Source organism: Ruditapes philippinarum, unplaced genomic scaffold (genome assembly GCF_026571515.1).
Source record: "Ruditapes philippinarum isolate M1 unplaced genomic scaffold, ASM2657151v2 ctg1937_1_1_1_1, whole genome shotgun sequence".
NCBI classification, from domain to species: domain Eukaryota; kingdom Metazoa; phylum Mollusca; class Bivalvia; order Venerida; family Veneridae; genus Ruditapes; species Ruditapes philippinarum.
In genome coordinates this window covers 33351-105439 of record NW_026861785.1, presented here as the reverse complement: position 1 = coordinate 105439, position 72089 = coordinate 33351, and the positions used below count along the sequence as shown (strand labels likewise).

General features: G+C 33.3%; 1 protein-coding gene across 2 annotated transcripts; it reads right to left on the bottom strand.

Annotated features, from left to right (window-relative positions):
• Nucleotides 1-17866: 17866 nt before the first annotated feature.
• On the bottom strand, nt 17867-62377 carry LOC132716804 (uncharacterized). Of its 2 annotated transcripts, XM_060700139.1 has the most exons (31): nt 62135-62377; nt 54570-55355; nt 51363-51472; nt 50422-50538; nt 48722-48807; nt 46624-46688; nt 45422-45576; nt 44396-44635; nt 43264-43451; nt 42456-42624; nt 41847-41954; nt 38494-38526; nt 35760-35869; nt 34555-34761; nt 31659-31833; nt 30851-30934; nt 29745-29844; nt 29240-29348; nt 28801-28856; nt 28352-28478; nt 27808-27920; nt 26991-27096; nt 26139-26289; nt 25152-25233; nt 24361-24427; nt 23839-23924; nt 22924-23050; nt 22441-22482; nt 21970-22029; nt 21497-21524; nt 17867-20374 (listed from the first exon to the last, which is right to left on the bottom strand). In XM_060700139.1, exons 2-31 carry the CDS (start codon nt 55247-55249, stop codon nt 19650-19652), a joined length of 4506 nt encoding a protein of 1501 aa, XP_060556122.1. In that variant the 5' UTR covers nt 55250-55355; nt 62135-62377; the 3' UTR covers nt 17867-19649. The 2 variants fall into 2 exon arrangements, with proteins under 2 accessions (XP_060556122.1, XP_060556123.1); XM_060700140.1 differs by lacking the exons at nt 38494-38526; nt 62135-62377 and having other exon boundaries at nt 54570-55469.
• Between the last annotated feature and the right edge of the window lie 9712 nt (nt 62378-72089).

The window sequence follows — 72089 nt, the reverse complement described above, 5'->3', positions numbered from 1 at the left end:
ATATTATCATAAATATAAGAAAATATTAATTTAATGGTTCAAGTATAAAAAAAGAGGAACAATATCTTGAGTAATGTTTATTCATAATAAAACATCATATTTGAAGCAATTGCAAACTGGCTCAAGAAACTGTTATCATTATTAAATAAGCAGTAGTTTATTAGTTATCTCTATGTATCTAATACGATTCCGGATCCAGGGATTTCCCCCATACCCATTCGAAAACCTGCGCGACGGAAATCAACGGAATTTAAAGAAATCAACGATTACAATTAACGTTGTGATGTTCAACATAAACTAAGATAGTGGGCGTTCTTAACAAAAGTTTGACAGAAAGGGCCCAGTTTAACCCTTTACCAAGAAAAAGGGAAAGGTTTTGAAAATCTATTTTTTAATGTGTCAATATGAGTATACACACCTTTCAAATGATATAAAATATGAAAGTGGTTAATGAAAAATAAATTTGTAATTTAAAATTATTGACCTTATAATATGTACAGGACATTTAATTTAGCAATACTTAGGGGATTTAACCGTTATCAATGATATACGGAAACAAATTAGAATTTAAGCATCAATTTTAAAACTTCTCGGAAAATTAAGGAAGATCAAACGACTAAGTGCAAATATTTCATAGTTTTGTTAATAGTTATAGACAGTTCTCTTCAATTAACTTAAATTGATTTTCAAATCTAGTCTTCATCTTGAAAATTATGCAACAATATCAATAAATTTCATAGAATTGTCTGAAATTCAAAATTTGATTGCCGAAAGATACTGACAATGGCATTTTACGATCCTTTGTTTTGTAATAGCCACTTTATTTCAATTATAAATATGTTTTGTCTATTTTGCATCAATATTGTTCGCTATGCAGTGACAACACCAGTTTATTTCTCCATGTGTATTTTTCATCAATTTTACGACAACGTTTTTTCTCTGTAAAAACTTTTAATAAGGGGTCTAACGGAATTCGGCCAGGAGAATTCTGTCAAAGAATTGGCAAAGGGGATAAATATCCCCCGGGAGAAGAGGATAAAATACAAATCACAGACCAGGTCAATCAACTGGATTGACTTAAACTGTTATCAAAATTGTTTTTGTAACAAACTTTACGGGATACATTGGAACTCTATTCAGACATAAATGACCAAAATGTATACCATTACTGTTAGAAATAACAGAATGCTTTTCATCTACAAAATTGTAATAAGGAGAGATTGGGATGATTGTTGCTTCTATCGGTTGTAATCGTTAATATATGAAACTCTGTTAACCCCATATGTCCTATTAAATATAACTCAAATTATATCCTTTAATGTCTTGTTAAATATTACATTACTTGCTTCACACTCCTCTATATTTGAAAACCAAAATAATTCCATGGAGGGAGTTATATTGTCTAGCTGTAAACAAAGAACCAACATAAAAGCTTTTTCCTGCTTTGACATTTCGGATTTTATCAAGTCATCATATTTTACGGTATTTTTAAAATATTCGGTTCGTTACCTGACGAATACGTATTGCATGGCGGTGCACCGAATACACTCAGTCTTGCGTGTATCGTAAACTATTCTGCTAAATAACAAGATCTGAGAGTTGGATTATAATTAAAATGACATTATCCTCATTTTTACACTGTCAATTTGTGATAAATAAATTGCATATTTCCACAGATTGACTGGTCAATTTTAATGGCAATTGAACAAGAATTGAAAATGACAACTGATAAGGATAAAATATAAAAATATATAAAAACTTCTTAAATAATAAAAGACTGTCCCACTCTTTTTATTTATTGAACTTTATCGATAACATCCGAAGAATATTACAAAAAGTAACTCAAAATTCATCATTTTCTCTTAGATTGGCAGAATGTAAATTTAACTTATACTTTAAAACATATGGAAGTATGGAAGCACTGGAGGGCCCTTTTGACTTCTGACTTAATGACTTTTGACTTGGGAGTTATGACTTTTGACTTGGGAGTTTTGACTTTTAACTCAAGACTTATTACTTCTTAGTTGTGAAATTAATTAATTAAACCACACTTTAAGAGAGCACGTGAGTAATGAGCGAAGATGGCTGTGTTGTGCCAAAATATGAAATTCGTGCTTGCGTGTTGTTTTCTGTGTTGAAGATAAACAGCTGGTGTGGTGCCAGCTTACCTGCCTTTGTCGTCTCCGAATGTTGATAAAGCATCATTCATTGAAGAATATTTTCAAACAAGGTTTTTAAATGCAGTGAAACTCTTGGATTTTTTTGCTACTTAAGCATTGGTATTTTGTTGTCACTGCGTCAGCTGAAAATAATCTTGAAGAAGTTGAACCTGAAACGTTGAAGGAGGTGTACATTTTGCAATCTCAGTTGAAAAAACGTTGTTCGTGTAAAATGGCACGGAAATGGCATTATAGTGGACAGTCTGTTGGTTATCGGACGATATGGCGCCGGCTGAATGTGAATCATAATAAGTATGGATGTAAGTCATAAAGATGTTATGGGACTTAATGAAGGCAATAGATCCAAATGTGTTGAAATGAGAAAAGCACAATCGACTTAAAGACGTTTCTATTGTGCAAAAGGGCCAAACAATATTTGGCATTTAGATGGTTATGATAAGTTGAAACCATTCGGATTTTGTATACACGGAGCGGTAGATGGTTTTAGCAGGAAAGTTATCTGGTTACAAGTTTCTGACACTAACAACGATCCAAAACTGATTGCGTGATATATTATTTGGATGCATTGAAGCGCATTGAAAAAACACCTCGCATACTTCGTTGCGATGCTGGAACAGAAAACAGTGTTGTTTGTCTTCTACAGCAGTTCTTTCGGAATGAAGCAACCGACCACTTTGCTGGTAGTAGCAGCGTTATTGTTTGAAGAAGCACTTCTAACCAGCGCATTGAAAGATGGTGGGGTACGCTACGTCAACAAGAAATACAGTGGTGGATTAACTTTTTTAAGGATTTGCGCGATTCTGGTCGTTTCAATGAACTCGACCAGATTACATTGTGAAAATTTGAAATTTTGTTTTTATGAACCTAATACAAACACACCTGGAATAGAATTGCTCAACAGTGGAATGTACATGAAATTAGACCTCAGCACAATTCCGACGCACATTACGGAAAACCTGACATTATGTTATTTTTTTACCTGAATCGTTTGGCGCGCTTAATTATGGTACGGTGGTTGATAAACGTGATGTGAACCTGTTGTAAAGACATGTATTCAGTTTCCAAAGAAAAAGTTTGACGAATTCAGCGAATTGGCTTATCTGTTAAAGCCTGACCTCCAAATGCCAGTAGATGCCGATTCAGCATTGAATTTGTTCCTGGAGTTGAATGATTTAGTGGCAAACTCGTATGAAGACTGAAGTCTTTTTAAGCCATAAAGTTGTTTTGTGAGAGAACAAATGATCAACACGATCCATCATTATCATCATCATCATCATCTACATCATCATGATTATTCATTATAAGTATGTGACGCAATGATGATTGTCATGATGCTGCTCCTCATGATGATGGTCGACTTTATAATTTAAATAATTATGTTGTTGATGATAAGCAGAAGTTGATTTCGATGATAAAAATGAGTATAATCATGACGATGATGATAACTATATTAAGGATGATGATCGCGATGATGTTGGTAAACTATAGTATAATATATTTTATAGTTCATAACGTAAGTGGCATATGTTTATTCTTATGTTTGACAGTCAATTATAACAAACGAATATGTCACGAAAGTCAAAATGTTATTTCTACGTTCAAATACATCACGGCTCACAAAGGTCTGTTTGTAACCGTTAACGTTTCAGTCAAGAATAAACTACGGACCTGTGACAAGTGTAGACCGAATTAGTCTGTGCAGGTGTTCAGGCTTACTAGGGCCTATATACATTAACTTTCAAGTAATTAGAATCTGGCTATTAAAATAAATTCACTGCCTCACGTTCATCTTTGTAGACCAAACGCCCTAGTACGAAACTTGCACAGGATATCTAGCATGTACTACCGTATTCTTCCTAGTAATCGCCCAGGGCGCTTAGAAAATTGTGGAAAGGTGGGCGCTTATTAGGAGTCAGGTCTTACAAAAGTATACAATATGTAAGAGTCACAGCTATGCAAATTCTGGTTGATATCTCGTATTTAAAGTGGTCCCGTTTTACTGACAAATCACTACAATGGGTTTGAAATGTAAATATTCACAGTCTTTCCTTGTACAGTGAAATTTTCTAGGCCCGCGGACATGCATAAACATTTAAAATGTCGATTGTGGTCAGTTTGATTTTTTTTTTCTTTTAAGACAATTTATCCTGGGCGCTTAACCACTTACAAATGGAAAAGGGATGGCGCTTATAGAAGCATTGGCTCTTATTAGGGCGAATAGGTAGTTATCCGTGGTAAGGTCAGCTTCAAGAATTTCCAGGATGACGCATTTGTGAAGCTAAGGACGTTTTAAACGATATTGCAATGACACTTCGTGCACAATAGTCTGACTTGTGACTTCGTATTTCTGACTAGAGACTTCCTATTTGTGACTTTTGACTTCTTACTTGTGACTTCCTACTTGTGACTTTTGACTTCCTACTTGTGAGTAGTGACTTCAAACACTTGTGGTCTTGACTTTTTACGTATCGACCTCTATTACAAATGCATGGAATTAATATATGGTTTGGGGATTGGCAAAGGAACAGATATTCAACTGCCATGAAGCTGTACGTGTATCATAAAATGCAACTAAAAATATAATCCCAGGGCTTGGTGCAAAACAGTTGTACTCCTTCTTTATCTAGTTTAAGTTACAACCGTTTCGCAATAAGCCATCAAAATGGATTAAACAACTAGACTTTTTTTAGCCCTAGTATAAAGCGCCCGTGTAGGGCAAGGTCATGCACCAAAACTATGATTTTTTGTTCTTATTCCACCAGTCCTATTTTACTCTAGCAAATTTAAGATTGACATAGCACAGCTTTTGATACGAGACACCAGCACACGGAAGGTGGTTCTTTTTGTTATATTTTCCTCTAGATGACAACAATATCATTCTCATTAAGCTCACGCGAATTAAAAACTACAATAAGAGCGTCATGGCCAGCACACTCGACTATTCTTAGTTCTTGGTAGTAAAATGAAAACCATCTTATTCGACAAGGCAGTCAATTTTAACAAAATGCTTGACAGAGTTATCTACCCATGTCTAGGGGTTGAGGTCATGGTGGTTAACAAGTCTGCAAAATTTCAAAGCGATATCTTAAGGGACTTGGAACATAATTGATGTGGTATGAAAAATTGGACAGAACATTAAACTAACGCCGACGCCCGGATGTGGTGAAAGCTCTCCTTATTCTTCGAATACTCGAGCTATAAATTACAGGATGTAAAATGAAGGATGATTAACACAGTTGTGTTCTAAAAGCACAACATGACAATATCTTTTTAAAAATGTTAATATTTATTATAATATTGATTTAAAAAAGAACTTTTATTTAACAATAAACAATTGAAGTAGAAAATTTTGTTCGATTTCTTGGAGCAGCGAACTAGTAGTTGCGGGCTGTTTTTCTTCTTTGCCTTTCTATTTTCAATGTTGTCTATGACTTCCTTTATACGTTGTTTCCTATGTATGTCCTGTAAATTACAAAAAGATACAATTTCGAGGTAATAATGGGAGATCAGGATACATATGGGTAAATAAAACAAAATCAAGTCGATGACCTAAAAGAATTGAAGATGGGAAGGTAGCGGGCACTACAAACCAACATATTTTTTTATTTGGCCTAAGCACAATACTGAATCACTTTAGTTTAGAAGGACTAACTTTATCATTCAAGTGAGCTTAAATTCAATTAATATATGAAGCGAAAAGCACAGTATTACGGAATACCGTTAGGGCCATCGTGGTTATACGTTATATTCCAGAGGGCGACAATGTGATAGTACGACAACACGATGGTGAAAGTACGATGACGACAACGCGATAACACGAGGACGACAATGCTATAGACTATCACATTATTGTCATCGTACTATCGCATTGTCGCCATCACATTATCGCATTGTCGTACTGTCGTCATCGCATTGTCGCCATTGCATTGTCGCGTTGTGATCATCGCACTATCGTACTATCGTCACTGTACTCTCGTACTATCGCCATCGCGTTGTCGCACTATCACATTGTCGCCCTCTGGATTATAAGTTCAACCACGATGGCCCTAACGGTATTCTGTACAGTATTACTGATAGCAAAGTTTTTTTTATTATTTTGATTTCTGATCAACTAGCTAGCTGAACCAAAGTGTTTTTGAGCCACTTATGGCCTCCTGGGTCTAGTTCTGGCTTTCAAATATAATATGCCGTTTTTTTCATCTGAGGAGGCATTTTGTTCCCGTAATGTTCAGTAAACTATAAATATGGGAACGTCGAATGTGTTTTGACCAACCCGAATCCAGTGATAAATATACATGTACATGGAGAGGACCAGATGAATAACCTTGATGAATAAAATTGGTGTGTAATTGTATTTTATGCATTATCAGTCATTTAAAGAAGAGTGTTTCTTTGTTTTTTTTTGTGAATGGTATTAATACACTAAACGAAATCGATCATTCCGACAACCTTTTCTATGTACATGTATATATAGTGGTCAGAATAAGTATGTATATGTACTGTATATACTTGTATAGAATAATTACAACGATTCTTGTATAAACACTTATCATAGTATCATCATTATTATATCAGTAAATGCATTTTGTAATAATTCAATCTTAACAAGAAGCCAATAACTGATTTGGCATATATTTTGAAAACTCGAGCTTATCTGCAAGTTTAAATCTTAGTACTTATAAGTTTCATTAAGTATAGATTGTTTGATTGATAGAAATTAGACTCGGTTCCCCCGTGAGGCTTGAAAGGAGTCACTTTTCTCACATTGAGGGAGAGTGTCAATTTCTTATGGTAAACGCATCTAGATCTCAGTGAACAAAAATACACAGACCGTCCAAATTGTATTGCCCGATTAGTGATGGATATGTATAACATCGCTAAATTACATTATTTAAGAAGAATATTCAAGCAAACTATAAAAACTTACATCATCTGACAAATTGCTGTCCGCCATGTTGCATCTCCTGTCTTAAAATGAGCGGCAATGCATCATCACAAATTACAAGTCACAACTTATAAGTCACAAGTCATAACTCCCAAGTCAATAGTCAAAAGTCAGAAGTCAAAAGGGCCCTCCAGTGCTTCCATCTCTTTTTATTTATTGAACTTTATCGATAACATCCGAAGAATATTACAAAAAGTAACTCAAAATTCATCATTTTCTCTTAGATTGGCAGAATGTAAATTTAACTTATACTTTAAAACATATGGAAGCCTTGGAGGGTCACTTTTGAGTTTCGACTTACGGATGTTTTACTGTTGACTTTCGACTTTTGACTTTTGATTTGTGACTTACGTCTTATGACTTTTGGCTAACCCATTTTACACGTGCTCGAGAAGCTGAAAGCAGCAACTTTGGTTTCAGGTATGTGTTTTTAAACGTTTTAAATAATTTTATTCAGATTTGTCATGGAGGAGAGGATGTGTTAAGAAGGGAATTTAATATTATTTGATATAACCCCATAGTGGTAACATATCACAGACTTTAATTCCACAAGTGTGACTGTTGTTATTGTGCAATCAGCTGTGTTCTAAATATGTTCATTATATTAATGCTGATACATTTCTTTGTCTTCATCACAAAATCTGTCCATGAGTAACAAACAAATAACTGTTCTAAGTAGACAGGAATGCAACTTTTACGTCTTAAAATGGCATGGTGCACAGTATTAAACATGTATTGCAATTCAGCATTTTATTGAGCTAACTCAGAATCAGTAAAGAACGACAAGTGCTATGTTCATACACACAAGTACAAAGTTAACTTAAAATTGTGATCGAGCACCATTTGCATTTAGCATCAATGTCTAATTTTGTTGTATATTTTAACAATTGAGAAACTTAAGAACAAACATGATATAGAACCAGTTTGAATTTAAAATATTTTTTCGCACCTATCAATCTTTAAACACGGAGCTAAGAGATTTACCCATTTTATATAAATATAAATGTATGAAGATTTAGATAAATGATAAACTCTTATTTCAGACACAACTACTGGACAAAGGTAACGAGGATGAAAACCTTGATGTTGATCTGCGTCTTCATCATTATACTGTTCAGCATTAACCAAAAAGCTACCGTGCCAAGATACCTACCCTCAACATCTATAACAAACAAAAAAAAAAAAACTGATAATAGAGTACTTTCTGGTACAGCATGACATTACAACGTCATTTAGTACAGTGAATAGACTTTTAAAACGCTTAAATTTAAAACGGCGTAATGGAATATATACTCCTTTTGAGACTGTGTCTGATGTTATAAACAGAGAAATACAAACAAATGGACAACACATAGAATACCGTACAATGTGGCGTAGGTTATTGCTGGATTACCACATGTACTGCATGGGAGACGACGTCATAGAAATAATGAGGGCGCTTGGTCCAGATGGTATTGAGATGCGAAAAGCTCATCGCTTATGCCGACGCGTATACTTCGCCAAAGGACCAGTTTTATATGACATATGGACGGTGAAGACAAACTTAAACCATAAGGTTTTTGTATCCATGCTGCTGTGAATGGGTTGAGTAGACTAATAACATGGTTAGAGGTTTCGGACTCAAATAACGACCCACACCTTATTGCAAGATACTTTTAGACACCTTGAATGAACATTATCAAGTCCCCCACCCAATACTAGGTTTGTGATGTTGGTACGGAAAACTGAATTGCTTTACTATTGCAGCAATACTTCAGACACGATTCTACAGATCCGATAGTTGGTACTCGAAGCCTTGTAACTGGAAAAAGCACATCTAACCAACGCATTGAGAAGTGGTGGTTTACATTACGAGAAGAAATGGAATCCATTGGTGGATTAATTTTTTTTCAAAGACTTACGCGATACATGTGTATTTAATGATCTGGACCCGATACAATGTGAGAACTTAAAATTTTGCCTCATGAACCTCATACAAACCGAGTTAGACCGGATTGCACATGAAATAAAGCAACAAACCAGTTCTTCTGTTATTTGTGGTAAACCTGACACACTGATTTTTGTACCAGGTCTGTATGAATCTCACGACTTCGGCAATGCATTTAACTTGAGAGACGTATATATTTGCGAAGAAACATGTATTCATTGCCTAAGAAGACAATGTGAGGAATTCATAGAATTAGCGCCCCTTCTGAAGCCACATCTACAGATCCCCATTGGATGCATATTCAGCACTACAACTGTGTATTAAGTTGAAGATTTAATTTTGAGAATAGATTTAATATAAATACGCTTTGAAACGATTAATACTGATTTTTTTCGTGTTATTGATATATACTAGGTTACTATAGGTTAAGTTTATAAAAATGATGTTTTAAAATCATAAAGACGATAGTCTACGATTTCACTTCATTATATTGGTTGTTTTAAGATATTGGTTTGTAAATATTGAGCAAATTACAATATATTTGTAAATAATAATTTAAGTTATAACCACTCTAATTTGCACTATAAGGCATTGTAAAATTGACAACATTGTTAAATGGCATACCTGAATGCACAATTTAAGCAAAAATTTACCGTATGGATTTGGAGTTCTAGGCATTATTATGAGTCAGAACATATACATTTAAAAAAGGCTTTTTAAAAGAAATACATGTATTGAAAGTCTAAAAAATATTCGTGTCATCTCATTTAAACATGTTTTGCAAGTGTTGTTTGTTAATGCAAATAATAAACATTCTAGTAAAGAACTATGCATGTTAAATGCATGACTATTCTCGACACGATAGAAATATGCATGGAAATGTTTCTCTACCCCACCCATTTGAACATTTTTCATCATATCATTCTAAATTTAAAAAAATCACTAAATTACATTTAGTCAAAGGGCTTTTTATCAAAGTTTGCTAAAATCTTCTATAAGTATATTGATTCATTCTGTAAATTTTGAACGGCTTTTACCGGCTATTTTTTAATATATAAAGCATTGAAAATGTTATATGTCGTATTTGCTCTTAGATTGAGCATTAATTAGGCAATGAATATCTGTGAAAAAAATTATAATGATAGAAAAACGAGCATATTTTTCCATCTTAATATAGCTAGAAAAATACAAACATATTGTTAAAAGAAAAAAAAATCAGAAAAAATGTTGGCTCCTATGTGATTCGAACCCACAACCCTCTGATTTCATGCAATTAATGTAAATACTCTTGAAATGGAGGTAATGCATTAGGATGGTGATACCTTAATGGGTCATTTCTTAAACAGTCTTTGCATGTAATTTTTCACGAAAAGCGTACGTGTGTATTTGGAATCTTCCTTAAGATATTTTAAAAATCAAATCTAAACACATTTATTGTACAAGTTAATTGTCCTTTTAAAAATTTCCAACTCAGCAGCCTGTAAATATTAATTTGTAAAGTTTTTACATCACAATATATGTATGTGCAATTTTGTGACTTTTTACGTAAAATACATGCAGTATTTCTTTTTTGTTTTTGGCATACGTATTACGAGATTAACTGCACTGTATGAATCGATTTCTGGTTGTATCTCATCTATCAAGCCCTGGTTACAAAACGGCTGCCCGGCTAGGATTAGAATCTCGGTCTCCCGATATGCAGCCATACCGGGATTCGAACCCGGAACCCCTTACAGGGCTAGTTCTGTCCTGACCGAGATTGCACATCATCTACTGAGTAGATTCGTACCGTGACATATAAGTTATACGTGTAATTTCAAGTATGTGTAATTAGATTCAAACGTCTTATTCATTCGCAACAAATAGCAACCACACTTTATTTGATGTATTATGGTATTTAAAAGGAATATATATGATTGTTATTTCAAAAATAATAATTGATCTTTATAATAAATGCTGACTTATTTTCTCGTTTTTTTTAGGTTTTGCCTTGTGACTTTTCACTTATAATTTATCACTTTTTCCTTATGACTTTCATCTTTTGACTTATAACTTTTGCTATTTGCTGTTACTCTTTGCCTTGGTATATACACATTAGTTTTACTTGATTTTAGATTAATGCAAAATAAGCAAATGTATGATACAATCACCAAAACGCAAAGGAGCACATCAGCCGAGAGTGGTGATGAAGTCATATGATGTTTACAAGTATATATTTAGCCACTAGCCTCATTTTTGCATTAGAATTATTGCATTCATATGTTTTTATCATAGTTGATCGTTTTTACGTGAAAAATCAACATCAATTGTTAATGTGAAATCATATGTATAGAAGTTTCAATTCGGGACATTAATTTATAAGTGCCATCTGCAGCATTAAGTATTAAAGTAAATAAACTATTCTTGATAAATAGCGAATTTTTTATTCAGATTAAACAGTTCTGAGCTATTTTCTAGATTACAAATTTTTATTAACATTTTACATCTTGAAATAGATTATTTAATTAGTCACGGTTGACTGGTACGCTAATTGTCCGTGTTGACTATTAAAGAGGGTACAAGCGTTAGGCATTATAATACATTGAATTAAAGGAGATATATGTACGGAATATTATGTAGTAGTAGCTTTTTAAGGCTTTGTATTTTGCTACAAGCAGCGGTGGAATATTGATACTCGCAAAACCGAAGGTCGAGTGAGATATAAATTTTTCCAATGTTGCAAGTAGAAAAATGCATAGCCTCAGAAAGCTTCTACAACATAATTTTACTTTTATTATCTGCCTTTTCGTTATTAGTAAAAATGATTTTCATTCAACTACACTTCTATAAGAAATTTCAGAAAATGAAAAATAAAATTTATGACTGACGGATGAATAACGTAATTTATGCAAAACCGGCGACGCTTCTTATAATTTTTGGTTCCCGTTTCCTAATGCTACGTAAGACACAGCTAAGATCGGAACCAATGTCAAAAATAATCCGGCATTTCCATATATGGTGCCGTATTTGTCGCTAACATAATACGGAATTTTCTATATTTTGGAAGAAAATTTATAGGTATAAAATAAAATTTAGAAAACGGTTTTGACACAAATATGACTTTGAAAACTCTTGATAATTTCTACTTCAAACTTGTACTTATTTACATTATCATATTAAATCTGGTCCTGAATTGATAAAAAGACATTGTCCTCATGTGTTGACAATTTATTATTGTGTTATTGTAACTTTGTTATAACCAAAATAAACTTGTAATTTACCACCGGAATAAACAGTATTTAGATGATACAGAGAATTTATTTATCTATGTAGAGATAGTATTCCATTAAAATTATAAGTAAGGGATTGAAAGGAGCAAAGTAGAAATAGAGTAGCAATCACTATAGAAGTTAACTAATTGGAACCAGCCAACTCCCTCAACAGACTACCTAAATATACCTCTACGAGAGACCACACTACCAAAGGTTCTTACCTCACGGTCTAGACCGTGACAGGTTGGCAGAGCTATCAATAATTTTTTGGAATAACTGCATTTAAACAGATAACAACAAACATTTTTTATTCTACAACCGTGCTTTATTTTGTTTAACAAAATTGTTGTCTTGTCAGAAAACAAATGTATTAGATAGGCAAAACAAATTGAATTTGAGCTTCATTATATTTAATTTAAAAAAGAGATAAGAAATACAGAGGTAAGCATTTTTTTTCTAAAATAGCACACATGCCTTACTTAAAAGCTAACACTAAGGAACAGCTAAAAATAAACACTGCCATCAACAAAAACATCAAGTATTTACGTCACAGAAGACATATATACATGCAATATTTCTACAAAACAACACATCGTTGATACATTACTGATGAAAAACTAAGAAAATCATGAGTGTTCTAACGAAGCTTTTGATAAATTAGATGAACTAGCAACGCTAGAGTGTTTGTATTATTAATGAAGTCAAGATTTTTAAAATCATTGTCAGAGCGTTATTTCTTCATTTCAAAATGTTCAAAAGAGAGAGAAAAACAAACACAGTCTCTAGCTAAAAATTTCCTAGTTAAATTTAAGAAACTGTATACACTGTACATTGTATAATGTATATATTAAATAACGTCCACAAGGTTGGTTTTGTTTTCCGAAGAATAACCGACTTTATATGTAATGGAAATGTCATAGTCTTTCGAAATGAGCATACCCCCAACCCACAGCATGTCGAAAAAGGGAATGTTTAAGTTAGGAGAACGATTAAATGTTATAATCAAAAGTTTTGTTAACAACACAATGCACTCTGTCTCGCCAGTAAATTCAAGTTGATGCCTTCAACAGTTTTTGAGATAATTATGAGTTTAACAAAATCTAAGTATGAAAAAAAACAACAACAAAGGGGACTTTCTAAAATGTAGCTGTAATAGCAAGAAGTATGTTTCTTTCAGCCTCACAAAGCTATATGATCATGAAAAGTTTGATTTCGATACCTTTCTTTTAAGTTTTAAAATTAAAATGGGCAAATACTGAAAATTATGAGAGCCAGAATTATGAATTCATGATTTTTCACACTTTTTTCTGTCTCACCATGACCTGTCTATCGATACAAGTTTTATTCCATATTGGAGATATGGACAGTATAAAATAAATGTGGCGGGACGTGACATTGCGTGTTTCCAATAAAGCGTCCACAGTTAGTAGTGGGGTTAAAACTTGAAAATTATCGAGCGTCTGAAACAAGTGTGAAAAGGTAACACTCGCATTCCAAAAATGTCTGAATAATTCCATAGACAATAACGAAGAAAACCAAATCACCAGTGATTTATGACTTATGGATTTTGTTATTGTCCCACGTGCTTGCCTCATAATTTACGAGGAAAATATGGTAGAATATGACAACAATTCAGACGAGGTAAGTTCATTTACCTAAGTTTCCTGGAGACTTATTTAAAAAACAAAATATGAGGGCTCATATGCAAGAACAAAATGTTATTCTTATATAAGCCTTTTAAATTGATTAAGAAAAGAAAATACTTTGCTTGCATTGCATTGCATTGGGTATCTATTTTTTCTTTTGATTTCCGGAACAGGGATATATAATCTCAAATTGACATACAGCGTATGAATCAAACGCTTTATTTTTTATATGGGTCCCAGTTTTAAATCCAAACCAGTCTCGCATTGTTGTTTGCTGCAGTTTCAATCGGTTTTCACCCGTAGTGAATATAGACCAAATTATATAGGCCTTATTTTGACAAAGATATTTGTGGTTAAGAAGTTTCATGAAACATGCTATTTCAAAAAACAATAATCATACAGCTTTGAAACTTCACACACTTGTTTATAACACGCTCTAAGTTAGAAATCTCTGAATTGCATTGTTATCAAATTATGGCTCTTTTTCGACTTGACTTTGAATTTATGGTTTAGAATTTTCATGAAAAATGGTTTCTCAAACACTATTTTAGCGATTCCTTTGAAACTTAAAACACATATTAAGTGTTGACATCTAAGATCAATGACCAAGTTTCGTATGAGTGGCGCACAATTTGACATATTTTATGCTCATTTTTAAAGCTAAAATGTTTTGTCAGATGGTTTATGAAATATGGTCCAATAAACCAGTTATGATATAGTATTGAAACTTTATTCACTTGTTCAGTATCAATAACTTAGGACACATACCAAGTACAAAGTACATGTTATTTGTATATAAACTTTTGTATACAGTTATGTATTAAGGGATTTTTTGTATTTCATTTTGTATATATATGTATTTCATTTTAATTGAGATAACACATACTTTTAATGTTTTCAATTTAAATTCTAGTAAAGCTACCTGTGGGAATAAAGGACGTGTTGTCGAATGGTTTCAACTACAAAGCAGTTGCAAGAGCATCAGCAATACATATTTGTCAAGTTTTCGGAGCCAGTTTAGAAGACTTAGAAGTTTCATTGCAAACAGCGTTCATTCCGAGTGAAAAGTAGTACAGTTTAGCAAATGAACTTACCTCGTCTGAATTGTTGTCATATTCTACCATATTTTCCTCGTAAATTATGAGGCAAGCACGTGGGACAATAACAAAATCCATAAGTCATAAATCAAAAGTCATAAATCAAAAGTCATAAATCAAAAGTCATAAATCAAAAGTCATAAGAAAATAGTAAAATAAATCTATAAGTCGAAACTCAAAAGTGACCCTCCAAGGCTTCCATAAAAACACCATAAAGTGTGTGTATTTTAGATACAGTCGGTCGAACGTATAGCGGTGCGATACTTTTTTTAAGCGCGATGAAATGGTGCGATACGGAATAATAGCGGATTTAAGAATGTAACAGTCATTGACTATTAAAATGGCAAAATTTGTGTTGACGATGTGGGGCTCAGACCTACGTGTATTTCCTCGAAATCATAGAAGTTTTGGTACAATAGTAAAAAAGGTCGAGGACTGCTGGAACAATAAGAATAATAAGACTTCATACGTCGATCAGATGTTCTAATGTTACACAATTGCATGTACATTGTTTGTAGAAAAATAATGAAAAAAGTGAATCTTACGTGCAATTTAATTAGAAGCAATGCTATTTTATGAAGCATCATTTCATCTGATCATATTTTAGATATTTTACATGGTAATTAAAGTTTTGTAATTGTTGTCGTTGGTAATATTTGTAAACTAAAGTAAACTATTATACATGTACTTTTATACATGTATACTGTTAATATTCTGTTTTATTATTTCCTAAACTATTATATTTCCTAAAGTCTAGCCTATTCATACTATTCTATATTCTATTATTTTACTTGTATATACATGTACAAAATTATTACGACTTGCACTTTATCAGCTGCCATACCTCGCAAGTTAATATCAGCAAATTGTTACTATCAATAAATTTATAACAATAAAATACAAAGAGTAGTCACCTGATTTTTACAAAAGAACAGGGAGAAATTGTTTTTGACTAAATAAAATAACAAAATAGAATAGGTCTCATAAGATATAAACAGCCAGATAATTTAAAAGTGTAATTTTAAATACCATGCATGATTTACTTATCATAAAATAGCAAAGCTTTACACTTAAAAAAATGTAAAAGTATCCCTAAATTCAATGACTTATCCATAGGGATACATTATTAATTCATTTTATAAAATTGCATTGTTGCTTTTTAAGATGTCATGATTTGTATATTACATTTTATTGAGCAACGTTATTATATGTTTGAATTTTTGAGATAACGGAAAAATAAATGTGGCCTTTAATTGTTTAATAATTGATATGCTTTTATTTTCAGATTTTTAGGTCTTCTCACAAATATAGTCGCCGGTTTCTACCGTCGACTAATAAATAAAAGATACGTTTGTGATATAAAGCGTGTGAGTTTAGCACGAAGAACGACATATGATATTCAGCACGACATTTCATCTTTACCAAATGTTTTGATGGCACGACATTGGACAGGACATTAAGCACGACATTTAATCTTTACCAAATGTTCTGATGGCACGACATTGGACAGGACATTCAGCAAGACATTAAATCTTAACCAAATGTTCTGCAGGCACGACATTGGAAGGGCATTCAGCACGACATTGCAGCTTAACTGAATGTTCTGCTGGCACGACATTGGATAGGACATACAGCAGGACATTGAAGCTTAACTGAATGTTAGAAATAGCTTTTGTTAGTATTTTATAATGTACATTAAGCAGTCTTAATGGTCGCAAACTTGACAATTTTGATAAATCCTTATTTGGAATCAGAGAAACTAAATTGGCTGAAACAGTTATTTTCAAAAGAAAAAGTAAGAGCACAAATCAAATCATCTTTTCAGAATATTATGTAAAACTGTACGCTTTAAGGAACTCCACTAGGGTCTAAAAGCCTAAAATCATACAATTTGAATTTTTACATAGATCAGCGTGGACACTTAAAACAAAAAGATGTGCCGATTTTGCGACTCCGTAAATATGGTATTGCACGGCCGTGCATATATTTTGACGTGACGTCATTAGCGTTATACAAACATAGTGTAAAGACGAGCTAAATGTAAGCGTTATACTATAGGCGCGTCAAAGAAAAATGACTCTTATTTCACTTGAAAGGTCTTTATTTTGGGTATGTGATAAAAAGGATATTAAATTCGTGTAAGTTCATTACTGAATTTATTGCACGAGTTGAATAAAATAATATAATGCTCGCCAGATGCTCGCATAATATAATTTTATTCAACTCGTGCAATAATTTAAGTATTGAACCTACACTCATTCAATATCCTCTATACATATGATAATAAAGAAATATAATCAGAAATAAATTGTTAATCGTATTTTTGAACCATTCTTAGGCCAATTTGAGTGAAAGTGTCAATCTTTGTTAATTTTTCAAAGTTAAAAAATCGGAGTGCGCGAATGGTCTGATATTTTGCACACAAGCAAACTTGACAATTTTTTCAAGACTCACATCAAGTGAAACATTAATCTCGAAATAATATTTCTTGTCATGTGAAGAATCCTCAGTGGGGGTCCTTTTAAAATTCTGAGCCTAGACTTTTCATTTTTCATATCTTTTATGGTGGTTTTGCATTCAACGGAGTAATACTTCGTTGTCGCAAATTTTTCGTCATCACATAGTTTTGGTGTAAATGAAACTGTTGTAAATTGAGGTCGTTTCTCCTTGAATATTACCAAGATATTGAATCGTTATGTTTTTTCTGCAGACCTTGGTTACCGCCGTTAACAGTTACCCTCGAGCTAGATATTATGGTCTGTTCCGGGAGCCGGTGAAAGATCCTTATAATGTAATCTAATAGAAAACAAAACATGGAAGTAGTTTCTATGGAATGATTGTTTATTAAAGAACAAAATACTGAAAATTGCATATAATCCGTATTTACATCATTAAGAAAACACAAAATACAACTATACAATAACAACAGCGAAGTATAACCCTTTTTGATAAACAGAAAATGTCTAAAACCTTCTGCATAAATATATCAAAACATGACACGACGGTTTGTGCTTCATTCCAAAGATGGAATCCAATCAAGTGAATAGGTATCCCCCTTTATGAAATAACCCATAATCTGCAGTATTTGAGCTTTGGTTTAATAAGGGATTTCAATGTCAAAATACAAAGAAAGAGGTAGCGACAGAATAGCGCCTTGTCAAACACCACTGATGCGCTCTATATCGTTGGAAACTTGTATGATCATTTTATTTTCCAGCAGGGTAGGGGTTAAACGATCATTATATCTAGATGATTTAACCAAATATATGCCATTTTTGTTTGATATTGCAAATGTAGTATGATCATTTAATATTGCATAGATAAAGTTTTGAAAAACAATAAAAAGGACGTTATTTTTACGTGAAAGACTGCTATTTATTACGAGAACGATAGTATAAGAAAGAACTGTTTTATGACAAATAAAATGGATTTTTTTAAATATCTTTTGCACCATAATCAAAATCAAAGGATGCAAATTGTATATACTGGGAATAATAATTTTAATACAAAGTTAACATCTTTGCCTTCAGATGAGCCAAAATATTTCAAAGAAATAAAACTTGAGAAAAAATTTTTAAGATTAAACTTGATAATTTTTTAAAGATTTTTAGACAAGTAAAATATTCAAAATTCAAGCAGATTATATTTATGTTATGTGCGATAAATATCTGATTTTGCAGTATTTATCACTATATTTCTACTGCGTTACTAACGCAGTAAGGGCGTTATTTGACTTTTTTTATTTATGTGGATTGTAAGTGCTGTGTAATGTGTAAATTATTTACTTTGTCTACCTCACAATATTTTGCATTTGAATAAATTTTCAAAATTTTCATGAAAATTAGCAGAATCTGGCATGCTGCTTTAAAGTTAGTCATTAAATTGTCATATTTTATGGATTTTTATCCGAAAAAATATTGCTTATATATTAATACTCTTATTCAATTTATTATGCTCAGCTATACTAATAATACTTAGAAAAATTGTAGCATTTTATTGAAGTAGTTTAATGTAGTAGTAATAATAAAACTTACAATAATAATAATTAATATGAATACAAAATAACATGTACATGTATTGCCATTTTTTGATGATCCTAAAACACAAACTGCAAATCAAAGACACTGTTGCAGAGCTGGGCTACACTGTGTCCGTGAATTTCATGTTTATTATGCTATGAAGATATAATTGCTGACATCAAAATAAAAATGTACTGTTTCAAAAATTGGTTGGAAAGGTGCAACAAGGAAAATTCAGTTCAAAGGTAGAAACCTCAAGCAACTATGAACACTATTGTTAATATTAGAAATAAAGAATGTGTACAGCAAACATAATTTTATTTATGGTCCAAAGACACTTTCCCTTACTGGCAAGACTCATCATAGTTTATACGGATTTATTTTAGTTCCATAGTGTCGGAAGTTATAAGCTTATTGAAACATTCTCAACTTCGTTCATGGAACCAACCATTACTAAGCAATGAGTGTAAAATGTCTTGCTCAAGGAAACAACGACCAGTTTGCCCTTGACAGGGTTTGGAACCCACGCGGCTAGCAATCGTTTGGTTGCTAGTTAACGCATTAACCACTCGACCATGTCGCCACTAAGGTTCGTCTTGATTGAACACTAAATCTTTATCTGGAATTTTATGAATTTCTGGAAAACACTCGATGGCAAGCTCGTTGGATTTGAAGTTTAATCCTTCCTTTTTCTTGGATGACGGTAATTGTTTCTTACACCCATTTTTGTCTTTCACCGGTTTGTCGTATTCATGGTGAGTGTTTGTCAGGTGATTTTTATCATACGACTTTGAATGAACTAATGGCTTTTGATAAGAATTTGCATTGCTTTCCGTAACGACGTCGACAGAATCGTTTGTAATTACTTCAAAATGATCCTCCTCACATTTACCACGAGTGTCTGCAGTATCATCTGAATTAAGATGATTTTGTAGCACTATATCAACTTCATCTTTAACACTACCACTCGCTCCCACACTCAATGTACTCTTTGAGTGTTCATTAATCAAAATACCACAGTCCGTTCCACTGTGACTAAACAAATCCATCAGTGAAGACGGTGAAGTAGTGCTCTCCTTGGAACCGGTACCACTTGAGGTGCAGCTCACGGATGTTTCGGCAGTAGTCTCACCTGACCGATTGTTAGAGGTCAAATCATCACCCCTAGATCCACTGCCGAGAAGTGACGACAGCATTCTTTTTCGTTCTTTAGTGTATTTTTTTCTGTTAACTTCGTCATAATACTTTGACACGTTGTCTTCTTCTTGGCTAATCACGACATTATTTACTCTTGTAGGTTCAATGAAGGCTGCAATAAAGGTAAACAATGTATTACGTTGACAGGAACAGCCATGTAATCAGTCCGATAAAAAGGAACTGTCACGTGATACATTATAGTACGTAAAACGGAATAAACAGAATAAAATATAGAAATTACCAAAATCAAACATCTTCTGTTCTAACGAACATGCTATTTTTTTTATTTCAAAACATTTTTAAGAAGTTTTATGAAACATTCTCCATTTCCGGAAACGACGATTTATTCAAAAGTTTATCTTTTTCAAGATGACGATCAAATGATTTAGCATGTAGTCACTTGGAGGAATAAAAGTGTGCAATGATTGATCAATTAACTTACTAGATTCGAAAATTATTTGCCTTTGATACAAGTACCAGGTCAACCTACTATTCCGTGCTGTCAGGCATTTTATTTGTATTTGTTAATAAAACCCCTTAAATTTGAATAAACTGTTCTAAATTCAATGCAGAGCGTATCCATTTCACATATCCAAGGTTTTTAATATTTGTTTTAATTATTTTATTCGTAAACTCAAACACCTGAACAAAATTGTGACATTTGATCGCGTGCTAAAGAAAAGATTTATGAGACATTTGATTGTGTCGTAAAGAATATTTTTATGTGGCGATCGCGTGGAAATTTATCGCGTGGTAAAGAATAGTTTTATGTGACAATTGATCGCGTGGTAGAGAATTGTTTTAAGTGTCGATTGATCGCGTGGTAAAGAAAAGTTATATGTGACAATTTATCGCGTGGTTAAGAATAATTGTATGTGTAATTTATCGCGTGGTAAAGAATAGTTTTATGTGACAATTTATCGCGTGGTAAAGAATAGTTTTATGTGACGATCGCGTGGTAAAGAATAGTTTTATGTGGCGATCGCGTGGTAAAAAATAGTTTTATGTGACTAAATTGCATAGTAAAGAATAGATATAAAACGATTAATTGCACAGAAATGTAAAAACATTGTTGAAAATGCTTATGACCATTTATTTAATGTTGTTGTTTTTTGTGTAATAAACATACTTAAAATAAACAAGATAGTAGTTCAAGTACAGACCTAAATGGATACTTATCAAAATAATCATAAATTGTTTATTACACATTGACATAATATAAAGGGTAACATACCACGGAATGACTTGTAATTTCCTTGATCCTGAAATGAAAGTTAATATATATGTATAATCAGCAATATATATATCGCTATTTTACGATATAAGTTACAGTAAAGGTAAGATAAAGATAAATAAATAGTTAAAGATCCAGCAATTAGTTAACTACAGAATGGCATTCCTTTACCAGGCTAAATACCATAAATGGATTTGTTCATCTGGACAAAACCATTCATCATTTTTACGAAAAATTTTAAAATAAGTTCTAATTAAATAGCGAAAGTGCCGACAATAACCGGACGGTAAGTTCGTGCCGGCTGATCTCGGTCTGCACTTATCGCAGACGCTAGCAAGCTTTGGGTTAAAGGTAAAAAGCTTAAATTGGGTTCATTCTTGTAATTAAGGTAGACCACTCCTATTGAATTCGGCAAAGTTCGTTCGTTAACGGTTATTTAAGCGCTATTTTTGTACAAATCAATTTTTTTTTACCTTAGACTTTGTCTGTGGTCTTTGAACTCCACAACATGATCGTACACACAAATAACGAACCTAAAACAACAAGAGATAACAACGAAAAAATTAGTAATTAAACTGCATGGTGAAGTAAACTTTGATGTTTGGTCAATAACTGTTGCCACCTTCACTATATTTAATTTCTAAGCAGTCATACTTTAAAAATAAAGAAAAATTAATGCAGACGACATAATTATTTCATTAGCCATCGAACAATCAAGCGATTGGGGCCATACTGTATGTAATTTCTTTCCTTTCTTTAGATTTATTTTTCATGTATTGAAAACGGTGCATGCATATAGATAGGTCCTGGAACCCTGTAAACAACTTATAGATATTTCTTTTATTTAAATTCTTATTTGACTTCGACTTGATTCGCATTAAAATTCTTTACTTTATTTGCTCGATTAAAAATTTATCGATTATAACAAAACCTGTAATACGTACATGTTTGTTCATGACACAGCGGAATACCAGCAGCAGAAGACACTGAAAATAAAAATACATGTATATAAAACAGTGTCATTTCTTTAAATAACTTGACAGATATTCTTATTATTTTTTTGCACTTTGTTGTTTGTTCATAGCTTTATTCTGATAATTTTTTGTTTGTATTAGATTAAAGTCACGCCGACATTATAATTATGGTGACTTTCCAGCTTTCATGGAAGACAGGAAGACTTCATGTGCCCCCAAGGCATCATTTTGGTCACAAGCTGGCAGATGGACAGTACCAATTGCAACGACCAGCGCAGCTTCCTTGAAATGATAAATCCATAGTCCCTGGCGATATTCAAATGTATTACTTATTTATCTAACTCCAATTACTAATTTTGTCAGTGAAATAAAATAAATACATTTTCAACTGTTTTTAAATTCTTATTCTTAAAATCTGGATATATAACAAACAAAGACATTAAGAAAACTCACTAGAGATAACTGGAATGTAATTGTGCAGGCCACATGTGGAATATAACTCGACGATTCCAGAGACACACTAGAACCGATCGCCAATAACAAAAATGATAATAGAATAACATTCTTGATAATGGATTTCCTGCAAAATAAAGAAAAAAATTTTTTTTTCATTATTTAAGGCATAAAAGCACGAAATTTGAAAATCTTATAAATATGAAGTGAATCACATAAGATAGAAAGTATCTGTAAGGGTTATAAAAAATTTATTTATAAGTAGAAGAATGAAAATTGACTTTTGTGCACTTGAGGGTAAAGCGTTGCAACGTTTTTCAATGTCATCGGACCTATATTGAAACAGATATCGATTTGATGTCACCCCAATACAGAGTCCTGCTGGTTGGCAATATTTTTAACGTAACAACGAAACTATAAACTACAACAAGAGCTGGTTGCACCGGGTGATGTTCCCCGAATAGGATTTGGACACAGGAAGGGATATACCTCTGGTAGTGTCAGAGTTATGTCACAGACAAAGTTGAAAGTGTAAAAACAAGGTAGAGACCCAATTGTTGCGCGCGACACGCCGTCTCATTATGGTGATCATTCTGTGAAATAGTTGTAAAATCCGACTTCAAATAACGAAGTTATGGGCCGGACACGAATTCGGGACGTACGGACGGACTGACTGACGGACGGACAACCCGGCGGCTATATGCTCCCTCGATTTTTTCGGGGTATGTATAAAACGTGGATTTGAATATTTAGTGCTTCATCCAGTGCCGTAAACGCATTTTTGTTAAACGCGACTTTAAGCTCCTGTAAGAGGATTTTTCTGTTGAGTTACATCAACGTGTTTATAATAAATAAAATTCAATCAAAACATAAGCGCAACTGAAAAGATGAATTGAATCAAATTCAATAACTTACACGTATATCTTTCTTTCTGCATAGCGCCATTCTTCTGTCCATTTTCTTAAAGACCACGCACAGAGAGTGAGCAATAAAATGTATATCTAGAAAATAGAATCAAACATGAATTCATTAAGTAATTCAGAAGAAATAAAATTAAGAAACTATTTTAAAAAAGAAAACAAAATACATCACCCCACCCCTTCCAAATAATTAAATACAATAGATAAAATAATAAAAAATAAAATAAATAATTGTTAATGAAATAAAAATAAAAAGTCTTCCAAATGCAAAAAAAAAAATAAACTCATAAAATTTGAAAATCATACATACATCAATGGCGGCACGTAAAACTTATAAAAATAACCTGATAATTAAGACACATTACCAAACATTAATTTATTATAAAATCCATATTTTTAGCTATACCTCAATTTTTAGTTAAAAAAAACGTTTAGAAACTTTTCAATGTTAGGTTAATAGAGAGAATATTTTGGAGGAAAAAAACCTGAAAATATTAAAAGCCAGTTAAATACTTACAGATAAATCCAAACCAAGAATCAAGACGAATACTAGAAACTCAATCGTGTCTTTATTCAACCAGCAACTGAAAAGAAATTAAACATTCACCATTAAACTCCCCAGTTTGTGTAATAGATTTGACCTACTTCCGGTTTAGAGCAGTCACAATATTTCTTGATTTAGACTATAAATACAAAAACACTTACATGTGCAAGGGATATGAACATGTTGATTTTTGAATTTTGAAAAACATGTTTGCAAACATAATAATAACGTTACGCGTAATATATGGGAGAATTCCGAGCAAGGGAATGGTTGACAGACAGACAACTGGACACAAAGGAAGCGCTAACAAACAAACTTGTTATTGAAAGACATAATGTACAAATATTTGTCCGACCGCTGAGCATGATAAGTAATCAAGAGGACAGTGGTTCGATCCACGGGTGAGGCGTTATTTCTCCATGCCAACTGATCTCGGACCTTGAGACTTATGGTGATTTATCACTGATTCAGAAATCACGTGGGATCAGAAATCGTTCACTTTGGGAAAAAAAGGTAATTGAGCCGCGTAACGACAAAACCAACATAATGCGTTTGCGACCAGCATAGACCCAGACCAGCCTGCGCATCCGCGCAGTCTGATCAGGATCCATGCTGTTCGCTTACAAACCCTTTTACAAGTAGAGAAACTGATAGCGAACAGCATGGATCCTGATCCATGCTGGTCGCAAACCCACTATGTTGGTTTTGTCGTGACACGGCTCAAATAAAAAACAACAACAACAAAACCCCAAAGAAAACCTTACATAAGATGACACGAGTTCTGAAGATTATCATCTAAGTATTTCGACACGGTCACGGTGGGCACCATCAAACATACTGGAATACCTGAAAAGATGGGTGAAAATTGACACATATGATCTTAAACACGACTTGTCCGCGTACAGTGCGTTCACTTTTCTCAGTGCTGGAAGCATAACTTTGCAAATACTAATTTTAAGATTATCGTTCCTTTTATGACAATAGACACTGTATACCTTGTATACCACGTTTGGAGCGAAAAACTTTTATAGTTTCCTGAGAAAATAGACCTTTAAGAAAAGGTAAACCTATGCCGACGCAAACGCCGACGAGAGGGTCGTGGCATTAGGTCCACTTTTTTCTCAGGAAAGTGGAGCTAAGGTCCACGTTTAAAAATCGATCAGAAATGCTAAAGAGTGTTGGGGCTTGGTTTGATATTTCAATAGCAATATTATGTTGATAGAGGGCGTTTAAAGTATATACATGTACAATGGAACAACTAAGAATAAGTTTTTTTGCCAGTAAAAAGGAAGAAAGAAGAAGAAAAATTAAAACGAAAAATATTTACCCCCTCGCGGGTTACGTTACGATACGGTACAATTAGGTGCACCTTAAGCATGCTGGAAATGTGTTCATAAGGCATTAAAGAGAAGAACTTGTAGTAAGGAGTCTTTATTTAAAATGACATTTTGCCTATCTAAGTGTACATGCTGAGTGAATAGGATAAAGTCAAATAACTTCAAATTTTGCTTTATTTTCAATTTTATATTTTGCTTTGCAAAAATAATCAATAGTTTTCTTGCATCATGGAAATATCTTTTAATATCCCATCGATATCTTTTGTTTGATTAAAAGAGTAGGGTGGTGTTTTATATTTTATCCTATCAATAAATGGTCAGTCACCATTATAATGGCCAGTGTTTAAAAGCATATAATTTAATCACTTAAAATTTATAAGGAACAAAAATGAGTATATACACTATTATACTAACCCCAACAAATAATAGCAAATTTCATCTTAGTCAAAAATATCAGCTTGATATTGTAGGTGATCACAAACAGGTGAAACATTTCCAGTGTTAAGGCTACTATTGCTACATAGAATGAAAACGTCAAAACTCTTCCGAGTACTTCACTAAAAACCTGAAATAAATATGCATGAACAAATGTACATTTATCTGTATCTTCAGCCACATTTCAGTATCTACTGTAATCGTTAAGTAAGCAGCCTTACAACACGAAGTCAACAGTTAACAACATGAGGTTAGGAATCAAGGAACCGGAAATTGGCAATTTAGCAACCGGAAATTAGCAATTTAGTAAAATAGGTAACTATCAATTTACAAAAATATTGCGTTAACGTTATCAGCATAAATATATATCAGTTAACATAAATTGTGTGTTTACCTGATCAGCATATGTACCTATCACTTTACGTAAATCGTGTGTTTACCTGATCAGCATAGGTATATATCAGTTTGTATAAATTGTGTGTTTACCTGATCAGCATAGGTATATATCAGTTTACATAAATTGTGTGTTTACCCGATTAGCATAGGAATATATATCAGTTTACATAAATTATGTGTTTACCCAATCAGAATTATTTATGTATATATCAATTTACATTAATGGTTTGTTTAGCTGGTCAGCAAAATTATATATCAATTCACATGAATCGTATGTTTACCTGGTCAGCGTTGGCACATATCAGTTTATATAAAGGTTGGGCACTTGATCAGTATCTGTATAACGCAGTTTACATTAATCATTTATTACATTAATCATTTATTACATTAATCATTTATTACATTAATCATTTATTACATTAATCATTTGTTTACCTGGTCAGCATTGGTATATACCAAACAGATGAGTGCAGCGAGTGTTGCCAGCAATATACTGCACACAAAACTGAAGTGTACTGTATGAATCTCAACATTCAAATTGCTGAAAAAAAAATCAAACCATTTTATATTTGTAACAAATGTGTTGATTGTGTTTGTGCTTTCAGCACCAGTCTTTTACAATATTTTACTTGTACCCTGCATGACAGTAACCATAAGTAATGTTTCTACCATAAGTATATATATGCAAACATGTCCTGTATATTAAGAAATTTTAAAGGCACATTATGCTTAAGAATTTTTTCTTTCTTTGGAAAAGACAAGCATGTTTTTTTGAAATAATAGTGCATTAAAAGATTAAGAACATGTGAAATGCTTTACACCTGAAGAAAATAGCGTTGAATGTGATAACATTTCTGAAAAAGGTAGCTAAATGTAAATAAAGTGGCATTTTGACTTAGAACAAAATGCTTTACTATATGTGCACTTATTTCCAAGGGCAAAAGAAGTAAAAGGAAGCTCAAGTATATGGCGAATGAGTATTTTGTTTTGAAACTGTCAAACATTGAGAGCTTCTGACACGGGTTAATGATCCTTTAAAGGTTATTTCTATAGTCTGTATAAGTATTGAAAATCAGAAAGCTCCTAAGCCCACCATGACGTAGACATGTTCTGTTGTTAAAAATATTTGTCAATCAAAATCATATTTCAAAGTAAATTTTAAAAAAAAAATAAATTTTACTGCTCAGATTAAATTGTAACTATTTTATCATTACGTATCACTTCTAACAAAATTTAAGAACTTTTAATTTACCCAATTGTCCTTATATAAACCACACAGGCAATGGAGACTAACACCAGCGAAAAAGAATAACTCAATATAAGCGGTACACTTATATCTTTCACCGAGTTAGTTTGTGGTTTGTCCTGAAATATAGAAAATAGTAGAATATTACACGAAAGACTGTCAAAGACATGAAGGTTATTTTATGACACATTACCGTCGCTTAAATAAGGTTTAAGGATGGATAATGATATTGCTGATGAAAGCATACCCTACTAGTTACGTTGTAACCTTTCAGAGGTCACACCTCCTATCATTTTCTCACATGATACCAGATGACAAAACCCATAAGCACGCGGACGCAGAATGGTTGACATGTTTTAAAATGACGTACAAATATTATATTAACAAAACACTGTGACTATTTTAAAAATACGTTCAAAATATGTCAATGAAACACGTGGTGGATACATTAAAAAAATGACGTACAAAAACATTAATTAAACACTTATTTAGATGATTATGTACAGATAATATTAATGAAACTCTTCTAGTAAATCTAAAAACGACGTACAGATATATTTGAAGGGATCATCCCAGCAATGAAATGACCGGGTAGCCGACATTCACAAATAGTTTGATCTACGCGAGATTCTCTCGTCACACAACCTTCTTCTGTCCACTGTCCGCTGTAAATATTCCTGAAAAAAGGAGAGAGAAAATACATTTGTATAACAGGAATACCAAATTTGTATCGTTTTGTCATCATATCGTTCCCACGTTAAAAATTATCTCGTTCCAACGAGATGTTATCTCGTGATTCACGAGATAAATAAAGAACTGCACTTGTTACCTCTGTGCTTTACTTGACCTATTACCTCGCAATAGTTAATAAAAAAATGTTTTTCTAGAAATAAAACATTTTACAAAAATAAACATCATAAATTTATGACTGAATTCCTAAAATTTATAAAAAAAATGTGACAAAACAAAATTGATTCATCATAAATTTAACTAACTTACCGAACATCAAATTCCCATTTCAAACACACTGTTGTATTGTACCTAATTTTCTGAGACTGAAAGGAAAGGAAACAACCTTAATATAACGTTCAATAGTGTATCTAATTTGCCATATATAACCAGATGTGGTACTTCATTAAATGCCATCATGTTAGAACATTTGTTAATTAGTTAATTAAGAAGGTCAGACTATTTCTTTAATTCACCAGTAGAAAGAATCCCACAAGGAGTGATAACTTCTTTCATGTGAGGTAGCTATCTTACGGAAGGTTAGCGGCTCCACTGAAGTGCACACGTGCGCCCTAGATAATGTAAGTACGTGCAACTGAGGTCCCGTACCAAATCCCCCCTCCAGTGTTATCCTGTAAAAAGGCTTTATAGTAAATAAAATTGTACGCGTACTTGAAACAAAACTTTTTAAAAAAATGAAGTAAATTACGTATTCATGGTGATCTATATGAAATCTAGCTGTTGGGTTTCTGTAGCTAGTGATGTCATCAACACGGTGTGCCACTGAATAAACCGGCGAAACTGGCTCAAACTCAATCCTGAAAGGCAACATAAAACATATATACTTTACAAATCCGAACTTCGCTCTGCATGTCCTACATTGAAGCTTTAAAAATCTATTGTCAAATTATCAGTTTGCATTTCTTCCACCTAGTACAATAAAAGAATATTTTTAAAAAGGTCAAGACGAAACAAGAAACTAGAATTGTACTGCATTCATATCAAATGTAATGATCAGTTGAAAACTACATTTACATAACATTTGAATTTTACGAACAAACAAAGATATTCTCGCAATGTAGATGCTGGAAGCGAAAAAAGACACAAAGTTATTTGACAGACAGAGCAGTAACAATTCTGTTTATAACAAATGATATACATTATGTGTCAAAATTACGAAGAAATGAAAGAAAACAAACAAATAAACAACAAACCTTTTATTTTTGTTGTTGATCAAATCTCTATATGATAACAATTCTTCTAGATACATTGAACGTATGCTTAAAGTTTTCACCTTCATAGATGATGGCATAACTAAAATAAATACAAGAGCTCTCTGTAGGACAATGTGCTCGATTATTCTTTGTGCTTTACAGTAAAACAAGTGCTCGGATAATGTTAAATTTTCAAAAAGGGCAAGATTCTGTCACAATCCATGTTATAGTTATGGGTCTTGGATAGCGACCTTCTTTTTTTGTTTTGGGTTTTTACGTCACATCGACACAGTATAGGTCATATCGCGACGTTCCAGCTTTACTGGTGGAGGAAGACCTCAGGTGCCCTTCCGTGCATTATTTCAGGCACGAAAGGGCACCTGAGTAGAACCACCGACGTTCCATAAGCTAGCTGGATAGCTTCCTCACATGAAAGAATCCAAAGTCCCTGTCGGGATTCGAACCCACAGCGGTGAGGGGCAAGTGGTTTGAAGTCAACGACCTTAACCACTCGGCCACGGACGCCCCTAGCGACCTTCTAACATGCTCTCAAATCACTGTCCATTCCCTTTAATAGATTTGGAGATTCCAATTTGCACTAACACAACAAACAAAAGAGAAAGGACTTTGCATAAAATTACGTTTTTATCTTACCATAAAACGTTTTGTTGATTACTCAATGGAAGTAATGAATGTATAAAAAACAACTTCATTTCATAATTGAGTTTTAAATATCATGAAATAATAAAAGATACACTATTTAACGTTAAAGTAAATGTACTTAAAGGTAAAACGCGAGACTTCGCGAACTTTCGAGTAGCGTCTTGAGTTGTTAATATTTCAGATTAGACTCCGTTAATTTTATTCCAATAGTTTCGGTCATTTTTTTGTACACACGACGTCAAAGTTGACCATTAAAGCCCGTTTTGGAACATGACATCGCTGCGTATCCTTGGCAACTGTTACGGGTATCACAACTACTTCTCGAAAGTTCGCGAAGGGTCGCGTTCTAACTCAATTAAAAGATATTAGGAAGTAACTATGCCATTGAAACTTGTCGTGCTCGATTTACTACTTCCATCATTAGAACAATAACTTTTAATTACCAAGTTCCTTATTTTGCTTGTTAACTGCATAACCTGTTATACATGTTGCACATGGTACCTCTGTCAGCAGCTCCTCTTTCATAACTTCAATAAAAAAAAACATAACGATATATCGCATCGAATAATCGATTATCGAAAATTTCGAAATCGCTTACGCGCTGATATGTCAAAATAAACTTTCCAAAATAACTTTTTTTTTATAAGTATAGAGTATACAAAAGACCATGGCTGATATGGCATATGGACATCTTCATGTAAATTTATTCTTAGTTGGTCGGTTTTGTTATGCCACCATGATTTCCAAATAAAAATAAGTGTTAAACTATTCATTACGTTTCTAATAAGTATACATTGAAGTGTAAGGAAAGTCTTTAAAAATGATAAAAATGTTCATGTTTTATAATGTTGCTAAAGGTTATTTAATGACACAAAAAAAGTTTATCATGAAAGTTTTAAAATGCTGCAAAAGGTTTTAAATTGCTGCAAAGGGTTTTATATTGCTGCAAGATGTTTAAGAATGTTTTATAATGATGAAATTTGCTTTTAAATGAAGGTTTTATTACAACAAAATGTCCTTACAATGTTACAAAATGTTTTTTTAGAAGGGAAAACATATTCAATTTTGCAAATGTTATATAAAGACACACACGGTTTAAAATATTACAAAAAATTATAGATTGTGCTACAAAAAAGTTTTTATCATGCTGAAAAATATTTCGTAAAACTAAAAAAATGAATAATAATAAAAAAGTTTATTTATATTATAAAGCAGAAATTAGACTAAAAAAGATTTTAATTTTTTCTGTACCGATTTCAGGGGATAACACATCTAATGGTTCAGAAAACTGTAGTTGTTTGATAGCCCCGGTAATCAGGGTGTGCACGGTTTGTACGATACTTGGTCCAACCATGATGTCCGACTTCTCATCAACTGTTGCATCAGACGACCTCTGCAGGATGGCTCCCATCAAATCAACCAAACGCTTGATAAATATAATATGAGCCGCGTCACGACAAAACCAAAGTAATGCGTTTGCGACCAGCATGGATCAAGACCAGCCTGCGCATCCGCGCAGTCTGATCAGGATCCATGCTGTTCGCTATCAGTTTCTCTACTTGTAATAGGGTTGGTAAGAGAACAGCATGGATCCTGATCAGACTGCGCGGATGCGCAGGCTGGTCTGGATCCATGCTGGTCGCAAACGCATTACGTTGGTTTTGTCGTGACGCGGCTCATATCTTTTTTGAAAAAGCTCACAAAAGTGCTCGGTTCAATAAGTCGGGCGCTTTGTTAATGCTAAAAAGTCGCTTTGAAGAGAAATAAAGTAACTAGCATCGTTTGTTAAATAAACTTAACAACATAGAATAGACAGTAAACTAGAACTATCACTAAATGTGATTAATACCCCCACAAGACTGCTTCGGAAATGAGGATGTTACTAGTAACAGAATACCTTGTAAAAGAATTGAAATATAGAGTTATGGTTGTGGGCAATTAAAGATAGTTGTGGTTCTTGTATATTGCATTTCCTTTCAATGTGGTTGACCATTGAAGAAGTTTTATTGAATTACTCTGTAATAAGTCCAGAAATACAAAGAAAAGGAACAAAGGGCAATAACTCTATAAATACTGAAGATGGAGTTATAGTTCTTGTGCACTGCACTTCCTCCCTCTTTTTGTGCTTGACCATTGTATGAAGTTGTTTTGAATTTCAACCAGTACATTTTAAGTTATGCTCCAGACAAGGAAAAGTATCAAAGGGCAGTAACTCTGTATTTTGTCAAAATGGAGTTATGGCTCTTATGCACTGCACTTCCTTTTAATGTCCTTGACAACTGTATGAAGTTGTATTGAATTCCAAACAGTAGTTTTCAAGTTATGCTCTGGACAAGGAAAAGTAACAAAGGGCAATAACTCTGTAATTTGTCAAGATGGAGTTATGGTTCTTGAGCACTGCACTTCCTCTCAATGTGCTTTACCATTGTATGAAGTTATATTGAATTCCAACCATTAGTCTTCAAGTTATGCTCCGGACAAAAAAAAGCAATGGAAAAGTAACAAAGGGCAGTAACTCTGTAATTAGTCAAGATGGAGTTATGGTTCTTGTGCATTGCACTTCCTCTCAATGTGCTTGACCATTGTATGAAGTTATAATGAATTCCAACCATTAGTCTTCAAGTTATACTCCGGACAAAAGAAAGCAATGGAAAAGTAACAAAGGGCAATAACTCTGTAATTACTTTAGATAGAGTTATGGTTCTTATGCACTGCACTTCCCCTTACTGTGTTTGACAATTGTATGAAGTTGTTTTGAATTCCAACCAGTAGTTTTCAAGTTATGCTCTGGACAAGGAAAAGTAACAAAGGGCAATAACTCTGTAATTAGTCAAGACAGAGTTATGGTTCTTGTGCACTGCACTTCCTCTCAATGTGCTTGACCATTGTATGTAGTTATATTGAATTCCAACCATTAGTCTTCAAGGTATGGTCCGGACAAAAGAAAGCAATGGAAAAGTAACAAAGGGCAATAACTCTGTAATTACTTTAGATAGAGTTATGGTTCTTGTGCACTGCACTTCCCCTTATTGTGTTTGACAATTGTATGACGTTGTTTTGAATTCCAACCAGTAGTGTTCAAGTTATGCCCCGGACAAGGAAAAGTAACAAAGGGCAATTACTCTGTAATTAGTCAAGATAGAGTTATGGTTCTTGTGCACTGCACTTCCTCTCAATGTGCTTGACCATTGTATGTAGTTATATTGAATTCCAACCATAAGTCTTCAAGTTATGGTCCGGACAAAAGAAAGCAATGGAAAAGTAACAAAGGGCTATAACTCTGTAATTACTTTAGATAGAGTTATGGTTCTTGTGCACTGCACTTCCCCTTATTGTGTTTGACAATTGTATGAAGTTGTTTTGAATTCCAACCAGTAGTTTTCAAGTTATGCCCCGGACAAGGAAAAGTAACAAAGGGCAATAACTCTGTAATTAGTCAAGATAGAGTTATGGCTCTTGTGCACTGCACTTCCTCTCAATGTGCTTGGCCATTGTATGTAGTTATATTGAATTCCAACTATTAGTCTTCAAGTTATGGTCCGGACAAGGAAAATGCAACGGACGTCTGGACCGACCGACCGACCGACCGACCGCCCGACCGACCGACCAACCGACCACCGGGTGACTCCTATATACCCCCCCAAACTTCGTTTTTGGGGGTATAATTACAATAAATACTTGGTTATTGCATGTTAGTCTTACGCGAATTCGCTAAAAATCAAGAACAAATTTACATAGTTATATCCATGTTATTATTTGATGTCAGAAGAACTTAACTTGGAAAAACAATAGTAAATATACCAGCAAAAGCAACACAAGGAATGTCGATCAACTCAGGATTGCTCCAGTTTCAATCACAATTAGCTTAGTTCCTTAAGTTTTCGAGTTTCGAGCACAGCAAAAGTTGTTTTTTTTTTTTGGATGATTAGGTTTGGCGAATCGTCATTAAAATTGGGCGAGTCGTTTAGTACGAATCGTCAGTTGGGCGAATCGTTCCATTACCCTTTTGTGGGCTATAACACGCCTGTTGTTTATTATAAAATACTGAACATCATCCGATATCTTTCTGCACTAGTAAAGATTGGAAACTACCTTGTAGCCGTAATAAAACCGGTATGACTTAAGACCGACTTTCAACTCATTTTACCTGTGCTTGTATTTTCTTTTCGTCTATTTTAACCAGTTGGGGAAATGACTTCATGTGACTCAGCAATTCTTTTAGTATCCCAGCAACCATGTCAACATCCCCGGCATAAAGCATGGCATCTTCGTTTTTGGATAAGACGAACGTATACAAGTCATCAAATATGTCAGACAGGTTCTTCTGTTGGTAGCCATTGCGGACAAGTTCCAACTGAAAAACGTTCATTTAAAAGCTAAACTAAAACACTCAAGCACCGTCCTAACAAACGTGATTCAAATAAAGTTCGTGCTGTATTTATTCAAACAAAGCACATTAATGAATTTCAGTTGTTTCATGCATAGCATGGACCATAGAAAAGGAAAACATGAACCTGGTTCACTAAGATGTATAACAAAACAGACTTGATATAACTATATCTATTGAGATGGGGAACGGGGTACTCGGAATAGGGCATTGAGCTATAGAGCAGTTTAATCTGTTACACCAAAACAGCCATATTTTTTAACAATGATCAGTTTTTAGATGGCACTGCCTATAAACCATGCTGAGACTATGATATATGGAACAAGATATATAAAACATGATTTATGGAACAAGATATATAAAACATGATTTAAGGAACAAGAAAAATAAAACATAATACATGGAACATGATATATAAAACATGATATATAAAACATAATATATGGAACAAGGTATATAGAAAATGATATAAAACATGATATATGTAACATGATATATGTAACATGATATACATAGAACATGATATATAAAGCATGATATATGGAACAAGGTATATAGAAAATGATATAAAACATGATAAATGTAACATGATATATGTAACATGATATATAAAACATGATATATAGAACATGATATGTAGAATATGATATATAAAACATGATTTATAGAACATGATATATAAACATGATATATAGAACATGATATATAGAGATACCCAATTTTTCATTGAATTCAATTTTTTAAATCTTTCGTTTTTACAGTTAATTTTAAATGATGTAGCTAAACTTCGCGGCAACTAACCGAGGCAGCACAATTATTGACAGCAATGCCTTAAAATGTCTTTTCAGTTCCGCGAAATAAATAAGCAGCATATTTTATTGGTTCTCTACCTATATGGGGTTTACAAACAGAAAAACAAAAAAAATCTTTTGACAAATACATATACTTGGCTATTGGCTACTTACTTCATCGTAGGTATTAATCAGCTGTAGAGATTGACACTTTGAAAAGTTTGGCTCGGTCCACTTGCAGTTTCGTTGCGTGACGTCACATTCGCAATGGCGTCTTGCGTAACCTTAAAATACAATATACGTGTATCGTACCGAATATCTAACATTCTTAATAATAAATATAAAGAATAATTTAAGTAAACTAAGCTTTAATTTATCCCATGTAATTTATCCCATTAAAAACTGGTCTTTTGAGACAGAAAGACAGATACTGTTCTTAGCGTTTTGAACTATAAGATGTCAACAATTCTTTTAAAACTTTATATAACACATCGTTTATATATATATATATATATATATAATATTCAACGAGTTCAATAAATTCAGTAATGAACTTACACGAATTTAATATTCTATTTATCACATACCCAAAATAAAGACCGTTGAAAGTGAAAAGAGAGTCGTTTAACATTGACGCGCCTATAGTATAACGCTAACATTTAGCGCGTTGAATATTATATATAATAATTATATTATATACAATGCCAAATGTTCCGGTTCAAACTGATGCATAAGAATTTATATGTTTATTATGTTTCTAACTTTTAACATAATTATTACATTAGCATAATTATATCAATGGTTGCTGACAAATTGAAAAATATAATATAGTAAAAATTAATCTACATTCATGCCAGTCTTGAAATTTATGGCATAGTACACAGGCTATCGGCGTGGGACCAAGGTACAACCCCAGAACCCCTTTAAACTATCCAAATATACTTAAACCCATTCAAAATACATATCAATACAAAATCAAACAATTCTAACAAACAATTCTAACAAAAATATATTACTGATTACCATGGGGATAGGGCTTGGTCACACGCCGATAACCTGTGGGTATAGTCTAGAAGCATTTTGATTTTGTTTCTCTTAATTTACAAATGGAGGTACCTACATTTGCATTCTACATGTATATAATAAAAAGCAACGTGTGAAATGATTACAAAACTAGTCCCACGAAATAAAATAGTACGAAATAAATCTGATTTTTAAAAAGTGCACCAGGAAAAAGCAACATTACTTTTTTAAAAGACAGAGAGCTGATTAAACAACGTGTAGTCTATTTAAACTCCAAATCATTTCTTAAGGGTGACGACAACAACATAACATGACAGTGAAAAGTGAGACGATATTTACAACATAAAGTCAGGAAACAACAACATTAAAAAAAATAAACATATAAACATTTTATACTCTATACCTAGCAGCTTGAAATAATAGGAACAAATAAATTGGAAGTCTGCAAATTAAAGATGTTAACCTTTCGTAAATAAAAGATTTGATACCTGTATTTCAAACTTTCTAATATCATGGGATCTCAGGCAATAAAATGTAACTCTGAGTCACCAGCTTTATTTTTGAAGAGAGGGCGTGTTTCAAGTAGAGGGTTGTGACTAGAGGGCTTGTCCAATGCCTTCTTTAATTACAAATAGAGGATGGTAACTGGAGAGCGTGCCCAATGGCTTCTTTAATTTCAAATAGAAGATGGTGACTGGAGGGCGTGCCCAATGCTTCTTTAATTTCAAATAGAGGATGGTGACTAGAGGGCGTGTCTAATGCTTCTTTAACTTCAAATAGAGGGTGGTGACTGGAGGGCGTGCTCTTAATGCTGCTTTTTTAATTTCAAATAGAGGATGGTGACTGGAGGGCTTGCTTTATGCCTTAATTTCGAGGAGGATGTTATCTATATGCCTCCTTTAATTTCGAGGACAGGAGGGCCTCTTCAATGAATATATCAATACATAACTTTCATCAAACCCTCTTAAAACTTTATGACAGTCTTTAACATTGGCCGGGACTGTTTCGCTTGAGTGGATAGCCAAAGATCCGGCAGGACGGGTGTGAATACTAGCAACTAGAGTGATACAATGCGCAAGATTAATACTAAGCGTGACGTCACGACCCGGGCATTTAAAACGAAATGTGGACTGCGTTACAATTGCTCAAGTGGAAATTACTGTATTTTCTTCAGAAAACTTACATGAATATGATTAAAATTAAATACTATAAATAATTAAAAGTAACTGACATTAACGATTGAACGAAAAAAAGGAACGCAAAAAGTGGTGGTAGAACATATACATATAACATTAACATGTAATTCATTTGCTTATTTTAAAACACATCGTTTTGGGTAATAACTCGGATATGACATCGTCTAATAGTGTTAACCAATCGTTGGAACAAAAGGAAATTTAAAAATCTTATTTGATTTATTCCAAATTCTAAGAATTGCAATTGTCATACAAAAGAGTGTTAAAGGTCTCGATTTTAAATATATTCTTGCAAGTATTTATATTTGATACATAAAAAGTTCTCGCCTAAAACGATGGTTTTAATAAATCCCAACTTCTTATGATGGCAGATTTGTGTTAGGTCGTACTTTCGCTCCGCGAGGCACCAAGCGGAAACACGATAATACGACAAAGTGACGACTTTGTTGTACTTTCCCTTCGCAAGGCGCCTGGTGAAGACACGAGGCTACGACAAAATGATGACTTTTATCGTATTATCGTATTTTCGTTTGGCGCCCCGCGAAGCAAATATACGACAAAGTGTTGTCTTTGTCGTATTTTCGTGTTTTCGTCTCGCGCCCTGCGGAGCGAAATTATGAAATGGCACAAATCAGTCATCATAAGTTCTAGTGTAACGCCAAGGTATTTACAAGTCACCAGTGCCTTACCAAAGTCTATTGTTCCAAGTTGTCTATATTCTCCTACAATTATTCACAAAAGTGGGAAACAAAGTTAAAAAGTGGGATACAAAGTTAAAAAGTTAGGAATTAAGACAGTGTGACAACACACATCTTGCGCTTTAGAACATATATAAAAGGTTTATTTCTTTTATCTGTGACACTGTGACACAATAAGTTACATAAATTACAAAGAATTCAACGAAAGCATTGGAAGGATTGTACCACAGATGGTGGAGCAAGTCAACTGTCGGTCAATTTTCCTTGCGATCATTATTCGATTCCGTACTTTTTTAGTTTTCTGTTTGATCTTAGAAAAACAAGGTATGACATTTTAACATCATTATTCACGATTTAATGAATTCTTGACTTACACGTCACAAATTCACGATTTGAACTCCGAAAATTCACGATTTCAACGCCATGTGTTCATGAATTCACGTTGTCACAATTTCAGCATCACGAATTGAAGATTTCAACATCACGAATTCGACATGTTGAAATTGTGAATTCGTGAATTTGACATCGTCAATTCATGATTTCAATATGTTTCAATTGCGAATTCATGCAGTTGAAATCGTGAATTCGTTAAGTTAAATTGACAAAATTATAAAAAGTCAAAACGTTCCGACCAGTATTTCGTAATAAGCAATCAAGAAATTTTGCTACTGACAAGTACAATCACGAGAAGTGTATGGCTCAACTATTTACAATATGATTATAATATTATAATGTTTCGAGCAATTGTTTCCTGTGAATATAAAGGACAGTTGTTTTTTTTTCTACTTTATTGTGATAGTAATGCGATGTGCGGCTCATGAACTGTGCTCTGGAAAATTCATTGTGGCTTGCTGCCGTGATTCGGAGAGAAAACTACCAACACCACCAAATCAATATAATCGATTGTTATTATATTTAGCGATGTAATCATTTAAGATTTTAACCACTAGCAATGTTGAATGCAAGTATAAATCTTTTTACACTACGATATTGCCTTAGTAACGGAAGAAGTATTTCGCGCATGCGCATTTTGCTTCAATCTCTTAAATAGCTGTATTCTTGACATGTTTCTCACCATTAGCAATGTAACTGTTTAACAAATAGAAATGTTAACAATTATGATTCTAAGTAATTAGCGATATAATCATGTTGTTTGTTTTATTTTTTGCCGATAGAATTCCTAATTCTTTCCAGTATTGATGAATCATTTTTAGCTTTTAATATTTAGCAACGTAATTAAATCTGATTTTAACGAATATCGATTTGAATAATTCCGATTTGAACCAATAGTGATTTGATTTGATAAATTATGATTGAAACAATAGCGATTTGAAAATTATGATTGAAATCAATAGCGATTTGATTAATTCTGAATGTAACCAATAGCGATTAAATTACTTCTGATTTTGACGAACATCGATTTAATTTATTCTGAGTTTAATCAATAGTAATTTGATTTGAAAAAATCTGACTGTAATCAATAGCGATTTGATAAATTCTGATTGTAACCAGTAGCTAGCAATTTGAATAATTCTTATTTTATCAATAGCGATGACTAGATAGCGATGAAATACATTAGGCTTGCAACCAATAGCAACGTTAAGGTAAAATAGATGTCTTATTTTGATATTTTCAAATTGTAGCGAAAGTGATAAACAACATGCACAATTAACTCTGAAAAAAGTGATTGCACAAAGCCAAGACAATGTTTTATAAATATTCCTGAAGATACCACTGCCAATGAAGTAATGTCTTATATAATATAGTAAATTTCAAAGAAGATATTTTCTATAGGAAAAACAAAACATCAAATTATTGAAAATTGTTTTTAGGAAGAAAATAAAATGTGCGTGCAGGAAGCACAGTTAACAACAGAAATGTGGCATTAAAATTGGGATGTGCTAATGAAAAAGTTTCTTTAAAAGTCTCCAACACAACATAAAAACTATTTTGAATTTGTAAAATACTTAATGAATGTACCAAAACGACAATTTTTCCTTAACAAAGGTACAAGCAAATTGTTAATATTTTTTTTATTTATTTAAAAGAATTATGTTGTTATTTTTCTTAGGTAAAGCTAATTTATGCCAAAACGTAATCATAAATTCTACGAGTAGTTTTTTTTTTAATTAAAGCTACATTTGGGCCGTGTCACGACAAAACCAATATATTGAGTTTGCGACCAGCATGGATCCAGACCAGCCTGCGCATCCGCGCAGTCTGATCAGGATCATTGTTGTTCGCTTACGTAGAGAAACTGATAGCGAACAGCATGGATCCAGTACATACCTGTTTGCCCCCCCCCCCCCCCGGCTTTTGAAAGGTTTAACTTTCTCTTCTCCAATCATATGTATGATTAATTGTTATTTAACAAATGTTTAAAGATCAATTTAATTGCGTTTATTTTCTTCTTTTTTTTTCACAAGAAGTCGCTGGTTTTAATCACTTACCTTGAAATCTCGCTCTTTCAACTGTACAATATCAATTTCGCCAGGAACTTAAGATTCAGTTAACTAGTTACCTAAATGGAGGTCAGTGGCTTAATTAATATATTAAGGTGTGGAATACCACACTTTGTGGTCAACTTTTAACGCACCGAACCTGAATAGTTTGAAAATTGATTACATTACTAGCCAGACATATGAAAATGTCGTGTAAATTATCTTCCCGCACCCAAACCATAACCCCGGCCACACCCCAAACTATAACCCCGGCCACATCCCAAACCATAACCCCGGCCACACCCCAAACCATCAACAACCTAATTCAATGAACCCTCTTTTCCATGAAAAAAAATAATATTGCAATACTGTATAAAGATACATTTGAGTCGCGTCACGACAAAACCAACATAGTGCGTTTGCGATCAGCATGGATCCAGACCAGCCTGCGCCAAGACCAGCCTGCGCATCCGCGCAGTCTGATCAGGATCCATGCTGTTCGCTATCAATTTCTTGTAATTGGGAATTGTTAAGCGAACAGCATGGATCCTGATCAGACTGCGCGGATGCGCAGGCTGGTCTGGATCCATGCTGGTCGCAAACCCACTAAGTTGATTTTGTCGTGACGCGGCTCATTTTAAGAAAATCCGACGGGACAATTGTTCCTGTGATATTAAAGTTGTGACTGAATAAAACAACACCACAACAATAAACATATCGGGATTACAATACATGATTTATATGATAAATGACTTATTTTGTGGTACTTTTATACATTTTTTAATTAAGTTAGTAAGTAATGAAAGGATAGGTGTGAATATATCATATTACATCAGTCAGCTTAGAAATTCATTTAGCCACTAAATATGTTTTGGTTATTTAATGTAATAAGGGAATACGCACCTCCTTGTTCTGTTGGACAACGCTGGACGTCAAAATGGTTACCGGAAGTATTTGACCACATTACCTCCCCTACATAACTCCTCAAACAGAACTGTACCGTTGTATTATCTGCAACAGAATTCTTGATTAAACCAACTTTCTGATATATTTGTTAGCATGTTCGTATAAAATGTAGAATTTCAAAATGGAATCCGACAGATTAGTGTCGTTAGATCGCCTAATACACAGAAATATATACGCATCAAACTGAACTCACTTTGCACTCTAGTTTAACTGAAATTCTTTAGTGTCTACGTTGTCATATTATCATTAAGGGTAAACTCCGTGGCCGAGTAGTCATTGACTTCAAACCACTTGCTCCTCAACGCTATGAGTTCGAATCCCGACAGGGACTTCGGATTATTTCATGTGAGGAAGCTATATATATCCAGCTTGCTTACGGAACGTCGGTTGTTCTACTCAGGTTCCCGTTTGTGCCTGAAATAATACACGGAAGGGCACTCGAGGTCTTCCTCAACCAGTAAAGCTGAAACAGTCGTCATATGACCTATACCGTGTTGGTGCGACTTAAAACCCAACAGCAACAACAACAACAACAAAAGAAATTACCATTTATGACGAAGACATAAGCTGACACGTTGGCAGACCCGGCCTCATTGGTAACTTTACAGGTGTATTCACCGTGTACTTGGACGCCTTGCACCACAAGTCGAACTCCAGTAGGATACATTTGCTCTGCATACTCGGTTTGTGAATTTGCTAAAATCTTGATTCCATTCTAAAAATAGAAAATAGTGTATTCTTACTAATAAAATGACCTTTCTTTACGACCTTGACATGTAGATCATTCTAAGATTATAATAATGATTTTAATCATATGGTTTTTTTCACGTCAAATTATAGAATATTGAAGGTATTCGTTGAAAAAAATAGCTTACTGTTCCATGGTGTGAAATATTACACTTAATAAGATTAAATTTGACAAGTTACAGACAAGTGTAAAAATATAACCGATCTCTTGATATACTTTTGTTACTTTATGTCATTTTAGTATACTACCACTAACACACTGTAATTTGTCATTACCTATATATATTGACTTCATTTATACAAAAAAGACGACAACAACAAAAAAAGAGCATATTAGATGCTTGCTACCTGAAAAAGTAGCGCTCAATACAAAATTAAATGGCACACAAGCAGCAAAATGTAAACAAATTGGTATTTTGACTTCTATATAAAATACTTAATCAATATAACTTAATTAATTACCAAAAAAGCAAAAGAAAAAAAAGATGATTCAGGTAATTGGCCAATGAATAATTTTTTGGAAACTATAAAAGTACACCAAAAATAAAAAAGTTTTTGAGAAATAAAAATAAAAGCATTTCTGGGGCATAATGGGCCCTTAAGTTACCTTATACCACTCATATGTAAACTGTTGCCAACTGTCGTCTGGTGAAAGGCATTTGAATGTTATCATTTCCCCTTTATTTACACTCAAGGACATTGGGTCTAACTGTACCCGTGGGTAATTGTTGACGGTGACGTCCACACTTCCGGTGACAGACTCACCAAAATCCTCTACCTGACAGGTAAATACACCTGTAAATATAGACATGAAAACGTTACTCTTCTTATATATTTGTTACAATCTGGTTAAAATCAGCTCCTAAATAACAATAAGACTTAAATTATATGTAACATAAGCATGCTTCTAACAACAAAACAAATGAATTATTCGCTTTCATAAACCTTTAGTGTCCAGACACTTTCTATGTACTTAGTTTCATTTTTGTTATAACACTTTCGTCTTTAAGTCAGATTTTTGCATTACATGGGAAGAATCCGAAAGAAATATGTATCAATTTAGACTTTATGGGGAGGGATGTTGCTAATTCAGTAGCCCAACTGCAATATTTGCTTTGTATTATTCACATTTTTACACACAATGAAAAGTTACTATAATATAGTGTTAAACTATATTAAGAACAATTAACTTTCTATATAAAGAACAACATGAGATCATAAACACATGTTTACGACAATAATGCTATAAAAACTTTATATAGTCATAATGCTAATAAAATAACTCGCATTACACCATTTATGCTATTTGAACCAATGCCCTTGGTCTTTTACATTATAAATATTAAACAAATATTGCACTTTGTTGATAAGCTCTGTTTTCCAACAGATTCACTTTTCTTTGATTCTTTTGTCATGTCTTTCAGAACAAAAAAAGGCAAAAAAAGACAACTTATTGTGCCTCGCTTGTTTTTAAGGGGGGTTTGGCTTTTCGTGGTACCAACACTGTAAAAGCTTTTAATTCTGAGATTAATCAGCTGTAGTCATGGTGAAAGACTCTAGGTGCCCCTCCGTGCATTATGTTAGGCAAGAAAGGGTAAACCCCCGACGTTCCGTAAGTAAGCTGGACAACATTGTCATATGAAAGTTTTCAGAGCCACTCGCGGGGTTACAAACAACTAAAGAAGACAAATACGGTCGGTGATATTCAAACAAACTGAAACTGAATTCAAACAAATTACCTTGGTCAATCGGCATCACACTGTCTATATTTAGAACAGAGAGGTACATTCCATGTACAGTATGAGGTACAATTGTCTCCCATGCGTTCCTCGAGGTTAAACTTGTGTCAACATGAACATTGTCCTTAAACCAACGAAACCTTAAATTCTGTGATCCCTTCGCAGCGCACACAAGGGTTAACATTTTCCCTCGGAGGGTTGGATGAGGGTCATAGTTCATGACCTCGGATAATACCAGCTCTGTAATAAACACAAATCTTTTACAGTTAGCAAGTAATTATTCAGCAAGAGTGTACATGTATTTCGACATAGATTTTTCCAAAATAAAAAGGGTGTTTGTAAGTTGGAAATAATATGTAAAGATGTAAAGTTAATGTATTAGATATTTAAAACAAAAATGTGTTCACAGGCATTTAGCCAGTGGCGTAGCTTCTTTCTATAGCCCGTGTAGACATGGGAGGACTATACGTTTTTCCAAACAAATTGAAAAAATAGAACTATTTGTCCACCTGCAATTTTTTTTAAATCACTGATCATATTACGATATTCATCCTCCAAAAAAAAAAAAAAGCCCGCATTCCGGACAATCCAGATTTAAACAATTTCACGGGGGAGCATTTTCCCCAATGCCCTCACTTACCTTTTTCATCCATCCCACAGTAAGTGGGCCAACACATACATTTAGACCAAGCAATGTCTTGCCTGTTGGCAATAATGACTCTATATACCCATTTACAATAATCAAATCCAAGTATATCATCAAGGTCATTTATATACATTGTATGTATAATTAACAATAAAAATGTCACTTCTAACTCATTAATTTATTGATCAGTACATAATTATTTTCTTTAAGTTAAGGTCACCAGATGTGGCCGAAACAGTCGAGTATTTTTATTCAGTTACATTATCAACACTCAACTCAACGCTACGGTCAGATTGCCTTTTTTATCTAAACAAATTCAGCCTACTTAACCCTACTGACTTTTAATTAATTAAATAAAACATACAGAAAGAAGTTCATACCCGGATTCTTTTCATATTTAAGTGTTTTCTTTTTCAGCTGGTGCCCAGACACAACACGATGTTGACTGACTGCGTGCAGTGCTGCTTGTACCAACCCCACCTCAGATACCAAACAATAAAAATAAAACTCCATCACTGTCGTTTCTGTGGTATTTCTGTTTAAAGAGATGCATCATTCTTATTATAGATAATTTAAAGAAGTACTTGATTCCAGCAAGATCAGAATAGACCGTTTATATATGAGCCGTGTCATGACAAAACCAACATAATGGGTTTGCGGCCAGCATGGATCCAGACCAGCCTGCGCATCCGCGCAGTCTGATCAGGATCCATGCTGTTCGCTATCAGTTTCTCTAATTGTAAAAGAGTTGGTAAGCGAACAGCATGGATCCATGCTGGTCGCAAACCCATTATGTTGGTTTTGTCATGACGCGGCTCATATATTGCTTATTTCTTTTAAGGAATCGCCAACTTTATGGACATATATTTTATGAGATCACATTAAAAATGTGCCGCCTTAGTTATTTTTACCAGTATTACAAAGTTATCTTAATATTACTAGCTATTGTTATAAGAAAAAAGGCGAGGAATTACACGTCCCCAATCTCCTACGCAGTGATCTCCCCTTATCAGTACAGAGATAACAATTATTATTATTACAATTCTGCCAAGGGAGGTAATCAGTGTGAGAGTTTGACGCGTTCCCTTTATAATATAATTATTATATTAATATAATTATAAGAAAGAACGTCAGGAATTACGTGCCTCTTTAGCTATTATCATAAAAAAGCGAGGAATTACGTGCCTCATGAGCTATTGTTAGCGAGAAATTACGTATCCCTTTCCCTATTTTTACAAGAAAAAAAGAGGAATTACGTGCCTGTTTAGCTATTGTTATAAGAAGGAAAGCGGAAGATTATCATTGATTATTTTTAAAAATAGTTCCGATGCATAACTTAACACATGTACGAATTATCAAGGTACAATATATGAATATAATATGAGCCGCGTCACGACAAAACCAACATAATGGGTTTGTGACCAGCATGGATCCAGAGCAGCCTGCGCATCCGCGCAGTCTGATCAGGATCCATGCTGTTCGCTATCAGTTTCTCTACTTGTAATAGAGTTGGTAAGCGAACAACATGGATCCTGAACGCACTATGTTGGTTTTGTCGTGACGCGGCTCAATTATATTTTACCTGAACCGTCGAATTTTTAAATTAGATAATGTCGTAATGCCATTCTCCGTCAATGTTTTACGGATCTGGAAATATAGGATAAATAAAATTCATCAAATATAACTTCAGCAAACATATATCTGATATATCTTAATTTGAGGAAAAATAACAATAGATATTAAGATTAAAATTCAATATCCATTTAGCTTTGCACGCCGATTACTCTCTAATATTGCAGTAAATTCAGTTCGAAAATCAAAATGATACATTGCTCCGCTTTGGGAATTCAAATGTAAATTTATTCTAATTCTTCTTTGTCTACCAAAGGTATTCTTTCAATATTATATTGACATCTACTAATGTCATTAGAATGGTATTGTAAAACTGTTATGAAAATAGGTCATACATCAAGAGTCATATATTACATGCATATAAATCTTATGAATAATTTTATGCATATTTATTGCTAACAATCTATATGTATTACAGTTTCACAGGGGGTTACATGATTTTATTCGTAACAAGATAGGCATAGTTCACACAAATCTATATGTGAGCAACATGATGAAATATATACATGTACCAGCAATATATTACATGTATATATTTAGCAACATCATAAACCTATATCCCTCTTAAAGCTGCACGCCTCCAGATGATCCAAAATATTTCAAGAAATTCAATCTTTAGCAAAATGTATTAAGATCTTAAGAAAAGTAAAAAAAGATTCAATATTTAATTAATTATTCACATGTTATGTGCGGTTAATGACTGATTTTGCAGTTTCAATCATATCATTCTACTGCGTTTCTAACGTGGATTGTAAGTGCCGTCTGCAATGTGTAAATTACTTTCTTTGTTCACTTCACAATATTTTACTTTTAAATACATTTTCAAAATATTCATAAAAATTAACGTGAATCAGGAGGCATGTTGCTTCAATAATATAAAATCATTTTGTAAGCAAAATTATAAAATACATATCACAAAAATAACGAAATGAAGTTTAGCAAAATTGTATTGAATCATATTTCAGCAGAATCATATTTCAGCAAAATCAAAAATAGAATTATTTACAGACAAGTTCATACATCTAGGTTATTCAGGTACATTGGTCCTCTCATTAATATTTCAACAAAGATAGAAATCTTGATTCACTTAACGTAAAGTGTTATGGGTGAATTCCATCTGTTATGTCGGTAATCTACCCGCACTTGTTCCATCAATTATTCAGAACGATATTCACCGGTCGGAGACAAACACTCCTTATTTTAGAGTGGCAAATTCAGGTCACGTCGTTTTAGGGTAAGTAAATAACAAAACAACAAGAAAATGACAAGACGTGACTCTTTCTTGTAAATGACTTTTCTTACCTATTGCAAGCACGAAAACGCCATGACATGACATATTTGTGACGAAAACACGACAGATATATGCAATAAAAAAGACAACATGTTTATGACGAAAACAAGGCACATTTGTTTTGGCACAAATGAGACACCATAGTAACAACATATGGTTTATGGCAGGTATATAACATAGTTGAAGCAATATTTGACAATTAATGTCTACGATATAGTAATTTGCGTTAGGATATATGGATTTATACGATACATTTCAATATATGGGTTACGTAAATTCCTTCGTGTACTTTTCTTTAGTATAGCACGAGTTTAACATAACTACAGTCACACATTGGATAGTTTTAACCATGCCGAAAATTTCATCTGGTATCGAGCTGCCAGATGAGTCGCATGCTATGGTAGACAATTTACAAAGGCTTGAAACCATTTTTAATATACTTATGCTACATTTTTTGCACTTCAAGAGCCAGGTTGTGGTTGTAATTATACTTTTCTATTGCCTTTAACAAGAAAAAAAAACAAGCTGAGATCGATGCTTTTTCTATACAAATGCAATATTTTGAAGTCAAAGAAGAATAAAAGAAAAGGTGAGTTCAAAGAACAACGCATATCTATTTAAGATAATGAAACCTCGGTCGTTTATTTATTTATTTTATAACATTATTGGAGGGGATCACTTCAATAACCTTCACTGTAAAGATCATGTGGCGACTTTACAATTTACTTGTCGAGGTAAATTTTTATACACTGCCTACCTGATTTTTTATTTTCTCTTTTTCTATGACTGATGGACTTCTGATCGTTTTCTGAAATTGTATTGCAACGTCAAAGCGATATCGATCTGAAACGACAAAAAGACTTAAGTTTAGTGTCTATTGCACTTTAACGATTGCACAGTTAAGCGCATACATTAAATTTTGCATAATGCATCGACATATCTGTTCACATAAAAAATCAATTTAATTGATGTTTAAATAAGATATAATAAGATTGCGAAAAGACAGAAAAATAGCAAAATAAAAACGTAACAAACCCACAAAAGAAGGAAATAACGTGCTTGCAACAGCTTGAGCCATTTGCTTATTCATTATTTCATTCGCGGTGGATTTAAGAAAATATACTATAAAAGTTTCTATATAATTATATACTTTACGTTCATGGCCTTATGTCAGTAATGCGAACGACCTTAGACAATGTAATGTTGATCTTATTTATTGTCGCATTTTGGAATTTCTGGACGGCGACATATAAAAGTATCAAGATTTGATCATCTCTACCCCTACACCGCTTGCCCATAGCCAATCAGAATCGAAAATTTAATAACGCATGATAACAATACGACCAAAAACATCAGAAGAGGCGCCTAAAGGGCACGTCATCCGCCATATTTTTGAATGGCTACTTATATATAGAAATGAACTACTATCTTGATAACGAAGCTGGAAATCAGTGTGTAGTCTCCAGTTGGGTGCAATATTCGGAATTTTTAAAAAAAGAAGAAATATAAGCTTTATTGTTGAGGAAGGAGTCTTTTTTGCGAAAAAAAAAACAACAATATTTTCAATATTTTTCGAATATTAAGCTAACCGGCAATTCCTAGCATTTTGGGTAATGATACTTGTAATGGGGTTTATTTTCTTTGAACGTTCTTAGAGCAATAATATAAATGTAGAACTTCACATAAGTCTGACTAAATTGTTACAAGTAATGTATATGTACGTACTGTTTTGATAGCGAAAAAAATCTCTTTTTTTTCAATGTCTTTCTTTTAAGCGTACTTTAATTTCGTTAATAGATCAATAAAATAAAATAACACGTTTTGTTTTAAATTGCGATATTTTAGCTTCACTTTAGAGGACACATTTAAGTTGCCTTACCATTGTGTTGGAACAAGCTGGCATTTTCGTAAAAAAAAAACCAAAAAAAAAACCCCGAGCATCTGCAAGCCAGGCTACATGGCTTCTTCACATGAAAGATTTCACCGTATGAGACTGGATTCGGACTTACAGCGATAGGAACCTACCCACTGTGTCTCAATACCATGTATAATTTTTATCATAGAACGTAATCATTCCCTCGATCACAATATACACAGAATAATCACACGAAAAATCTGCACACCGCAGTTTGGACTCAAAGCACGGACCACTACACCAAACCAGCCATTGCGTTCTAATTCTATTTTCTTCGTGCTGATTGACTCAATATATCTAGACTATTTTTAACTTTATTTTGATGTCATCACAATTATTACCATTGGGGCTACCTTTTCTGCAGTTGGCTGAATCAGTCACTTTTTTACATTATAAATATCTTATGGCAAACAAATTTATTATTTCACAAGGCCACTTCCGCCCAGGAATAAATATATACGAAAAATCAGCAAGCCACCGTCGTATTGCCGGTCATGAAAGTCATGAACAGAAAAAGGTATATTGTGAAATTAAAGTGTTACCGATAGGTGTGCAGGTTTCATTATCTTCTTCTATTGCATAGCCGTCCGGACAATAGCACTGTGGCTGACCTGTGAAGTCCACCTCACACGTGTGGCTACACTTGAGAGCTGAACATTCTGTTATAGATACATTAAATACATGTTTACTATCTCAATTATAACCATGTTTTGAAAAATTGATAAAAGTTCATGTGTATTCACAACACCACAATGAAACGCAAAAATTTGAGGAAATTTGTTATGCAGTTCCTAAAAGTACATAAGATAATATGCAGAGCAACAGCATGCCACCTGTCTGATCATACATTTTAATATGCTGCATAAAACTGTTTTTCAACGTTCTTAAGCTTTCCTACGGCTTTTCTGCTACAGGAAGAGCGATATCACACAACTTAAAATAAAGTAGACGGTAAAAATGAGAAGCTTAATGAAATGTCAATAGAATTTCACAGAATAAAGAGACAAAAAAGTGGAATATTATCTCTGTAGGTCTTGAACTATATGCTCTCATAGGCAAATACTCAAAAGAGTGCAGAAAAAAATTGTATCATTAATCAATTTGTATCATTTTCAGCTTTACTGGTGGCAGAAAAAAAACACAGAAACCCAAAAACATGTGCCCTTTTCAAGTCTCTTCCAGGCACTAGACTCGAATCATTCTGACGGGATTCGAACTCGCAACAGTGAGGGACAAGTGATTCGAGTACTGTGGCTGTGACAGCTTGAACACAGGGTGCCCGTCACTTGTTTTATTTTATTTTTATTTGCCTATTGGCCGGTAGACCACACTAGGTTACAAATATGACAGAAGTGTTAAGCGCAAGTGTTCAGCATTTTAGGAAGCCTGTTTACATAGAATTCTTTATAACATAACTACAAATATAACTCTTCCTTCAAGTAACTCCTTGATGTGAATGAAAATCAGAAAAGGAAATGCTTACCTTCTGGTAACACGGTTACGTTAAGGACTTCGCCTGCAGACCTTTCACAATAGGCTCCTTCGAAGCCTTCCGGGCATACACACTGGTTGATCAAAGAACCGAAGAAATACCTGCAAGCATAAACAACCAATAAAGTTTATTATAAGAAGCGCACATGTCCATATCCTTAAATAGCATGCTGCCTAGGTATTTTAACAGTTCATATGATTCAATGGTAGTGGAACATATCTGTGTCCTGGTTTGATTGGACAAAAATCATGTTTGTAATTCATCGAATACTTAAGAATAGTATCAATTTTGTCTATATGTTTGCTAATTGAAACAATTTTTGTACATTATTTTAGACATTGCTGAATATTATCTATGATACTGCCTCTTAGCTGGATACGTAAACTAATTGTTTTATTATTATTCTCTGGCTCATATATACCAATTGTTAAGGTTACTGACATGCAATATCGAGTGTAACTTATATAACCGACCATCACTTACGTTATCAAAAGGTACGTACGTTACTTAGTTGTAACATAAGTTTTCCACCTTTAACACAAGTAATGGGTTCCAACATACGTTATTGATTTTTACATATTAAATACTTGTTTATTTCATCAATTGTTATATACGTACCGGGTATTTTGCAAACATTACCGATTATTACATAATACACATGTATATGTTACAGATTGTCACACGTTACGTTACCGATTTCTTTAAAATAATGAAAGCTAAATTTATGTAAATGATAGCTATATACCTTACCGATTATTATTTTAAATATGCTGTTTTTACCAACTGTAACATACCATTTGATATATACTTTACCGATTGGTTATTTACGCCACTAGTTTTTACACACCCTACCAATTGTTACTTGGCTAATTTCTACGTTACCGAGTGTGGCATACTTTAACGAATGTGACTGATTTTATCTTTGAAAAATATCTAATACCAATAAACTGCGTTCATCCTTCAAAAGCGTTTATTGGACCGTTTATGCCTTTAAACACCGAGTCAGCTAAAGTGGATTTTAAAATAAAAAGAAAAGAAAGAAAAAAGACAAAGCAGCTTTCGTTCAGCTGCGTTCTTTCAACTGTCTCGATCGTTATTTATTTTAATAGCTTAAAATATGTGACACATTTGAAAGATACTAAGATGCGACTGATATATACACTAGAAATTTATTTTTAAACTATGTTATGTTATGATATGTTATGTTATGCTATGCCATGCCATGCCATGCCATGTCATGTCATGTCATGTCATGTCATGTCATGTCATGTCATGTCATGTCATGTCATGTCATGTCATGTCATGTCAAGTCACGTCACGTCACGTTACGTTACGTTACGTTACGCTACGCTACGTTCCGTTCCGTTCCGTTCCGTTACGTTACGCTACGCATGTCTACGCTATGCTATGCTATGATATGCTATGTTAAACGTCAAATTCTGGTTTAAAAAAACTTCTGTTGTCTCTAATACACTGTGGTCACGGTTATTATAGAATTTTCTTTATGCATTAACATAGTTTTATACCGTAGAAATGACTTGAATATATTATAATGCTTAAAACAACTATAAGCAAAAATGCCTTTAATATTCGGTCCACATCGATTAACCAAGAAACAGAATATAACGTGGTGGTGTTGCGAACGACAGGGTGCCACATTGAATTTACCAGATCACAGTTCAGTCGCCGCATCGTTCCTGGGAAGGCGTACAAGTTGCTATCAATTTCGTATGGAACAGTACGTAGCTTCTGCACATGCCAGATCAGAGGTACAATGCGAATGACCTTAGAAAAGATTTCATGATTACATCGAAAGTGACCTGCACCGTCCGGGAATCGAACCCGGGTCGCACGATTCATAGTCCAATGCTCAACCTATTGAGCTAATCGTACGGTACCTACTGAGCTTGTTTTAGAATACAACGCCCCCCTGCTACGTAAGCTACCGGTAACAGCTTTACACTCTCATACATGTAAATAAAACTTTATCATTTATAATTATCATATGTGCGACTATGAGCACGAGGTGCTCTAATAGGAAGAAAATTCCCTCCATCAAATAAATAAAATAAATAAACAAATAAGTAAATAAATAGATAAATAAATAAATTAATTTTAATTAATTTATTAATAAATGTTATTTAAATAAAGAAATGTTATTTACATAAATGAAAGTAAAAAAGAAAGAAATAAGAAAAAATATAATACAAGCAGACAGAGTTATACATGAATTAATTAAGTAACCATTCATTACATTTTATGCTAACTAATTAACCATTATCACCGTCAGCTTTTTACAAAATGATTCGTGGCCGCTTTAAATTCTGATCGCAGCTGTGGATGACGTTACGTACATGTTAAAACATTAATTAAGATGTAGAAATGTTAAGCGTCTACCATACCATTTAAACGCTATTTATATCAAACGACCGATTTGTTGATATAATATACTCTTCTTTTTGCAATGTAATACAGTATCTCACGCAATACGTAATTAGGTTGACATGAAGATGTACAATTATTTAATTAAACAGCTGTTTCTTACGCCAATATAATACTTGTCATTTAAATGTTATTTGTCTCGCTTTAACTACGGAAACCTGTTTCAGCCATCTACTTTTCGACCTGACTAGAAATAAATAATGTTATTTTCACTTTTCATGGTTTAATTTTAACATAAAAAAGTTAAAAACTTGGCGTCTTTTGACACCATAATTGTCAGGCTTATTTGGAGTTTTCGGCCCAAAATCTTAAGCGAAAAGTCGAAATAAAACGTAATATAATTTCTAGGTTTCGCTTATCTCCCTCGTATTCCGTGCTGATTAACAGTTTCTTTCTTACATGTACAGGGGTAATGAATTCATTAGTTCGTTTGTGATAAATTTTGCATTTTTTCCTTAAGGAAGTTTCCTCAATTCTGAAGAAAATCATAGATTTATCAAATGTAACTGCACATATGTGGTTTTAGAATAGAAATACATACAACCATATTCATTCCAAAATATCTGTATGGATAGCAAAGGAGTATGCACGAAACCATTACGGTAAAAGTTTGCAGAACATGGTCTTGTATACCTTTTCATTACAGTTGACAAAGCTTTTATACATGTACAAATATAAGAATCACTCTGCCTGAGTTTTTATTTCACATTTTCTTTACAATATGCATAAAACGAAAGTATCATAGATCAAACTTACTTGCAAAGGCCTCCATTTGAGCAAAGGTTAATTCCATTTGCCGGATCGCAGTAAGGTCCATACTGGCAATTTTCCCCAAAGAATTTCTCAAAACAACGGCAGGAATACTCCGAGAAATCGGACGAGGCAATACAGTTACCTAGATATGAACAAGTTTTCACTGAACATGTTTGTTTTACTAAGTCATTTTCAATGTCTATAAATTCGTAGGTGATGTTGAATCCATAAACATCTAGTAAATGATCTATTACCCGTAGATGCCGGTTGCCGATCGCCTCGACGGAAAACTGAATTAACACGTACGGCTTGTATTCTACTAAAAACGCCAAGTCGTGCTCCCAGAATATTTGACCTAATTCTTTACGTCCTACATAGAGGTTGATGTCTTCATAATAATCATATGACGAGATGTAGATCGAATCTTTCATAAAATTCTGGGTGAAATATAGAACTATTTTCTTGCCCGGTGGCGCATGTATAAGCCATTCGCAGTACAATGGTGTTGGATATGATGCCGGGAAATTTGGAGTCGACAAAACACCTTGAGGAGTTTCGTATATTCCTCCGCAATTTGTAAAAATATCACCATGGATTTCTCCCAAAACCACCGTCGTATCCAAACTTGACTGAAGACATACGAAACTTGCAAAAATAGCCAACAAGTTCTGTAAAACGTTCATGTCCAGAAAATTACGGAAAATTCAGATATTTATCAAAATCTTTTCGTTAGTTCCCATTATTCGGTTTTCAGGTTGATGACTGCGGTTTTCACGGTTTTACAGGTCTCTGTAAAAGACAAAGTAGGTATAAGAAATGAACATAACCTGTAATGTAGCACATTTTCTTTTTAAAACATATTGAAAGGTTCACATGACCTGTGAGATATTCATGTAATAAGCAAGCTGGTACATTCTTCATTCGTTTTCACTAATCGATATTCATTTTATATTACTTTTTTCCATTTAAGCGACAAGAATTTTCCGATATAAAGTAAATATTGTTACAACATATCTAGATATCTATACCATCCAATAAACATGTAGGTAATGAAAACTGGGGATGCGTATTAAGATTTATTTTTCAAAAAGTGCATTTGTAAAACACTTTATCGCAAAGTGATTTAGCAGAAAGATTAAAAATGTTTTTAAAGTGTCGTTTAAAGTTTAAACTAGTATAAATGCCACTGATACACTAAAATACACGCTGCTGAGCATATGCTACTTTTCAACTTGTAAGAAACATTAAACGTCATTAATATTTAATATCCTAGCTTTTTAGACTTGTAAAATAATATTGCCTTCTGCTGCATTGAAATTCTATCATGTTTGACAAACAGCTCAGTTTTTCCATGCAGCAATAATAACCACAACCAATAAAAGAGGAGAGAAAATTAGGTGAAAGGTCGTGCGCCTAATTAACACCATCACTCTACTTAAACCCATACTCACTAATAACAATAATAATAATAATAATAATAATAATAAAAAAAAATAATAATGATGATGATGATGGTGTGATGATGATGATGACGATCATGATGATGATAATAATAATGATGATGATGGTGGTGATGATGATGATGATGATATATACATCTTTATTGCTTCCGAATAGTCGAAGATATACAGGTGATGATGATGATAATAATAATAATAATAATAATAATAATAATAATAATACTGTAAGTCATTTAATGATAACCCTTACTTTATTGCAATCATTAATGATAACAATACAATAAAAAAGTTTTTATATAGTATTTTAAATCGTTCAATAATAACTTTTATTAAATTGCTTTTTTAAATCGTTTAATAATCATTATTCTATGGCTATCTCACCAATAACATAGCATCATAAATTCATCTTAAGAACAGTTTGAATAACATTAAAGTGATGCTTGACATAGTTGTTAATAGCGGATAGTTTTGATATTATTTTTTTTATGTTGATCACTGAATGAAATAGCAGTAGTTTTCTTCTACATCGTGTGGATAGATAAAATTAAAGGCCAATTATGCCTAAGAAATACTATCATTTTCATTTCACAAAAACTTTAAATTTTGTGTATCTTGTTACAATTTCAAAAATAAAAAAAATACTCATTTGCCATATAGATGAACAACTTTTGCTTTGTTGGTAATTGGTAAAATTATAGTAAATAAGTATTTTGTATCGAAGTCAAACTACTACTTTCTTCAGTTGTAAAACATCTTACATGCTCTAAATCCATTATTAAAACATTATTAAACACATGTTTGACATATCAAATGAATTTAATGTACATCGATTTCTGAGGGAGGCATAATGTGCCTTTAAGTAAAAAAAGAAATGTATATGTTTCACCCGAAGTAAAATTGAAATCTTACATGAAAAAAATGTTTTGATAATGATTGATCGATATCAAATGGTTAAGTGGGTGGGTGTCAAAATGACATATTATGATAATTCTCTTTTGAGAAAGTTGTTTCTTTCAATTATATTACATGTATTTTCTAGCTGGTGTAGACTTAACCTTGTTTTTAAACCGGGTCATAGACAGTATTTATGTACTAAGTAAATGACTAGATTGGTAATTGAGTAAATCTGGTGCAAAATGGTTATAAACAACCATTATACTATAACTAGTCTAAGACCTTGTCCGATGTCCTTTACTAATGCAATAATCTCCGCCGTGATTAAATATTTAAGCTCATAAGCCAGAGCATTACACCCCAATGAATAAATCAGAACAAATTATAAATATAAATCCTCGTAAGAAGTGAGAATATGTATTCATGTATATATAACCACTATTTATAACTATACAACGTTTAGTTCTAGAATATTATGTAATAGAAAGAGCATCTTGTTCTATATCGTTAAGTAATAGAAAGAGCATCGAAACACGAGGTTATCTGAATTGTACGAGGGGCGTATCATAGGCAAAAATAAAAGCACGTTCACTGCCGTTACAATATGAAACCCCAGAAAATTAAACCAACGTACAAGCATCTGATTATATTTTTTCTATCTTTATCTCGTTCCCTGTCGTCACAATGAGTTAACCCAAGAAAAAAAATTAGCCAATCAACGAGCATGCTCTAGTTTTATCCCCGACCGGTGCGTAACATAAAGTGCAGGTAACTAATACCCTAATACCTGGCCTCTAGGTTTTAAATCCTTTTTCTGAGTTCGAACTAAAATCTGAACATTTTCATTAGTCAATTTGCATTCTGAGCTGGTTTCTGGCCAATCAAATAATGGAAATCTCAGTTTGAGCTCAGATTATTTCTTTATAACCTTGGACCCAGCACTCCAGTTGACACACGATGCATGTATGGTGTATGCAATTCAACTCTCTCTCTCTTACATATTTTCAATAGAAAGGACTCCAAACTATGATACACGACTTTAAGTTTTCGTGCGTTTGTTTTTTGTGTTGTTTTTTTGTTTTTGTTCAGTATTTACACCTTTAACCTTAAATCTCAAATGTCACCATCTAATATAAAAGACTAATGTCTGACTGACCACAAATCCAGGACTTGAAAGTTCGATAACCGGCTACTCCATCTGGCACTACTAACACGTCTTTCATACGTATATTTAAAAAAGGAGGTTCCATTTAATGGCGCATGAAATTTCTCTTTTTCTTAATCGAGAGATATTTGTACCAGTTGCATTGCCCCGTTGGTGACGATGAACACACGTTTACCTAGACGACAATGATAAACGTACTTTCTTATATGTTGAAGGGTTTTATTGGTGCAACAAAATTATCAAGTAATTGATAAATTGTATAAAAAATTTCGCAATGATTGTACGAGTACTTTTGTTATTGCTAAGATGTTGTTTCTTTACAATCCTCATCCTGAAGCTTTTCTTGTTCATTCTTAGCCAGTTTGAGACATAAAATGACCATGTTTTATATGCGAAAAGGCCAAATAAGCATGTATAATTGTTATGATCCAATTAAATGTATTGTAAATTGTTTAAAAATTACATGTTCATAGATGTATTCAAACAGGAATACTGTTTCTATCACGTAGAAAAATAACACTTTTGTAGATCGGGCCTTTTACGATATATAAGACGCACAAACAAAGATCATGGCATGACACTGGACAGCGGCAAACTTTGAAGGTCATTTAAGAGAACAATTTATAGATGAATTTATGTAAAAGAATGGACATACAGTTTATCATATATGCGGTGCTCTGTTCGGGCAATGGCTGTTCTAACTTAAATACTCAAAATACCCTGCTCTGTTGTAAGCGACGAGAGCTTTAAAAAGAAAAAGCATTGATTTATAAAGTGTTTTTATGAGAATAAATGTAACAGATTTGCTCATATAACATAAAGACTGACGTAAAACAAATGTTTTTTAATGTCCCTTTAAAAAAACTCGTTAAGACACCATCAGTCAAACAAATGTACTTTTGGTTTGTAACTTTGGTATGAAATATGAGATTGTATCTATCGCAGACGTTGCATGTATTATTAAAAAGCGCGTGTTTCTGCAGCAGATGAGTAACATATTAAAGCGAGGCTGAGGCGAAACCCATAACCCCAAAAACGGACGGTTATTAGCACAACTATGACTATGCGTGGTACCAATTTTGGAATTTGGTCAGGATGAAAATACCAAACAGACCCATAACTAAGATAATCAGGAAGTGTGATGTCATCAAGTGATTTCTTACTAAATTAGTGGCAGACAGACCCGAAGCTAAAGGAAATACGAGCAGGTCTCAATTACTCAAAGCAATCCGTTACCAAAAAAAACACAAGGACAATGTCGTCTGATCAATTATTGAAAGACTAGTCACCGAACTATCAATTGTATATATGAGCCGTGTCACGACAAAACCAACATAATGGGTTTGCGACCATCGTGGATCCAGACCAGCCTGCGCATCCGCGCAGTCTGATCAGGATCCATGCTGTTCTCTTACAAACCCTATAACAAGTAGAGAAACTGAAAGCGAACAGCATGGATTCTGATCAGACTGCGCGGATGCGCAAGCTGGTCTTGATCCACGCTGGTCATGTTGTTTTTGTCGTGACGCGGCTCATATAATATAAAACAAAGAATTTAGAAAACGCAAGATGGTATTCCTTATAACAAAGCACAAAAACGAAGAGTGGGACCAAATATCACCAAAAGCATTCATAATGAACAGGGGTGAGAGTTCCTTCTCATAAATAAAAGAACATGACGATATATCACGTGATAATATAACTACAGTACAAGCGTCCCAGAACTGAACAGTATCCCAGGCAATTTCACCTACTAGTATTGAAGAATTCCAAGACCCTTGATGACAATTCCGTCACATTTCAAATATGTTATTAAAAAAACGATGACCAATTATGATTAGTAAAAGAATGACCCTTTTAAATCAAGATATACAGAACTTGAAAAAAAAATCTGCAAAATATTTCCAACCCATATTTGTTACGACTGTTTTTAAACAGCATTGCGAGTAAAATAATCGTACAGCATTTTGATATCTAGAATCGTTTTTGATTTTTAAAATAGTAACATATGTTTTAATTATATTCCGAATTCGCAACATAATGCAGAAACACAAGGAAAGACAAAGACATTACATAAACATAGACACTGCCTTTAGTTGCAGATGTTGCTAAATAAGATTAGAAATAAGATAGAAGAAAGTGTGTTGTGTGCATGATTGTATTGTCAGACAGACACGGACACTCAATCAGCTGCTTCATAAAATGCATCATTCCATAGCATGTTAACCCATGTATTAAAAAAGAACTGGTGTACTTATATGAAATAATCAGGAGCGTATGTTACTCCTAATAATTAGTAATACTATTACTATTAAAGCTACCGAAATTTACCATCATGAATATCCATAATAATTTTGAGTGCTAAATCACGTGACAAAAACTTGCAATAACTAGATGGCCCACTTACACAAAAATCACCATTTCTCTTTATTACACTAATAAAAAAATACAATAAAAAAATAAATAAAATAAAAAATAATAATAATAGTGTTTCTTTATTACACTACCACAGAAATGGTATTTTACCTAATCTTTTTATGGAAGTTAAAACCTTAAAAACCGCTCACTTTTACAGAATTAAATGAGCCGAGTCACGACAAAACCAACATAATGGGTTTGCGACCAGCATGGATCCAGACCAGCCTGCGCATCCGCGCAGTCTGATCAGGATCCATGCTGTTCGCTTACCAACCCTATTACAAGTACATGAAGTAGAGAAACTGATAGCGAACAGCATAGATCGCGGATGCGCAGGCTGGTCTGGATCCATGCTGGTCGCAAACCCATTATGTTGGTTTTGTCGTGACGCGGCTCAAATGTAAAAAGACTGTTAATAGCTAGTTTTATATTATTTTTATTTTGTTTTTGTTTGTTATTCAAAAGTATTAACCAGGCAAAGTTATCACAAATGTTAATTTTAGACTTAAGTCTTTCCGTATAATTAACAACTTTCATGTCCAAAATTTAAGAAAAAAGATGGCAAAATGTATTCTTACTTTAGCAAAGAATAAGCATGCATTTTTTCAGATAAGATTTGTTAAATGAATAATACCATTACACAAAATTGTAAAGAGCAAATGAAACAGATGTAATATTTTCGACATATTTAAGAATACTTTTTAGAACGTCCTTAGCATCTCCAACAGTGTAATACAGTGGCAAACATATATCTGTTCTTCAATATGTAGGTTTAGGTAAAAAAAACTTAAGGTATTTGTCATCATTTCAAAGAATAATAAAAATGTTAAAAGTATGTATGAAAAAAATTGAAGTTATGTAAGCATCGATGCTGCAACAAAATCAATGAGAAATGGTGACGTGGTGTTCTAAGATTGTTATGTCACTTAACGACCAAGTCACACACTAAAATAAATAATTCAAAGTAATTTTCACACGCGAGTGAGGTTCATAATTATAGACAAAGCTGGACTTAAAATACGTTTTTTTTTCAAAAGACAAGAGTTAAATCTAAACAAAAAAAAGTTAGCTAAAACTAACCTAAAAAAAAGAAAGAAAGAACCTCACACAATTAACAACTTTGAAAAGTTGGTTCCTATATACTTTGTAAATACAAATAGTATATACAAAGTTATTGGGGTTTTTTTGTTGTTTTTTTTAATTAAAGGCTTTAACGTATTTGTTATCAACGTATTCGTTGAAACGAAATGTCTAAATGTTAAGAAATTATAACAATTAGACGTAACATTTCCTTTTAATTTGTTTTCTGTACATGTTACAAATCTAAAATCGAAATTCGAAACTAAGGTCATAAGTATATGGAGTAGGAATAGTAATAATAATTACCTTTTAACATGATTTTAAGAGTAATCAGAATTCGAAATTAAGGACATAAATAAGAATAAAGAATAAATATTACATTATTATTACCTTTTAACATGATTTAAGAGTAATCAGAATTCGAAACTAAGGACATAAAAAAGAATAAAGAATAAATATAACATAATTATTACCTTTAAACATCAGTTTAAAGAGAAATCAGAATTCGAAACTAAGGAATAAATAAAGAATAAATAATGCATAATAATTACCTTTTACAATGACTTTGGAGAGTAAAGACTTGATCCGGAGCACAATAATATTAATTCCCTTGTACTGATATATAAGTTATAGTGATACCCGTTCACACTATATAAAGTATACTGGCAACTTCGCAGAACAGAATATATATAGATATATTTCAATATCTATATTTTCTCTCAGATGTGATGGTGAATGTTTCCGATATTATTGAAAGTTGTATTCACAATCAACACACAAACGCTGTGATGCTTCTATATTTAAAAAAAGGTGTTTATTGCAGTAATTTACTTACTCCAAAATAACAATAATAATAAAAACGATTAAAACTGATAGTTACTAACTCTTGTTCAACTATTCGTTACAATTGTAATACTTTCACTTCGGTTAAACCATATTTTTGTTGGACCTGTAAACTAACCACATGCTATTAGATAAACGATTTAAATGGTCACTCCTTTTGTTATGCTATTTTTCAAACACATCATCTAAATAAGTATATCGTTACAGAAAACCGTTTTTACAATATCATGAAATATTTTTCACTGTATTTAAGAAGCTTAATTTGTCAATATCGTGGATTAATACGACATAAAGCTGTTTTCAAACGCGAGAGAATTCATTGTTATTTATAGGTGATCTTTAAAGTCTTAATTTGAATTAAACTCTTTATTTCAATCAAACTACACTAAATAAACTACATAATACAGAATAATAACATGAAAAACCTACTTGACTCGGTCAAATGTCTTTTTAAAAATAGATTATTAACTAATTTATTATCTGAAGATATATAAGGTTATAGAGAACACACACACACACACACGCATACACGCACACACGCACGCACAGACGCACACATACACGCACACACGAACGCACGGAAAGTAGATTACGTTGACAGATTCTTTTATAAAACAAACATAATATAAACATAACATAATCGGTTTTTTATAACATTCCTGCAAATGAAACGAACTGTTACATGAACATAATTATTTAGTTACATAAGATCTGTCACATACAGTCATCTATTTCATAACCATAAGTAAATGAAACACTTTCACGCCACATATTTCCTTTTAAAGCACGTTATGTATATGTAAATAAAAGTAAACAAAAAATACTAAAAATCTATTTGTATATTATCTGTCGCGTTTAATACTTTAATGGTTAGATCTACCACCGCCTGTGATTAGTTACTGAGATTTCAAACTCAGATTTGATCGAATACTTACTTATTTTCTTTGTATGATATAATACTTTCGCAGCATGATCTCCCAAGCGTTTTTTATAAATACGCACAAAGCATACGGTTGAACGAATGATACATGTAGGCGATCTACCTCTTTTTTAATCAGTCTCTCTTTTAAATGAAAAAGGAAGGATTTAAAATTATTATTTTCAACAGCCAAGATTTAAGAATGAAATTTTTCAACAATATACGTTAAGAAACAAATTAAACAAGAGCTTTCACAGGAGACAGCCCGCTCGACTAATTAAATAATGGACGCAGTAAAGTAAGACAAAACTATGAGAAAAAAATCAATTATGATATAAAGATATTTCTGTATTAGTATCAAGAAAAAACACTCAAATATTTATCATTTCTACACCACAAAGCATGCATGTTAAGATGTCAATAAAAGTTTAACCCACATTTCTATACCCTAATGGAAAAGAGAACGATTTGAAATCTAAAGTCAATCGCTTCAGTAACAAAGATGATAAGAACAAAAAGTATATGGCGTTTTTAAAGTTAATTTTTAGTTTATAGGCTTGCACGTCACATATATCGTCCTTCAGACTTAAGGGCTTGAGCTGGGTTGTTGAACGTATTATAAAGCAGGAAAGAAGACCTATAACCCGTTCGTTAAGCTATAATCATTTAAATAATAAAGAATTGTATCATTTTAATGTTATATTGACTACAATACAATTTTTTCTTGGGTTAATAGCCAAGCCGACACCGCAATGGTCATACGTGATATTACTCCGTACTACTGGAGACATAACTTATTTCAGGTACGAACCGGCACTCCATGAGAACCTTCAACCTTCCGTATCCTAGCTAGATAGGTTCATAAAGTGAAAGAATTTCCATGGCGAGATTCGAACCGGCACTTGAGGAGAAACTTCTATCTTCCGTATCCTAGTTGGATAGCTTCGTAACATGAAAAAAAATCCATGGCGGGATTCGAACTCACAGTAGTGAGAGACAAGTATTGTTAAGTAAGCATCCGAAATAGCATAGCGGTGTGTTATCGGACCTCCCTGGTCGAGAGGATAATGTCTGTAACTGTGAATCACTTATCCCTCATTATAAGTTCGAATCCCGACAGAGACTTTGTATTCTTACATGTGAGGAGCCTATCCAGCTATATTACGGAAGTTCGTTGCTCTTTTCAGGTACACGTTTGGGCCTGAAATAATGCACGGTATTTCGCAACCAAAAAAAGCTAGGAAGCTTATTTGACTTTAAAATTCTACACAAAAGAAAACTTGATAATTAAAAATAATGTAAAAAAAATGTTATATAGGTTGTTACAATGTTCTTGTTTGTCCCAGTGCCTTCCTGACCTGACACAGTTGTAATATTAGAATATCAAATGTTTGCTTTGTGTCATATTACAAAGGTTTAACTTTCAGATAAACAATTTAAATTGAAATAAACGTTTTGTAATATGTGATACAACACCTTGTCTAATACATCAAAATATCATATTCATTAAAAACCTGTTGTGTTGTGGAGATTCAGATTCAAAAATAATCATTTATTTAGTGAAAGATTATGTATTTGGACATAAAGTGTCTCTGCTAAAACACATTTTCTTTAAGTTTGCGAAATTGATAGGCTAAATGAAGAAGGAGAATTTCATCATTTTTTCACATACAAGTTGTTTTTTTAAACTTGATATTCAAATTTGTTAAAAAATGAAAATTTTGCCTTCTTTGTTAAATTGCGCAAAATAGCCAAATAATAATAATAATAATAATAATAATAATAATAATAATAATAATAATAATAATAATAATTATACCTACCAGTTATCCACAAGCAACTATCAACTTCGACACATAAGCAATTTGTAAACAACTAAAGGCATTCGGCGTATTGTTTTGGACTGAATACTCCCAGAACGAACAATATGCAGCTTGCTTAAAACACCATCAGCACGAGTCGTTTAATTGATAAAGGCAAAATCAATGAATAAGATTAAACTCGTCAGATATTTCCTCGTAAAATAACTGCATTCACGTTTTTTTTTGTACTTACCTGTTTTAAATTGATTAGTTAAAATCCCAACATATCTATTAAAATCTGCTATATATTTTATGTTCTAGTTTTTTTCACCCCGAGATTTAGAAATTACGACACACATATTCTCTAGAATATTTCTAGAATATGTCTCGGCACATTTTATACCTAATCAAATGTGTTTCGCTTGTAGCATTATAAATAATTCTTGTCCGACATCACTCTAAGATACTTTTCATAAGATTACTAATTGACTGTAAAATGCCAGATATTTTAAAAAGGCATGTAACACAGTACGTACGTATCACTAAATCAAAATTAAAGATCCATTTCTAGTATGGAATTGCTAGATTGTACGTGCTGATCACGTGACATCTTTATCTTCAAAGACAGTCTGACATAATAAGAATTACTTATATAATATATATTTCCGATACATTATCAGTATCTGATATCATCACTGAAGACAAACTTATGTCAGGGAAAACCACTGGATAGAATAGAATAGAATAGAATAGAATAGAATAGAAAGAATAGAATAGAATAGAATAGAATAGAATAGAATAGAAATAATAGAATAGAAAGAATAGAATAGAATGTGGATAGAATTGGATAGGATGGGATAATGGAATGGAATGGAATAGAATAGAACAGAACAGTACAGTACAGAACAGAACAGAACAGAACAGAATAGAATTGAATAGAATAGAGGTAAAAAAAATACTACTAGAATAAAATAATATGCAGTTATGCAGTACTTATATTATAATAATATATACCTATAAAATAATAGAATATAGAAAAGAATGAACATGCTAGAATTAAGGAAATATAATAGTATATGAAATAATAACTCGAATAAAACAGAATATTATTAACATTATACACGTATAAAACTACATGTATAATAGTTTACTTTTACAATATTACCAACGACAACAATAACAAAACTTAAATTGTCATGTAAAATATCTAAAATATGATCAGATGAAATGATGCTTCATCAAATAGCATTGCTTCTAATTAAATTGCACTTTAGATTCACTATTTTAATTATTATTTACAAACAGTGTACATGCGATTTATAACATTATGACATCTGATCGACGTATCAAGTCTTATTGTTCCAGCAGTCCTCGAACTTTGTTGACTATTGTATCTAAACTTCTATGATTTCGAGGAAATTCACGTAGGTCTGAGCCCCACATCATCAACACAAATTTTGCAATTTTAATAGTCAATGACTGTTACTTTTTTTTTAATCCTCACTCTGGCGTGTGTTTACAATCTTTAATCCGCTATTATTCCATATAGCACCATTTCACCTCACTTAAAAAAGAATCTCACCGCTGTACGTTCGACTGTATGTAAAATACACACACTTTATGGTGTTTAAATAATGACATTATGCCAATCTAAGAGAAAATGATGAATTTTCATTTATGTTTTGTAATATCCTTCGGATGTTATCGATAATGTCCAATAAATAAAAAGAGTTGGACAGTCTTTTATCATATAGGAAGTTTTTATATATTTTATCCTAATCAGTTTGTCATTTTCAATTCTTGTTCAATTGCCATTAAAATTGACTAGTTAATCTTTTGAAATATGCAATTAATTTATCACAAATTGACAGTGTAAAAATGAGGATAATGTCATTTTAATTATAATCCAACTCTCAGATCTTGTTATTTAGCAGAATATTTTACGATACACGCAAGACTGAGTGTATTCGGTGCACCGCCATGCAATACGTATTCATTAGGTAACGAACCGAATATTTTTTTTTAAAATACAGTACAATATGATGACTTGATAAAATCTGAAATGTCAAAGCAGGAAAAAGCTTTTATGTTGATTCTATGTTTACAGCTACCGTTACAATCAGAATAAGTTAAATATCGTTAAAAATTAATGCCAATTGATGCAGGTCGCGTGAGTTCAGTTTTGAAAATCATATTATCCCTTTTACGACTTCCCTCAAAGTAGTCGTCCTGTAAATTCTCGCGGCTAAATATAAAAAATGAATTAACTAGATAATATAACTCCCTCCATGGAATTATTTTGGTTTTCAAAGGATAAAGAATTGTGAAACATGTAATGTAATATTTAACAAGACATCAAAGGATATAATTTGAGTTATATTTAATAGGACATATGGGATAAACAGAGTTACATATATTAATGATTACAACCAACAGAAACAACAAGCTAGGTATACATCAGGTTATATTTCATCATAACTTTCATCCCAATCTCTCTTTCTTATTACAAATTTATTGATGGAAAGTAATCTGTTATTTCTAACAGTTATGGTATACATTTTGGTCTTTTATGTTTGAATACAGTTCCAAGGTATCCCGTAAAGTTTGTTACAAAACTATTTTGATAACAGTTTTAGTCAATCCAGTCCCCGAAATAACTTGATTGACATGGTAGGTGATTTTTATTTTATCCTTTTCTCCCTGGGGATATATCCCCTTTGCCAATTCTTTGACCGAATTCCGTTAGACCCCTTATTACCAGTATTTACTGAGAGAAAACGTTGTTAAATTGGTGTAAAATACACATAAAATAAACTGATTTTGTCACTGCATTACAAACAAAGAAATTACGAACATAACATTAATGCAACATAGACAAAACATATTTATAATTGAAATAAAGTGGCTATTACAAAACAAAGGATCGTAAAATGCCATTGTCAGTATCTTTCGGCAATCGAATTATGAATTTCAGACAATTCTATGAAATTCTATTGATAATGTTGCATAATTTTCAAGATGTAGACTAGATTTGAAAATTAATTTAAGTTAATTGAAGAGAACTGTCTATAGCTATTAACAAAAAGATGAAATCTTTGGACTTTATCGTATGATCTTCTTTTCATTTTCCCAGAAGTTTTAAAATTGATGCTCAAATTCTAATTTGTTTCCGTAAATCAAAATTTAATAACGGTTTAATCCCCTAAGTATTTCTAAATTGAATGTACTATACATATTATGAGGTCAATAGCTTTAAATGTTTTATTGCACATCAGTGGTGATTGGTTATTGAATTCAGTAACAATCGGGTATTGCTTGTCATTGGCGATTGGTTATTGCTAGGCAGTGGCGACTGGTTATTGCTAGGCAGTGGCGACTGGCTATTGCTAGTCAGTGGCGACTGGTTATGGCTAGTCAGTGGCGATTGGCTATTGCTTGTCAGTGGAGATTGGTTATTGCCAGTCAGTGGCGACTGGTTATTGCTAAGCAGTGGCGACTGGTTATGGCTAGGCAGTGGCGACTTGCTATTGCTTGTCAGTGGCGATTGGTTAATGCTAGTCAGTGGTGATTGTTTATTGCTTGTCAGTGGCGACTGGTTTTGCATATCAGTGACGATTGGTTATTGCTTGTCAGTGACGATTGGTAATTGCTAGTCAGTTGCGATTTGTTATTGCAAGTCAGTGGCGACTGGTTATTGCTAAGCAGTGGCGACTTATTATGGCTAGTCAGTGGCGACTGGTTATTGCTAGTCAGTGGCGACTGGTTATTGCTAGTCAGTGGTGATTGGTTATTGCAAGTCAGTGGCGACTGGTTATTGCTAGTCAGTGGCGACTGGTTATTGCTAGTCAGTGGTGATTGGTTATTGCTTGTCAGTGGCGACTGGTTATTGCTAAGCAATGGCGTCTGGTTATTGCTAGGCAGTTGCGACTTGCTATTGCTTGTCAGTAGCGACTGGTTATTGCTTAACAATGGCGTCTGGTTATTGCTAGGCAGTTGCAACTTGCTATTGCTTGTCAGTTGCGACCGGTTATTGCTAGTCATTGGCGACTGGTTATTGCTAAGCAGTGGCGACTGGTTATGGCTAGTCAGTGGTGACTGGTTATTGCTAGGCAGTGGCGACTGGTTATTGCTAGTCAGTGGCGAGTGGTTATTGCTTGTCAGTGGAGATTGGTTATTGCCAGTCAGTGGCGACTAGTTATTGCTAAGCAATGGCGACTGGTTATTGCTAGGCAGTTGCGACTTCCTATTGCTAAGCAGTGGCGACTGGTTCTTGCTAGGCAGTGGCGACTGGTTATTGCTAGTCAGTGGCGAATGGTTATTGCTAGACAGTCGCGACTGGCTATTGCTTGACAGTGGAGATTGGTTATTACCAGTCCGTGGCGACTGGTTATTGCTTGTCAGTGACGATTGGTTATTGCTAGTCAGTTGCGACTGGTTATTGCTAGTCAGTGGCGACTGGTTATTGCTAAGCAGTGGCGACTGGTTATTGCTAGTAAGTGGAGATTGGTTATTGCCAGTCAGTGGCGACTGGTTATTGCTTGTCAGTGGCGAATAGTTATTGCTTAACAGTGGCGACTGGTTATTGCCAGTCAGTGGCGACTGGTTATTGCTAGGCAGTGGCGACTGGTAATTGCTAGTCAGTGGCGACTGGCTATTGCTTGTCAGTGGAGATTGGTTATTGCCAGTCAGTGGCGACTGGCTATTGCTTGTCAGTGGAGATTGGTTATTGCTAAGCAGTGACGACTGGTTATGGCTAGGCAGTGGCGTTTTGCTATTGCTTATCAGTGGCGACTGGTTTTTGCTAGTCAGTGGCGACTTGTTATTGCTTAGCAGTGGCGACTGGTTATTGCTAGGCAGTGGCGACTGATTATTGATAGTCAGTGGCGACTAGTTCTTACCAGTCAGTGACATATGATTATTGCTCGTCTGTGGCATATGGTTATTGCTTGTCAGTGGAGATTGGTTATTGCAAGTCAGTGGCGACTGGTTATTGCTTGTCAGTGATGACTGGCTATTGCTAGTCAGTGGCGACTGGTTATTGCTTGTCAGTGCTGGCTGGCTATTGCTTGTCAGTGGCGACTGGTTATTGTTTGTCAGTGGCGATTGGTTATTGCTAGTAAGTGGCGACTGGTTATTGCTTTGCAGTGGCGACTGGTTATTGCTAGTCAGTGGCGACTGGTTATTGCTTGTCAGTGGAGATTGGTTATTGCTAAGCAGTGACGACTGGTTATGGCTAGGCAGTGGCGACTTGCTATTGCTTGTCAGTGGCGACTGGTTATTGCTAGTCAGTGGCGACTGGTTATTGCTTAGCAGTGGCGATGTTATTGCTAGTCAGTGGCGACTGGTTCTTGTCAGTCAGTGGCATATGGTTATGGCTAGGCAGTGGCGACTGGCTGTTGCTTTTCAGTGATGACTGGCTATTGATTGTCAGTTGCGATTGGTTAATGTACAAAAGAATACTTTAACATTTTAGCGATAAAGTATAATAATAAATACCGGTTTTAGACAGGACTGATTTTAAGAAAATATGAATTCTAGAGGCATTTTATAGTACAAGTAATATCTTGAGAGTTTTAACCTAATATGGGTATGCTGAAGACGATGAGGGTGGATACCAAGATAATAAAATTGACCTTGACCTTCAAAGGGTCAATTCAAAATGGCCGCTTAAAAATACTAAAATAGGTCATTAAAACTATGATACAATATGATGCAATTAATTATTCTTGTCAAAATCAAATGATTATAAATATGATCAGATTTTAATGAGATTAGCCACCAAATATAACGATAATAAGCCCAATGGATCAATAAACAGTAATATACAGTACTGTTTTACTAGCGCGTTAAGGTATAAGACTTAGATTGAAAAAAAATCACTTTTTAAGTTTTGTTTACTTTTCTTATATTGTTAAACAATAAACTTAGTTTCAAATCCTTCTTTATAAATTTTACCAAAGAATGAATATTTCAAAATAACAAATTAATATTTCGTAAAACGAAATAATATCTATAATTGGGAATTATTATCTCGTACAAACGATTTCAATTCCGGAAGAAAGTGTAGAAAATGTCACTTCAGGTGTTCCGTAATTTTCAACATTATTTGTAGTTATGATTTATTTTAAGTTGTTCATTTTGTTTTCATTTATTTTGCACTTATTAAAGTATTTATGGTTTAGAATTAATATCTAATTTAATAATTTTGAAATAAATACTATATAAAATATATACTGCAACCTTCCCCCCCCCCCAAACCCCTACTCCCCCCCCCAAAAAAAAAAACACAAAAAAACAAACAAACAAAAAAACAGTAGGTCTTAAAAAGGGAGACAGTAGGAATCGAACCATAGACCTCTCACACATGAGTTACTCACTTAACAGGCAATGCTACTGCGGTAGTAACGATAATGTTTACATTTTTAACAGATATGACTTTCACTAACATTAGTTTTATAGTTTACTATACTCGTGAACTTTAAGAACAGTATTCTCACTCGTGGCTACGCCACTCGTGGGAATACTGTTTTTAAGCCCACTCGATGAAATAAAATTTCATCTTACACACAAACAAACAAATATTCTCTATTAATTCGCGTAAACTTTACTAACGAAATCGAAGTGTAATGTAATATTTCAATGAGTGCTGTAATGTATTCATAATTTACAGGTCAATAAAATAAGATTATACAAAATAAGCAATAAGCCTGTGTATACAAACAAATAAAAAATTGTTGTTCCAACATGCAAAAGCGCGATTAAGTATGTGCAAAATCACCACAAAATCTTTTTAAAGGCGACATGTGACACATTATAAAATTTATATATAAAATAAAAGATACCACCTTTGTTAAGGCTTTTCTCTAGAAACTATTAACTAAAGACATAATAATAACATAATTACACGTATTTAAAAAAAATGAATTAAGGCAGTACAAAATT

Excerpts from the sequence above, each read along its gene's own strand:
- LOC132716804 (XM_060700139.1), bottom strand. The coding sequence starts at position 55,249 with ATGAACGTTTTACAGAACTTGTTGGCTATTTTTGCAAGTTTCGTATGT. Across the intron at positions 46,689-48,721 it reads AAGAGAAAATAAAAAATCAG|ATCCGTAAAACATTGACGGA; the intron begins GTAGGCAGTGTA and ends CTATATTTCCAG. Across the intron at positions 25,234-26,138 it reads ATTTGCTATTATTTGTTGGG|GTATTCCAGTATGTTTGATG; the intron begins GTTAGTATAATA and ends CCATCTTTTCAG.